The 59,417-nt window shown below is 48.8% G+C and overlaps 1 protein-coding gene across 1 annotated transcript; it reads left to right on the top strand.

The window, feature by feature from the left end:
- Positions 1 to 2,235: 2,235 nt before the first annotated feature.
- Positions 2,236 to 51,623, top strand: FBLN7 (fibulin 7). Its single transcript, XM_042982003.1, has 8 exons — positions 2,236 to 2,321; positions 26,367 to 26,526; positions 31,675 to 31,845; positions 43,778 to 43,903; positions 46,727 to 46,867; positions 47,843 to 47,980; positions 48,925 to 49,063; positions 50,470 to 51,623. The coding sequence occupies exons 1-8, from the start codon at positions 2,244 to 2,246 to the stop codon at positions 50,840 to 50,842; spliced, it is 1,326 nt and encodes a 441-aa protein (XP_042837937.1). The 5' UTR covers positions 2,236 to 2,243; the 3' UTR covers positions 50,843 to 51,623.
- Positions 51,624 to 59,417: the final 7,794 nt, after the last annotated feature.

Below are 59,417 nucleotides of genomic sequence, written 5' to 3'. Positions count from 1 at the left end.
CCCACCCCCGCTCCGCCCCATCCCTGACATTCTGGAATATTCTCTTGAAAACTAAATATAGAGGAAAGACAAGAGGTAAAATAGAGGATAGACTCATCTTGTTCAAGCCAAGGGTTGGTTTTTGTAGCCCCGAATATAGGACGTGTGGCTTATTTTCATGGTCTGCTTTCAGACAGCCCTGACAGTTTGGGTCTGCCTTGATCACTGCAGGTCAAGGGCAGTTGGGGACAGAGAGAGAAGGAGCAGTACTGCTAGTACAGTGGGACCTTAAAAGGTGAATTCACACCAGACACCAGAGCACTAAATGAAAAGTGGCCATAGGACAAGGGCAACAAACAGAAATCAGTAGATAGGGGGAAAATATCCCTGTTAAAACTTATAAATGCTTGAAAATTTAAAAAAAGAAAAAAGGAAAAACAAAACAAAACAAAATTCTGTTACCACAACTAAAATTCCTGAAACCCTATGCTCTTATATTTAAGTGAAAAGGTGGAAGAAGGCAGTCTGTGCTGGAAACAGCACAGCTCTGGGAGCGGCCTGAGTCTGGAGATTGCATACCTTGGGTGAGTCACTCAACCATGCCCAGATTCAGCTTTATGAAGCCACAGAGAGGGCAAGAGAAGAAAAAAGAATGCCCGCTTACCTCTGTGAACGTCTGGTTCCCACTGCACAGCCAGAAGAGGGACAACAAGTCCCGGCCTGCCAGGGGAGGTCACCATATAAACATGAGGTGGGATAAAACACATATTAAACGTGGCCACAGCGACCAGAACCAAATGTTTCATTAGTGGGGAGGAAGGGGTAAGTGAAAGGGGGCCCGGGGAACACACAGGCTTTGGCATCTTTTGGCATCAACAGCAAACAAACACATGAGGGATTGGGGCAGAAAACCACAATTTCCACAGGCTTCCTGGGATCGGACCGCTGCTGCCTGGCCCCTCTACCTGGACAGGAGAAGCGATGTATTGCACTGCTCTCCAAGATTTAAGCAGGAATGCAAAATAAGATCACAGGGGCCCTGCTCTACTTCCTGCAGCAGGAAGGTAGAGGGGGAAGCCCAGTAGGATTTCCCGGATAAGGAATGCTCAGGTGGCCAGCCCACACCTTGCCCTTGCTTTCCAGGGGGCTCCAACTTTCCTTTGTGCCTTCCAATGGAACACAGCTCTTGCTCCCACTGCGGTCTTCTTAGCTCCACTCCTCGGGAGGTGAGTGGGTTCTGCTAAGTGAAATGCGGAAAGGAAAAATGGATCTGAGGCTTGGCCAGACTTGGTGTGCACCACGACATCTGCAGTGTTGCCTTCCGAAAACATTCTTCCAGGAAGAACTTAAATAATGTTTTCCAGGAGCCTGGGGCTGAGGCCATCTGGTTCCCCCCACAGCCCCTGGATGCAGGGGACTTGAGACCACGAATGCCTGCCCTTCCCGGGAGGGGGGGGGGGATTTCCCACGGACCTCAGCAAAGCATCCAATGTTCTGATAACCTGGCCTCCGTTTTAAGGAGCTTCTCCTTCGGTTTGGGGTGGGGCGGACTATCAGTTAGGCGGACTTTAGATTCTCGGTCAACGTGCATGTGTGTTCTTGTTCCCCACTAGCACGATTTAGAAGGACACCCGTCTACTCGCAGGGAGAACTTAGTTTATGAAGCCCACCTCCCGGCCCAGCCCGTCCTGTTCTCTGAAGGCGGTGGAGGGGCTGCGAAGTGGAGCAGAGCTGGATGGGGATCGCCACGCTGCCGCCAGCGGCCGCCGACGCGCGCCTCAGTCTCCCCAGCCGGGCAAGGGGGCGGCCAGGGCGGGGGCTCCGCCCGAGGTGGGCTCGCGGCCGGGCGCGCGTGCGGGACACACCGGCCGCGCGGCCTCGGCCGCCCTTGCCCGCGAGGCCCTCCGGATGCCCGCGCTCGTCCTCGGCGTCGCGCCCGGCCTCCTCGGGGAGCCGCGCGGGTTGGGCGCGCTCCCAGGCGCATTCCTGGCCGGGCAGCCCCTCCTCCTCGGCCTCGGCCCCGGGGCTGGCGCCTCCCCGCCTCGCCGGGGCTGTCTCGTGCGGGCGGCTGCGGACGCTCGTGGCCCGCGCGCGGCGCACCTGGACCCGAGACGGCGCCGGCCGCGCTCCGGGGCTCCCGCCGCCCTCCCTGCGCGAGCCGCTCCGGGGCCGCGCGGCGCCCTGCACCCCGCGGGGCGGCCGCGGCGTGGGCCGGACCGAGGCGGCGTCCCCCCATCCCCAGCCCAGCGGTTCCCACTGGCAAGATGGTGCCCCGCTGTCCCCGCGCGCTCCTGCTGCTGCTGCTACTGCTGCTCGCCGGCCCCGCGTCGCGGGCTTCCCAGGTCAGTGCCCTCCCGCCTCCCGCCTCCCGCCTCCCGCCTCCCACCGGTCCCGCTCGCCCGGGACGCGAAGCCAAGGCCGGACCACCTGGGCTTACCGCTTGGGGGCTTGAGTTGGGGGCTCCGAGCGGTTCTCGGGGACCCCCCCGTCTGTCACCTGAGACGCACCGCGGGGCCGGGCGCCTGGGAAGACCCGGGCTGGTTCCGCCGCGCGTTCTGCGCGACAGCCTCGGGCCGCGGGGGACTCGTGGGCTGGGGGGAAGGTTTCCTCGGGGTGTAGGAGACGTTGGGCTTCGGGGGGGGTCCCCAAGGGGGCTCCCGGTCACCCCGTTAGGTTAGAGGCTGTCCCCGCCCTCCAGCTCCCAGCATTCAAATTTCCAACTGAAATCTCATTCCCACCGCTGCCGACTTTTAAACGCGCGCGGACTGTGTGAGCGGCGTTTGCGCTGCGCAGGCGGAGGGGGGCCCGGAGGTTCCCGAAGCCTCCTCGCCCCGCGCCTGTGGGGCCTTAGATTTGGGGCTACATTTCCTTTCCCACACAGGCCGCTTGCTGTTCCGTTTTTCTCTCCTTGCCCTTTATATTTGTTGGAGCCTCACTGGATTCTTCACTCGATTTCACTTTTATATTAACCAGTAAAGAACCGATGATTACAATTAAAAGAATGCAGATGAAATTGAGTCTTCGGAAGGGGGAACTGGAATTGCTGAATTCAGAGCCAGCAACCACCGGACAGGCTCTGGCCGACGGGGACCCCTCCCCCTGTGATGGGCGTGGCCCGTGGGCAGCGGGGCGGCCACCCCAACGATACCGGCCACAGCAGTAGCAGTAACCCAAGGCGGAAGGAGAGCACGTGCTTACCGAAAGCCTGATGACTGCCAGGTTCTTTGCTGAGCATCCTCCAGGCTCTTAATTCTCCGAGCAGCCCCGTGACGTGGGGACCACTGTCATCCCCATTTGGGGGAGGAGGGCCTCACCCAGGGATATTGAGACTTACTCGAGGTCACACAGCCAGGAAGGAGTGGAGAAAATTCAGTCCCTCTCCTTGAGTTCCAGACCTTTCCCCTTCCCCACAGACACTCAGTGTCTAAATTCCTGAACCAGGCAGGCACACTCAGGGTCACGGAGAAGCCCCTGGGGTGCAGGAAGGGACTCCAGGCAGGGAGAACTCAGTTCAGACCAGAGGTGGGTGGGGTCAGTGCAGACGTGCTCAATGGGCACCGCAGGAAGCCACTGAGCCACCAGGCAGCAGAGGCTCGGTTGAGGCCACAGTGGACCCACCAGCAGAGCAATGGATCTCCCACCTACTTTGCAGAGTACAAAGCAAAACAGATCAGGCTCAGAGCTGAGGGCCAGAAGCACAGGGCAGGTGCATCCAGTCGGAGCCCTCAGAGGGGAGGGATGGACAGGATGTGCAAGGAGATGCTGGGGCGCCTGCCCTGCCCCTGTCTCATCTTATGGGGCCTATTGCTGTCTCTCCAGGTTACCTGGAAAACAGGTGAGACCCTGACAGTTCTCACATGTCTGTGGTTGCTGCAGGGGCAGAAAAGTGAGCTCTGTGGGCTCTGTTCCTGGGAGGTGTGGTTCTGATCCTTGCCTCACTGGGCTTTGTGAGAGGGAAAGGGAGCAAAAAGGATCGTCCACAGAGGTTGGTTTAAAAAATTCCAGTGAAACTGCCCTTCACCCAAAGTCTTAGGTGTTTGAGAGGTCTCCCCTCCCAGCCCCCGCCTGGGGGAGTCTGACAGGTAAACTATGAAGAAGGTCCCAGGAACACTCTTTACGGGGCTTCTTCTCATCTTTTGGGTCCCTGCTCAAATAAGCATCCCTTTGCGGAGGACTTCCCAACCCCACGCTAAAGAGGTCTCCTCCCTGCCCTTGCGTGTTCTGTTATGGCCCTGTGAAGGGCTCTGGAATAGGACCGATCACATTTGTAATGGGGTTTCTCGGTAGATTTTGACTTTATTGTCTATCTTCTCCACTACAGGGCCCCAGGGCCAGGGACCATATCTGGGATTTTTACCCAGGGACCACACATAGCAGGCAGCTAGCAGGAGCTCAGCAAAATGAATGGAGTGTGGTCATGCGAGTGCTGGTCTGAGCAGGACCAAGCCAGGCAGTCTCTGGGTAAACCTTGGCTGCGCATCACATCACCTGGGAAGCTTCTAGAAATCTCGATGCCAGCCTCATTTCAGAGAATCTGACTCCAATGGCCTGGGTTAGGGCTCAGGCATTAGTATTTTTTAAAATTGTCCCTAGTGATTTTAATCAAGCAAGTGCCTGAGACCCAGTGGAGCCATCCTTCAGAGTTAAAAAGCTGCAGACCTTGGAAAGGGCCAAAAGCAGGGGAATTCAGAGTGCACAAAGGATCGGACTCAAGAGGACCTGAGGTGACATGGCATACCTGGAGTTGACCTGATCTGAACACATTATGAGCCTGGGGCTCCTGAACCCAGCAGTACGACCTGCTGGCTGGTGGAGACTTGGCTGGTGTTTGGAGAATGAATGGCACCCATGGGACTGTCTCCTGCCACAGAGGAGACAGGTGGGGTGCCCAGCAACCCACGGACGTCTAGCTAGAGGCAGCAGGAATTCTCACAGCAGCAATGCACAGCCCTGTCTGGGCTTCCTCTGTTTACCAGGAAATGTGCTCACTTGGTTATGTTAGGTTATGATGGGTGTGTGTTTGTGAGTGCATGTGCACATGCCTGTGTGCCGGTGCCTGTGATTGCAACTGTGTCTGCGTGAACGAGTGATTGTATTTGCGATGGTGTGTGTATGTGCAGGTGTACCTGTGATGTATCTTCATGAGAGAGAGACAGAGAGAGAGAGAGAGTGAGAGAGAGAGAGAGAGTGAGAGTGTGTGTGTGTGTGTGTGTGTGTGTGTGTGTGTGTGTGTGTGTGTGTGTTACAGGGTAGGGGGAGGCTGCTTTCTGCAAGGGTCTGGAGCACTGATCTCATGGGGATGGACAGTATTGTCCCCTCTCTTGAAGTCCTCCATGGCTTTCCAATTGTGTCCCTCTTGTCAGCACATCTGTCCTGAGTTACTTTGCAGGGTTTTTGTGATTAGCTGGATGGGAGCAGGTGGTCATGGGGAAGGAGGGCAGGTTGAGCAGTGTGGGGATCCCATGGGTGGGGGCCCCTTCTTAAAACTGCTGCCCATTCTGTGGCCTTCCCACTAGAAGAGAAACAGCCTCACTGGGGAGACAAGAAAGGGAAACATGTAACAAACGCCTCACCTCTCCTCCCCATGGTAGCCCTAAGTGAGTAAGGAGGGCAGGGTCTCAGCATCCTCCTTGCCCGTGGGGTGGTTCAGAAGGCTTCCCCTTCCCCCAAATTTCTCTTTGTGAAGGTTCTTTTGGTTACCTTCTCCCATCTGCTTTTTACAGTTTAATGACAAAAAAAAATGTTTTTGGTATACATTTCCATGATTTTTCCCATAGAGCTATATATTCTATATGTGGTAACTACCACCACAGTCAGGATACTGTTCTGTCACCTCTGAACTGATCTGTCCTTCATCACTGTGGTTCTGTCTTCTCCACAGTGTCATATAAATGGAATCAACAAGTGCATAGCCTTTTGAGCCTGGCATTTTAAATTTAGCATAATGCATTTAAGATTCTTCCATGTTATTCTAGTCTGCATAGTTGTTTTACTAATACTGTAACAGTCATATTTCATGGTGTAGGTGTACCACAGGTTTAAAAATTTTTTTTTATGTTTATTTATTTTGGGGAGAGAAACAGAGAGACAGAGTGAGTGGGGTAGGGCAGAGACAGAGGGAGATATGGAATCCGAAGCAGACTCCAGGCCCTGAGCTGTCAGCACGGAGCCTGACGCAGGACTTGACCCCACGAACCATGAGATCATGACCTGAGCTGAAGTCAAATGCTTAACGAACTGAGCCACCCAGGCGCCCCAGTGTACCACAGTTTGTGCATATCGTTCACTGAACTGAATGATACTTAGACTGTCATCTCCAGTTTTTGGTGATTATGAGTGGAACTGCTATAAGCTTTCCCATACAGCTGTGTGTGTGTGTGTGTGTGTGTGTGAATATAAATATAAATATTCTTTTCCCTTGTGCAGATATGTAGAAGTGAGATTGCTGGGTCCTATGGCAAATGCATACTTAACTTTGTAAGAAACTGCCAAACTGTATTCCATATTAGTTGTATCATTTTACATTCCCTCCTACCAGCAATGTATAAAAGACTGTGTTACGCTACATCCTCACCACTTAATATTGTCAGGTTTGTTTGTTTGTTAACAAGTCATTCCGATAAGTAGGCAGTGAGGTCTTATTGTGGTTTTTATTTCCATTTCTCTAATGACTAATAATATTGAGAATCTCTTCATGTGCTTATTTGCCATGAGGACTCTACTGGGTAAAGTTCTGTCCATCTAAAAACTGGATTAATTTCTGGGGTGCCTGGATGGCTCAGTCGGTTAAGGTCTGACTTCAGCTCAGATCATGATCTCACGGCTTGTGAGTTCGAGCCTCGCATCAAGCTCTGTGCTGAAGCTCAGAGCCTGGAAGCTGCTCTGTGTCTCCCTCCCTCTCCCTCCCTCCTTCCCTCTCTCTCTCAAAAATAAGTAAACATTAAAAAATGCATAATTTCTTATTCAGTTTTGAGTGTCCTTTATGTATTCTAATTACAAGTCTTTTTCAGATATGTGAACTGCAAATATTTTCTCTCAGTCTGTAGCTTGTTTTAAGAACACCTATCCCAGAGCAAATGTTTTATTTTTTTAATTTAATTTATTTTTTAAATTTACATCCAAGTTAATTATCATATAGTACAACAGTGATTTCAGGAGTAGATTCCTTAATGCCCCTTCCCCATTAAGCCCATCCCCTCTCCCACAACCCCTCCAGTAACCCTCTGTTTGTTCTCCATATTTATGAGTTTCTTCTGTTTTGTCCCCCTCCTTGTTTTTATATTATTTTTGTTTCCCTTCCCTTATGTTCATCTGTTTTGTATCGTAAAGTCCTCATATGACTGAAGTCATATGATATTTGTCTTTCTCTAATTTCACTTAGCATAATACCCTCCGGTTCCATCCACGTAGTTGCAAATGGCAAGATTTCATTCTTTTTGATTGCCGAGTAATACTCCATTGTATATATATATATGCCACGTCTTCTTTATCCATTCACCCATCGATGGACATTTGGGCTCTTTCCATAGTTTGGCTATTGTCGATAGCACTGCTATAAACTTTGGGGTGCACGTGCCCTTCTGAAACAGCACACCTGTATCCCTTGGATACATACCTAGTAGTGCAATTGCTGGGTCATAGGGTAGTTCTATTTTTAGTTTTTTGAGGAGCCTCCATACTGTTTTCCAGAGTGGCTTCACTAGTTTGCATTCCCACCAGCATTGCAAAAGAGATCCTCTTTCTCCGCATCCTTGCCAACATCTGTTGTTGCCTGAGTTGTTAATGTTAGCCATTCTGACAGGTGTGAGGTGGTATCTCATTGTGGTTTTGATTTGCATTTTTTCATGTGTCAGTTGGCCATCTGGATGCCTTCTTTGGAAAAGTGTCTATTCATGTCTTTTGCCGTTTCTTCACTGGAATATTTGTTTTTTGGGTGTTGAGTTGGTAAGTTCTTTATAGATTTTGGATACTAACCCTTTATATGATATGTCGTTTGAAAATGTCTTCTCCCAGTCCGTCAGTTGCCCTTTAGTTTTGCTGATTGTTTCTTTCATTGTGCAGAAGCTTTTCATTTTGATGAGGTCCCAATAGTTTATTTTTGCTTTGGTTTCCTTTGCCTCTGGAGACATGTTGACTAAGAGGTTGCTGAGGCCAAGGTCAAAGAGGTTTAAAGGTTTTAAACTTTGATGAATCTAAATTGATCAATTTTTTATTTTTATGGATCATGCCTTTGGTGTCAGGTCTGAGAACTCTTTGCCCAACCCCAGGCCCTGAAATTTTTCTTCTGTGTTTTCTGCAGATTTTTTTTTTATGGTTTTGCATTTTTACATTTAGGTCTGTGATCCATTTGGAGTTTATTCTTGTGTAAAGTGTGAGTTGTACATTGGGATCACTTTTTGCATATAGATTCCCATTTGTTCCAACATCATTTGTTGAGAAGATGATTCATTTGCCATTGAATTATTTCAGCAGCTTTGACAAAAATCAGTTCATTGCACACATATGTGAGTACTTCTGCCTGCAACACACTATCTTGATTACTATAACTCTCTAGTAAGATTTAAAACCGGGTAGATTTTAAGATTTTGTTATATTTTTCCAAAATTGTTTTGACTATTCTAGTTTCTTTGCCTTTCCATTAAAATTTTAGGATTAGGAGCGCCTGGGTAGCTCAGTCAGTTAAGCATGTAACTCTTGATTTTGGCTCACGGGGAGCTGAGTCCTATGTTAGGCTCTGTGGAACACACTTGGGATTCTCTCTCTCTCTCTCTCTCTCTCTCTCTCTCTCTCTCTCTCCCGTTGCCCTTCCCCCACACATGCACTCACGCACTCTCTTTCTCTCAAAAACAAAAAAATAAAACATTAAAAAAATAAAATTTTAGAATTAGCTTCTTTATTTCTTAGAAACAAGAAATCCTATCGGAATTTTTATTGAGATTAAATTAAATCTATTGATCAATTGGGGTGAATTGACATGTTTAACAATATCGAGTCTTCCAATCTATGAACATAATATGTCTGTCCATTTATCTAGATCTTTGATTTGTTTCATCAGCATTTAAAAATTTTCAACATAAATATACTTTGTTAGATTTATACCTAAGTTTTTCATTTTTGGAACTCCTTTAAATGGCATTATTCTATTAAATTTTCATTTCCAGTGGTATATTCCTAGTATATGGAAATCTAATGGATTTTTCCGTGTTGACCTGTTATCCTGTGGCATTGTGGAACTCCCTTATTAGGAAGTTTTTTTGTAGATTCTCTCGGATTTTTTATATAACTGATTATGTCATCTGTGAATACGGGCAGTTTTATTTCTTCTTTCCAATTTATGTGCCATTGGTTTATTTATTTAGCTTTATTACACTGACTAAAACCTCTAGTACCATGTTGGATAGGGATGTGGACATCCTTGCCTTGTTCTAGAACTTAGGAAGAAAGTATTTAGTTTTTTTTTTTTTAACATTGTGATGATAGCTATAGGGTTTTTTTGGTAGATGCCATTTGTCAAGTTAAGATTTCCTTTGAGTCATAGTTTGACAGAGTATTTATTATGAATGGATGTTGAATTTTGTCACATGCTATTTCTGCTTCAATTTCTATGATCCAGTCTGTTAAAAAAGTGGATGACCTTGATTGATTTGCTAATTTTGAAACCAGCCTTCCTGTCCCAGATAATCTTAATTGGTCTTATTTCTGTTTTTATATATGTTTCTCTATATTCCTCTGTATTTCTGGATTCCACTTGCTAATATTTCGTGAGTATTTTTGTCTGTGTTCATGAGGGGTATTGGTGTATAGTAGGGGTCAGCAAACTATGGCCCCTGGGCCACATGCAGCCCACTGCTGGTCAAATCTGGCCACACCTATTCATTTACATATTTCTGGAGCTGCTTTTTGCCCTACAGTTGCAGAGTTGAGAGGTTGCAACAGAGACCATATGGGCTTCAAAAAAGAAAATGTTTACGCCCTGGCCCTCTATAGGTAACATTTGCTGACCCTGGTTTATAGTTTTCTTCTACTGTCTTTGCCTGGTTTTGTTACCAGGGTCATGTTGGCTTCATAAAATAAGTGAAGTGTTCCCTTCTCTTCTGTTTTCTGAAAGAGCTTGTGTAGGATTTGTGTCAGTTCTTGAAATGTTTGGTAGAATTTACCAATGAAATCATGTGAACCTGGAGATTTCTTTTCTGGAAAGTTTTTTTGTTTTGTTCTGTTTAAAAATATGTTTTTAATGTTTATATATTTTTGAGAGAGAGACAGACAGAGTGTGAGCAAGGGGAGGGGCAGAGAGATAGGGAGACACAGGGTCCGAACCAGGCTCCAGGCTCCAGGCTCCGAGCTGTCAGTTGTCAGCACAGAGCCCGACGTGGGGCTGGGGCCAACAAACCGCGAGATCAGGACCCGAGCTGAAGTCAGACACTTAACTGACTGAGCCACCCAGGCGCCTCCCCCGCTTCTGGAAGGTTTTTAACTATGAATTCAATTTCTTTGACAGATACAGAACTATTTAGGTTAGGTTTCTCCTTTGGGCGAATTTTGGTAGTTTGTGGCTTTCAAAAAATTTGGTCTGTAGTCCTCTCTTTTAAATGTAGTCAACTGCTTTTAAATGCCCTGAAGATTAGTCCACATTTCTAAACAATTGATCTCCTGTAATGACAGATACTTTGTGCCATTGTTCACCGCAGAACCAAATAGTCTACTATGATTAACTTCCTTTCTTATGTAAGTAATTCTTCTGTCGTCCTGAAATTTTTTCCCCCTTTCCCCTCGGTCAAATACATAAGCACAGTGGTTTCCAGAAGCTCTTTCCTATTCCACGTTCTGTCAGGGCTGCTTTCCCTCGGAGCCTGTACTTGCCAGTCCGGCTGACCCTGACTTTGGCTGCCTGCTCTTCGGAGCTGGAGTCTATGTTTTATAGATCATACGTCTTCCTCTTTCTTGGCTCACTCCCTTGTTTTTCTGAACGCATCCTCAGGAAAATGATGTTTTAATCTGTTCTCGTGAGGTGTTCCCAAGTCACTGTCCTACTGTAGATAGTACCCTTTTTCTACACCGACCCCTTAAAGCAGTCAGCAGTACACATTATGCCCAGGCTGTCTGTGGGGAAAGCCCTCATGTGGGGCCGAGGAGCCCTCGTGCGGAACGAGGCCAGAGGAAGAGGTAAGAGGAGGGCAGCTGGCCCATCCACTGTCCCCTCCTGACCGTGTCAGGGGAGGGAGGTGGAGGAGAGGATTCCAGACTATTCCTTTATCTGTGATGAATGAGGTGGAGAAGGCATGCGTGCCCGGAGTCTAGGCTGAGATGGCTTGTTGGTCGCTTTAGAACTCAGAGTGGAAGGACACTACAATTGACCAGGGCTGTCTACACAAATCCATGGGTATGGGCTGAAGCGACAGGGACACGGGAAGCATCCAGATCTAAAATAGGGGTACAGGGATTCTCCACTCTGAGAGTTTGCATTGCGCCGCTTGGCTTCTGCAAAAGCCCTACATAAGGACCTGTTTTCACTGTCCAAAAGAAATCGGGGAGGATTTTCGCTTTTATGAAAAAAGGCAAAAAGCAAAAACAGCGGTCCGCGTTGGTTTCGCAGCGAGCTGTTGTAGAGGCTGCGGCAGCCGGAGCAGCGAGGGTGGCGCCACCAAGCTCCTTCCCTGGGAACCACACTCAGCATCTCAGCACCCAGCCTCTGGAGCTTTGAGCCGCGTCCGTGAGCATCCGAGCTTCCTCTGGGGAAGCTCAACAAAATTTCCATATAAATTAACGGTAATTCCATCTTCGCTTGAGGCCACTTTGGCTTACAAAGGGTTTCACAGGAACCCTTCACTCTCAGATAGCTGGGGGGTGGAGGGGTGGGCGTGAACAGACCTGTATTTCACAAAACAAATATTTGGTGCCTCCAATGGCCCAGGTGCCAGGATCAAGACAGACAAGGACCCCGCTTTTGGTTTCAAAAGAGCTGCCCTGGAACTGAATTTGGCAGACCTGGTGACAATTTGAGCTGGGCTCAGCTGGGCTGTTCTGCTGATCTGCTCCAGATTCAGCCCCTCTGGACTGCCAGCTTCATTCATCTGTGGACGGCTGCCAGGTTAGCCGAGGCGGGCTGGTCTCGGAGGGCCGCACACGGCCCATCATCCTTCAGCAGGCTAACCGGGCCTTTTCACATGGCGGTAGTGGCCGTGGGCCGAGACTGAGCACGAAGCACAAGACTTCTTGAGACCCTGTTCAAAAATGAACCTGGGATTTGGGGTTGATCCGGGTACGGATCCTGATGCCAGCAGATCAGGATACAACAGCCATTGAAAAGATAGTTTGTGGGGCGCCTGGGTGGCGCAGTCGGTTAAGCGTCCGACTTCAGCCAGGTCACAATCTCGCGGTCCGTGAGTTCGAGCCCCGCGTCGGGCTCTGGGCTGATGGCTCGGAGCCTGGAGCCTGTTTCCGATTCTGTGTCTCCCTCTCTCTCTGCCCCTCCCCCGTTCATGCTCTGTCTCTCTCTGTCCCAAAAATAAATAAAAGACGTTTTAAAAAAAAAAAAAAAGAAAAGATAGTTTGTTATTTACAGTTCCCAAGAAATGGGGCACACCATGCCTCATGAGGCCTCAGGAGAGACCAGGCAGAGAGATAGGGCAGGAAACTTCCTGCCTTTATTGGGGTTTCTGAGGGGAGGAATGGGTGAGACAGGGTAAGGGGACTAACCAAGTTGAGATTGGCTAGTTTGACTAATCTTAGCAGGGTTGCCCCTATAGTTGCCTGATGCCTGATCCTGGGGCTATGGAGAGAGGGGGGCTGGGGTGGGAGGGGGTGTTACTGTCTCACTAGTGCAAGAGTCAGATAAGGGGGGGATGGTTCTTGGCTTGGTCGGTTTGCATATCAAAGGTGTGCAGCGGGGGTGTGCAGGGTGTTGAGTTGTTTGCTACCTCTAGGAATTTGCTAGCCCTGAGAGGGGCAGTCTGTCCCGAGTAAGCAGGGCCCCAGATGTCAAAATACCAGATACAGAAACTACACAACATGGTTCATCTAGATCCAGCCTTGGAACTGGTATATCGCTTCTACTACATTCTCTTGGCCAAAGCAAGTCACAAGCAAGTCACAAGGCCAGCCTAGATCCGAGAGGTGGGAAAAGAGATTTCCATCTTTATGAGAAAAGCGGCACAGTCTCCTTGTAAATGATGTAGATGGCGGCGGGGGGGCGGGGGGGGGGGAAGGGGTTTGGATTGTGGCTGTTTCTGCAAACTTTCCATCATAGTGACCCAGAGATTTACTCTGCACAGTCACTTATCTTTAGACACACGTGTGCAGTCAGAGTGAGGAGGCGTGGCAGACAGGCCTTCCTGGCATCTTGGGCTTTCTCCAGAGATCCCTTCCTTCCCCTGGCACCTTCAGGAACAGGACTCAAGTCCTGTCAAGGACACCCCTGATTACAGAGAGGAATGGTGGCCCCTTTGCTCTCTTAGGGTCGTTTCTGGCCCCAGCTTTGGGAGGTGGGTATTGACAGTGTGAACGGTGAGAGCCGAGGTGTGGCCTGCTAGGGAAGGACAGTGTGACAGGGCAGCACAGTGCCTTCTTGGGGCAGCCTGGAGTCTTTCAGTTGGGAGCCAACGCCCTGCCAGGCCTGCTCACCCTAGAGGATCAATCCTGTTTATCCACATTTGATACCAGGTAGGACCAAACCATCTTGGTCTGTGAAGCTGCTGGCCTCACCATTGGGCCACCAGCCCTCCCTCCATGCTGCCCAGGCGTGCTTCCCAGCCAGCGGTCCGTGCTCCACGTGTCCCGGGATGAATGTCTGTCTCCTGTTGACAGAAGCCTGACGGTGCTGGTCACTCCCTTGATCCAGAGGGACAACGGTGGGGCTGCTGGGCTGCCGCCAGGCTTCTCAGGGCTTGTGCAGCCCTGGGGCCCTGGGACAACATCAGGGCAGACTCTCTGGGTGGGTAGAACTTTCTACATCCTTTCAAACCTTCCACCAGAGTCTTTCATGCTTCTTGGTAACTGCCCAGGACCTAAAATTAGTCCATCACGTGCATTTTCATGAAAGAAAAAAAAAGTGCCTATACTTGGACAAGACTCAAGTCTACCCATTTCAGTAAGTAGACTCTATACCTCAAGGAAGCAATCATTTATTTTCCCTGCATATAAGAAAACGTGTGCCCCCGTGGCAGTCTGGGTACCAGAATCTCCCTAGGGAGGCAGCTAAATGCAAAGAAAGGCCCAAGGAACTCATTCTGGTGATGGATTTCCAAGTAACATCGAGATACGACAATTGTTCGTGTCTGAGAACTGGAGGGCCGGGGAGAGGTTGGTGGCAACTCAAGGCACCCAGAAGTCCCCCCAAGCTGCTCGTTAGCCCCACTGTTGCCCTCTGGTTTGGCCAATGACTCAGACATTTCTCTTTATGCTAGAGATTATAGCGCCCCTAGAACCTCCACAGAAGGGGAGGGCACACTGCAAGCCCGAGAGGAGCCCTTTCCTCTCCTCCCCTGGGCTGTGTTTCCTAACTCTGCAGGAGGGGCTGGGGTCAGAGAACATGACCTACAACTGGGTGCACTGCCCAGGAAGCTGAGAGAATCGATGCTTCCAGCTTACTTGAAGAAAGGGAAAACACCATACAGTTCCAAGGTAGGGAGGGGTGTCTGTAGTGTCAGAGGCAAAAAGAAACAAAGAAAAGCTGCTTCCAGAGAAGCATCAGACACCAGTCAGTCATTTACACTGTAGTGAGAAAACATACACACAAGTTAGCATCAGTTGAACGTGTCAGTATCACCTCAGGGGCTCCTGTGATTTAGGCCTTTTGTCTGATTGCATGATTCAAGATTTTACCCTTTTAGAAGTTACCCTTACTAACCGGTAAGATAATGTGCTCATTCAACAACTTTGTCCTGAGTGCCAGTCCTGCTGGAGGCCAGTCACTCTTCTGGGCCTGAGGAGGCTGCATGATCCAAGGCAGTTTAGCAAGTGGAAAAGACTCATAGCACCGGGTCCATGTCTTGGCTCCCACTCTTCCTGAATGAGCACCCTAGGGAAAGGTCTTGCCTCTGATGACTCAGTTGCCTCCCATGAACAAGTGAGGATAACAGACATATATGTCTTACAGGATTGTAGTAAGGAGAAAATGAATGGGATTCAAAGAACAGTTTCATACTAAGTGTTCAGTTTGTCGTAGGGGAGGGGAAGCTGAGGCAGACACAGGCCCTGCTGTCATGTAGCGTCATGTAACCAAGCAGGAAGAGAAAAACAAGAGAAACGTGAGAAGTATCAGAAGGCAGGTAACTGGAATGGGGTACTGTTTTGAAGGGAGGCCAGGAGGCTACTGTACCCTTAGTAGGCAGGTACTCTCGGATAACGGAGCTTCTAAGTGAAAGTGGAAATACAGAGCCTGACTTCTGAGGACCAGGGGCAGAATTTCTGGACAGAAGAAACAGCCCGTGCAAAGGCCCTGAGATGGAAATAAGCTTGCTGAGGTGTGTGGAGAAACACAGATGAGGTCCAAACACTGGAGTTCAGCAGACAGAGGAAGGCACTCGATCTGGGCACAGTTGGCAGTGGCTGAACTTGATCACACAGGGCTCTGTAGGCAGAATAATGACCCCCCCCCAACATGTCTATATTCTTATTCCCAGAACCTGTGAATCTGACCTTGATTTTAGCTCAGTGAGACCCATGTCAGACTTCTGACCTCCAGAACTATAAGATAATAAATTTATGTTGGTTTAAGCTGCCAAGTTCATGTTTTTTTGTAGCAGCAATAGGAAGCAAATACACCCAGCTCCACGGTAAGGGAGCTGGCCTTATTCCCATGTGTAGGGAGCCATTGTTGGGGGTTAGGCGAGTATGTGATGCGGTCTGGCCTCTGACCTCTGTCTTTGGAAAGCATGGATCCTAGGGAAGGTGAGGACATGGGAAGAGCAGGTAGGACACACTTGTGGTGGTCCGGAGAGGATCATTCCAGTCTTGCTATTGCCTGGCCACCCAGAAACACTTGGGCTTGTTGACTAGTGAGGGTAGGAAGAACTGGAAGTGTAGCGCCTTCTAACTGGAAGCATTAGCCTTCATAGCCACCCAGGCTAATTGTTACTCTAAGAATAACGAATCCCAAGACCCCGAATCTCCCACCATGCCCAAGCTCAAAGCAGCCATTTTATCTGTCCCGTTAGCTTTGCCCATGCTGCCTGTGGGGACCAGGCTTTTTGTCCGCTCCATCCTCTCTTCCCCCTCTTCAAAGGAGTCAACCACAGGAGACTTGGTTTTCTGGTAAAACCCAGATGTTGATTTGCATGAGTCACAGAACTCTGGGGTCCTGTGTGAACATGAGTACACATGTATACCACATACTGAAGCAACCAACAACCAGCAAGAACCTTCCTGAAGGGTCTATGTATGTGGCAGGGGGACAACCAGGGGAACTGAGAGGGGCCACCAGCAGACAGGGGGCCTTCTCTGAGACCCTCATTCTCGTTCTCGTAAGCTGAAGAAAGAGACAGAACCTGCTTTCCGAGTGGATGGGCTAGACACAATGTGGTGCATAAGGCAGCCAAGCCATCCTCTGACTGGGTGTCCCTTAGCCTCAGTTTCTCTAGCTGTAAAATGGAGATAATGGTGCCCACCTAATAGGGCTGCATGGAGGACTGACTGAGATAAAGATGGCTGTGGTTTTTTTGGGGCGCCTGGGTGGCTCAGTCGGTTAAGCGGCCAACTTCAGCTCAGGTCATGATCTTGCGGTCCGTGAGTTCAAGCGCCGCGTCGGGCTCTGTGCTGACAGCTCAGAGCCTGGAGCCTGCTTCAGATTCTGTGTCTCCCTCTCTCTGACCCTCCCCCATTCATGCTCTGTCTCAAAAATAAATAAATGTTAAAAAAACAAACAAACAAACAAGATGGCTATGTTTTCTACAGCAGTGCCTGATGTGAAGTAGGGTACTTGGTAAATATCTGTGGAATCCTGAATGAATGAGTGAATGAATGAATGAATGAATGAATGAATAGAAACACTATATTAAATTTTGCATAACATGCCCCATTTCTGAGGCTCTGAGGTCCTCCGGTTGTGGAGAGAGGTGAGGGGAAGGCCTGACAGGTGGGCTCCAGTAGGAGACTGTGGCTGGTTGTGTGGCACAGCTCTGTGTGTGTGTGTGTGCATGTGTGTGTGAGCTGAGCTCTCCGCTGGGCTGGGCGTCATGTTTGCTAAAGATAATGCCGGTGCCGGTAAGGCACAAGCAGGTCTACAGACAAAAGTTAGCTGGGCAGCAAGCAGTTATTAGCAGGCAGGTGAAAGAATAAGGCAGGTTTGGGTGATGAGATGAATATGATTGTCCTGGCCTCACACTTCATTCCTTCACCCCTCATTCATTCATTCCTTTGTTGATTCATCTAGTTTGAGCTCAGAGCCTCTGCTCAGTGAGGAGGATACCCAGCTGTCTATAACTGGTTTTCTGCTCTCAAGCATGCAAAGCAGCCAGGGGAGCGGTGGGCTGAGAGGGTGTCCATAAGGGGGCCATCAAGGCCGGCAGGGGCTGTGGTAAAATGAGAGGAGTCAGGAGGCGGATGGAGGCAGGGCTCTTGGTGGCTCTCCATGGACCCATCTCTAAAGTAGACCCAGTCATCCTATTACATCAGGATCTGGAGAAGGCATGCTGGGGTTTAAATCCTGGATGTGTCACTGTGGCCAAGCGACCACTTGGCTTCCTCACCTATAAAGTAGGCGTAATAATGTGCCCACAGCCTGGCATTGTCGTGAGCATTTAACGAGTTACTTGTGTAAAGTGTGGTGACGGTGCTGGCTCTGGATTCCCTCTGTTGTCATCGCTTCTGTGGTCATTTTAAAAACTATACAAGATGGGGGATTGGAGTGTAAATGTAGAATTATGGACAGCCAGCATAAACCCCCAAGTGCCCTGAGCACCCAGGGGTCCGGAGCTCCAAAAGGAGTCTCAGCTGGAAGACTGTGGTGGCTAATTTTACGTGTCCACTTGGCTAGACCAAAATACCCGAATATTTGATCGAACGCTTAGGATCTAGATGTTGCTGTGAAGGTAGTTTTTAGATGTGATTAGCATCAAACCAGGAGACTTTAAGTAAAACAGATGCCTTTCATGATGTGGGTGGGCCCCCATCAAAAGACCAAGAGCCACCAAGATGGAAGGAATTCTGTCTCTAAACTGCCTTTGGATTCAAGCTACATCAACTGTTCCCTGGGTCTTCAGCCTGCCACGTGCTTTGCAGATTTTGACTTCTCAGCCCCCACAACTGCATGAGCCAGTTTCTTAAAATAAATCTGCCTCTCATCCTCTGTCTCTCTCAATAGGTTGTGTGCATACACAGTGTGCATTCTGTTGGTTCTGTTTCTCTAGAGAAGCCTGACAAGGGCCTTGGCCAACCCCCCAAGCAAAATTCACTCACTTCCCCCAGAAGCATTCACTTTCTCTCCTCTTCTGGGGTGCTGGGTAGAGGTCACTGAGATGAGGGAAGGCGAAGGAGTTATAACCCGCCTCTGACTTGCTCTAAAATTAAAATAACTTCTGGAGAAAAAAACATGCACAAATCCGACATGACTCAGACGCGGAGGGCTTCAAGCCTTGGCTAGCAGGCACACATTTGGCAAGTGTGCTCTGTCCTTTCATAGACCTAATGGCATCAAAACATCTGTGTTCCCATTAACAAAATGCTGACATGACACATAGCTGTGGCTTAGAAGAAACCAGCTCAAGAGACGGCCTCTCTGAGGTCTGAGGGGTCATCCGTGGCCACCTGAAGGGGTCTCGGGGTTCTACTGTCAGCGAGGTGGCTCTCGGGGATTGTCACTGTCTCAAGACTGTCACCGTAAGAAAGGCCATTGAGCCAGGTCATGTGAGAACAAAAGCCTCAAAGACCACCCCCCCCCCCAACCACGCACACCCCTGGAAATGCACCCATGCCCTTAGGTGCCTTGAGAGCAGGCGCTGGGTCTTGAATTTCATTTATAAATTGAACCCAAATGGCCAGAAGGCATGGATGTAGTGGCAGGGGTCAGGTCTTCTGGGTTCTGGCATAGTGATGGGGTGAGCTGGGGTGGGGGATGCATATAGCCTTTGTCTTTGTCCATACCTGGCCCAGCAGGTAGAGTGTTGAGGTATAAAATGGCTCTGGAAGCCCACCTCTACTGGGGCACTGGTTAGTTTCAGAGAAAGGGAGTGTTGTAAGCTCTGATGAATGTCCATTAGATCCTCCAGAATAAATATTATGAGAGAATGGGTTGGGAAGAAGGTGGGCAAGATTTCCCCGGGGGGTAGCAGGGAGGGTGGAATATGGTTTGATGGCTGCATTACTTCCAAGAACCTTCGGACCAGCGCCCCCACCCTCCTGGCTCTCAGCACTGGCCTGTGTGTTCCAGAACCATCTATGCCACCTCCACCCCAGCTTGGGAACAGCCAGGTGGGGTGACTTCTGTTGCTACTTCTTTCACTGGCTCATGTCTTTCCCTGCAAATACTGCCATTGGCATGGAGTGACATGAAGTGCCCACCCATTTGAAGAGTTTGAACACGGACACCGTAAATCCTGGTCTTTTCTCCTCAAAGATGGAAGAGTTTCTCTGCATGTCTCTTCTTGGTACCATTTCAAAGAAATTATTAACTCAAAGAAATGGAAACTATTTTTCGTTATTTATTGTCAACGGCATAAGCCAGGCGTGGAGCCAAGCTTTCAAAGGGATGGAAACTTAAACCATTTGAGGGGATCTCCTCAAGAAAAATATTAACAATGGGGCACCTGGGTGGCTCAGTCGGTTGAGCGTCTGACTTCAGCTCAGGTCATGATCTTGAGGTTCATGAGTTCGAGCCCCACATCGGGCTCAGTGCCGTCAGCACAGAGCCCACTTAGGATCCTCTGTTCCCCTCTCTGTGCTCCTCCTCTGCTTACTGTCTCTCTCTATCAAAAATAAATAACATCAAAAAATTTAAAATAAAGAAAAACATTAAAAATGAGGGCCCCTTGAGGGCTCTGGAAGAGACCTTTGAAAGTGGGGGCCCCGACGTGGTGACTTCCTCAGCCACTGGGGTATGCCCTCCCTTCCCTGTGTGGAGCCCTCCCCTTGCCAGCCCCATCTGGATTTGACCTTTGCCCGGTCATGGCTTTGGTGAGCCTTCCCACCTGAGTGGGAGGAAGGCTATAAAAAGGCATGTGGAGCCTGTGGTTGTTTTTTGCAGTTGGGGTCTGAGACCTTGAGATGGGAAGGGTCTGCCCAAAGCCAGGCTTTGCTGTGGCAGTGCCAGGCTGCCATGCAGGTGGCGGACTCCTGAGGGTTTGGCCTCTTTCCTGTCCCCCGACCCCAGAGGCCCTCACAGCCCCCTCGGCCCAACCTTGCCAAGGGCTACATTTGCAAAGAGGAAAGGACTTGTTTCCATGCTTCCGCCCCTCTCAGCCCAGAGCAGGAGATGGCAATGGGTGTGGGAGGGAAGCTGGCTGACAAGTGGAGCCCCTTCCCCAGACTGAAGAGAGCACTGGGGTCAGAAGTGAAATCGAGGGCCAGGGTCCCTTGATGATAACTGCTTTCTGACGTCCACGCAATGCCACAAGCCAGTGCCAAGAAGAGGGAGCTGATACAGAACCTGCATCCTGTGGTCCAGCCTGTGCAAGATGACCCTGGTATATGTGTGCATGTGTGTCTAATCCAAGTTCAAAACAGACAGAAAGTCAACAGTGGTTGTCTCTGATCATGGGACTTGCTTATTCTTTGTTTCGATGTGTTTTCAGTATTTTGAATTGTTTTGCAGGAAGTATGCTTTCTATGATCATGCAAAATGATAAATCATTCTTTCTCGGTTTGGAAAGGGAAAACACTTAGCTCTTCAGCCCCCCTCCTGTGTTCTTTTGTTCCCATAATGCAGACCTCCTGAGCCCTTGACTTGGTCTGTAAGGATTCCAACCTCATGGCCCAGCCCTACAGATGAACCCAGTCATGCTTGTGCCAAAGTCCCACTCCAGGCAACAGATTTGAGGGTGGCTTTCAAGGGATCCATTTCTAGCACTTTGGGATCAAGGAATTCCCCTGTTAGTAGCAACTGCCATACAGACCCATCAAACCTCATGTCAAAAGACAGTCATTCTCTCTGTTCCCTGGCACCCTGGCCCCTACCCGGCCTGCTGGCTCAAGGATCTTTCTTTTCTTTCTTTTTTTTTTTTTTTTTTAGTATTAGGGACTTTATTTTATTTTATTATTTTTATTTTTAATTTTATGTTTAGTATTAGGGACTTTATTTTTAATATACTATTTAATATAATAAATAGTATTATTTTTAATATTGGGCTTTATTTTTTATTATTTTTATTTATTATTTTATTTTTAATATTAGGGACTTTATTTTTTTTACTCTCTCTCTCTCTCTATGTATTTCACTATATATATTTCTGTATATTGTGTATTATTATTATATATTATATATTATATCATATATATATATATATATATATATAGTGAAATAATCACCACAGTAAGTTTAGTAAACATCACCTTCCAGAGCTACAAGTTGTTTTTCTCTTGTGATGAGAACTTTGAACACCTCCTCTCTTAGCCACTTTCAAATATACAGTACAGTACTGTTCACGGTAGTCATTATGCTGTACCTCACATCCCCAGAACTTATTTATCTTAGAACTGGAAGTTTGTACCTTTTGACCCCCCTTCATGCATTTCCTCCGCTCCCCCCAACCCTTCAACTCAAGCAACCACCAATCTGTTTGGTGTCTTAGATCTCACATATAAGTGACTTCATGTAGTATTTGTCTTTCTCTGTCTGACTTATTTCACTTAGCATAATGTCCTCAAGGTGTATCCATATTGTCTCAAATAGCGAAATGTTCTTCTTTTTTATGGCTGAGTAATATTCCACTGTGTGTGTGTGTGTGTGTGTGTGTGTGTACACACATATACATATATATGTATATATGTACACATATATATACACACCACATTTTTAAATCTTTTCCCCCAGCGGTGGGCACTGAGTTTGCTTCCATATGTTGGCTAGAGTGAATAATGGTGCAACAAACATGGGGCTGCAGATGTCTTTCTGAGAGAGTGATCTTGTTTCCTTTGGATACAGTGGATATAGAATTGCTGGATCATATGGCAGTTCCATTTTTAATTTTTTGAGGAACCTCCATACTCTTTTCCACAGCACCTGCACCAATTTACATTCCCGCCAACAGCGCACAAGTAAGCAGTCCCTTTTCTCCACTACCTTGCCAACACTTGTTATTTCTTATCCTTTTGATCCTAGCCATCCGGAGAGGTGTGAGGTGATCTCACTGTGGTATTGATTTGCATTTCCTTGATGATAAATGATATTGAGCATCTTTTCGTGTACCTGTTGGCCATCTGGATATCTTCTTTTAAAAAAAAAATGTCCATTCAGAGGCATCTGGGCGTCTCAGTCGGTTAAGTGTCCAACTCTAGATTTGGGCTCAGGTCACGATCTCAAGGTTCGTGAGTTCAGGCCCTGCATCAGGCTCTGTGCTGACAGTGCAGAGCCTGCTTGGGATTCTCTCACCCTCTCTCCCTGCCCCTCTGCCATGCATGTGTGTGTGCCCTTTCTCTCTCTCAAAATAAAAAAGAAAAAGAAAAATGTCTATTCAGTTCCTCTGCCCATTTTTAATTAGATAGGGTTTGTTTGTTTTTTTTTTTTGCTATTGAATTATATGAGTTCTTTATATATTTTGGATACTAACACCTAATCAGATATATGATTTGCAAATATTTTCTCCCACTCTCTATGTTGCCTTTTCATCTTGTTGATGGTTTTCTTTGCTGTGCTGGAGCTTTTTTAGTTTGATGTAGATCCATTTGTTTATCTTTGCTTTTGTTGCCTTTGCTTTTGGTGTTAAAGCCCCAAAAAATCATTGCCAAGACCAATGCCAGGGAGCTTACCCTCTACGTTATCTTTTAGGAGTTTTATGGTTTTAGGTCTTAAGTTCAAGCCTTTAACCCAGTTTGAGTTAGTTTTTGTGTGTGGTGTAAGATAGGGATCCAGTTTCATTCTTTTGCATGTGGCAGTCCAGTTTTCCCAGCACCATTTATTGAAGAGACTGTCCCTTCCCCGTTGTGTGTTCTTACCTCCTTTGTCATAAATTAATTGGCCGTGGGGTGCCTGGGTGGCTCAGTCGGTTAAGCGTCCGACTTCAGCTCAGGTCATGAGCTCACGGTCTGTGAGTTTGAATCCCATGTCCGGCTCTGTGCTGACAGCTCGGAGCCTGGAGCCTGCTTCAGATTCTGTGTGTCCCTCTCTCTCTGCCTCTCTCCTGCTCATGCTCTGTCTCTCTCTGTCTCAAAAATAAATAAAAACATTAAAAAAAATTTTTTAATAAAGAAATAAATTAATCGGCCATAAGCACATGGGTTTATTTCTGGGCTCACAGAGTTCCTTGTTACACCAATTTGTTCTGTTAGCATCACCCCGGTGAGGATGGAGGCAGGGATGGGCCAGGGCTCTGAGATCTTCCCTTAGCAAGTCTGCCTGAAACCCTTCCATCGGCCTCCCCTCCTAGGATGAGGTCTTTCTGTGCTTGGTCTTGAAGGTTTTTCCATTGTGACTGGTGAGGTGAGCACTTAGGAGGTTGGTGCCTATTGTCCACTGTGTGGGTGTTGGGAAGGGCTCCGTAAAGTGCACTAGAAGCAGAGGACAGCTGTGCCTGGACCCAGAAGCCAGTTAGACACCCTTGGCTGCCCAGTGGCCGAGTGGAACCCGGGCCTCTTTTCCTCCACATGCTCTGTTCTCCTTTCTCTACTTCTAGGAGACCCATGGCACCAACCCAGGCCCCTGGCAGAGGCCGTGGCACTAATCTCCTCTTCCCCACTTCAGAATGTAGCCTTTCCGTGTCCCCTGGGGCAGCTGTGGCCCAGTGAGCCTTCTCCAGATGTCAGGGCCCTGGCCACCTTGTGCAAGAGGGAGGCAGCTGCTCACCGGGCTCAGTGTGGTCAGGGATGTTTCTTCCACTCTGGCCCTGCTTCCTGTCCCCACTGCCTGTGCTCCCTGACCTGAAACTTGCACAGGAGCCAGAACTCCACTCCTGTTGGTTATGTTGCTCAGGTCATAGAGTTATCAGCTGCTAGTGCAAATTAATCGATAAGATCATTCACCACAGAGGGATGTGTGAAGAACAAATGAGACAGGGCGTAAGGCACTCCACTGGGGCATGTGCAGCCGAGAGTTTGGGGTCTGGGGGTGGTAGCTCTGGGATGGACGTCATCTGTGTTCCCATTTTGGCCTTACCACTCCTAAGCTGCATGATTCAGGGACCGCTGCTTGAGTTTCAGCCCATATATTTTCATCTGTGATATAGAGACAATCCCAGGCCTTCACGGGCTTGCTACCAGCCAGCAGTACTCTTTGAAGTAGAAATGGCCTTGTCAACTGTGACGAACTTCACAAGTGTAACACATAAGTCATGAAGCCATCTTTTTTTTTTTAATTAAAAAAAATTTTTTTAACGTTTATTCATTTTTGAGAGATAGAGTGTGAGCGGGGAGGGGCAGAGAGAGACAGACAGACAGACAGAATCAGAATCTGAGCTGTCAGCACAGAGCCCGACACTGGGCTTGAACTCACAAACCATGAGATCATGACCTGAGCCAAAGTCAGGCGCCCAACCAACTGAGCCACCCAGGCACCCCAGTCAGGAAGCCATCTATAAAAGCAGCCTCTAATCACATCTTGGCCTTTTGGCTAAGATCCAGTGTGTAAGCAGCTTCTTCTTTTTTTCTTTATGGGAGGAGAAGTGGGTGTGGGAAACCCAGTCTGGGTAGGATGGCGGGTGGTGCTGAGCAGGTAGGGGATTGCAGGAGGTCACTTGCTGCCCCGGTGCCCCAGAACCTGCGTGGGAATGACCACAATGGGGGAGAAGGGAGGAAAACAAACAAAACCTCTCTTCCCAGCAATTGCATTTGGGGCTAGGCCCAGTCAGGCCCCAGTTAGGGTGGAGACCAAGGAGCCCCCATGGGTTAACGAGTTCCAGGGGCAACTGGGGATTCAGCTTTGTCAAAAGCATCCATTGAAGCGGGCCAGTGAGTCATCTGTTTGGTGAAATCCCCAAGGTGCCTTGGCCTGGCAGCCGCCCTGGGAGAACGGCAGTGGCTCTGTTTCCACCGTGGTGGCAGCACGCCATTGGCAAGGCTGGAAGCCACCCAGGCTGCGGAGGCCACATGACTCCCAGCCGCCCTGCGCCCTTTGAGAAAATTATGTAAAATTATAAAACCAGTACTCGTTGTAGAAAAGAATTAGGTATAAAAAATAAAATTAAAAATGATCCATAAGCCTATCCCGAGAGATAACTCTCACTGTCTTCTTGCTGCTCTCCTTTGTTCCGTGCGGGTAATATGAGTCAGGTTAGATAAGGCCAGGCTGAGGGAACGCACAGACCCCATGGGACTCCCCCCAAGGCCAAGGTCCTACTGTAAGGAAGGTCCCTTCTTTACTCCTTTTCATGTTCTGGCTCTAAAGGGCAATTGAGACTGGAAACCTTGAGGTTTCTATCACTAAGTGTGATGCTGGGTTAGATAGTCTTTATCATGATAAGCACATGCCACCTTTTTCCGTTTTTTAAGCTTTTTAGGATTTTAAAAAGTTGTTTATTTTTGAGAGAGAGAGCACGAGTGGAGGAGGGTCAGAGAGAGAGGGAGACAGAGGACCTGAAACGGGCTCTCCGCCATCAGAGCAGAGCCCAATGTGGGGCTCGAACTCACAAACTGTGAGATCATGACCTGAGCGGAAATCAAAAGCCAGACGCTGAACCAACTGAGCCACCCAGGCGCCCCTGTTTTGTAAGCTTTATAAAAACCATTATAACTGGACTTTGACTTTCATCGAATGCTTCTTTAACTCTACTGAATTTCCTCTTTATTTGCCTTGTTACATTTTTTAAAGAACAGGAACCATCGAGCATCCCTGGTTTGACTGGTTTATGTTTTATCATCCATCTGTTTTTAAAATTGTTCAAGAGAGAAAGAAAGAAAAAGTTCACGAAGCCCAGATTTCAGAGCATTAATTCAGAGTGAAGAATTAGGAAGTACTTTTGAAGTAAGACTACTGATCATAAGGCACTTAGGTTTGCTGTTCAACCTCCCAATCATTTAGAATCATCAGTTCTGCCCTTTGCCCTGAAAAGCAGGAGTTTTGTTTTTCTTGAGAAGCGATCTGGCGCTAGGATATGTGTGCTCAGGACCTTTGTCTGGTGACCTAACTCAGCACCAGATGTCGGGACGCCTTGGGAGGCCACTCTCCCATCGTGCTTAGCGAGCCACTAGGGCGTTTGGGGCCCAGGGGTCTGGGTGGCTTCTGGAAGCTGAGAGCGAGCTCATGGCACTGAAGCAGCCATGGTGGTGGTGGTGGTGGTGGTGGTGGTGGTGACTTTTTCTCTCCGCAGAACTGTCTCAACAAACAGCAGCTCCTCACGGCCATCCGCCAGCTGCAGCAGGTGCTGAAGGGCCAGGAGACGCGCTTCGCAGAGGGCATCCGCAACATGAAGAACCGGCTGGCTGCACTGCAGAACTCTGTGAACAGAGTGGGCCCAGACACCCCCCCAGGTGGGTCCCCACATCTGCACCACTAGGGTCACACGCAACACTCGGGCCCTTCACCTGTGAGTTCTGTTCCCATCCCCACCTGCCCATGCCTCACCCTGTCCTGAAGTGGATTCCGGGCCTTTCCCTACCTCGCCTCCTGCTGGGGGCCCGTTTTAAAACCCTGGTTGGGGGGTGCCTGCGTGGCTCAGTCAGTTGAGCATCCAGCTCTTGGTTTTGGCTCTGGTCATGATCTCAAGCCCCACGTCGGGCTCTGCACGGATGGCTCGGAGCCTACTTGGGATTCTGTCTGTCTCTCTCTACCCCTCCCCTGCCCATGCTCTCTCTCTCTCAAAATAAATAAATAAACATTGAAAAAAATAAATAATAAATTTAAAAATAAAATAAGATACTTGTTGGTAGGGAGCGTATGGTGAGTGTGTTAAAAAAAGCATCTGCTGGCTCTCCTCTCCCCCATCTGAAGGTCACCCATTTCCCCTTTTCATTTGAGGCTTGCTAATGCTCTCGTCTACATAGTATCCTCACAGAATTGTCAAAAGACACCACTCTTAGAGCGTGAGCTGCTTTTCCCTTCCCTGTCCCCACCCAGGAAGACTCCATTTGGTTCCATTCTTTAAAAAAATTTTTATCGGCTATTTTCTTCTAGTAGTTTTAAGTTTACAACAAAACTGAATGGGAAGCACAGAGAGCTCCCTCCCTGAACATACACCCTCCCCGAACACACACACCACCTCCCCTCCACAACGTCCCACACCAGTGTGGCATGCCTGCTACTCCCCCAACCAACATTGGCTTCAGTTTCTCAGACATGACGTTAGTCCTCTGACCTGAGTCCTCCATTAGTGGGAGGGGGTGCTACTGAGGGCAAGTCCCGTTTGGTGAGGGTTACGGTGGAACCTCCGAGGGTAGGACTCTGACAGACACTGGGCGTTTTCCAGGTTGTCCCAGTAAACAGTTTACACTGTGGGGCCATTGGATGGGTGACTGGATTTCCTCTGGCCTCTCCTCAGGGTGAGGGGAGTCAGGGGGCCAGTCACCATGTTTGTTCTACTTCATGAGCCTATGGAATATCTGCTGTCATTGACTCATGTCAGACAATTTATCAAGGGCCTCCTTTGTTGTGTGAGACGAAGTTTCCTGTGGAAGGCGTTGGATTCCCTACCTCTTCAGAGATTACAGCAGCAAATCCAGAGTCTCCCCAGCACTGAGTTGCTGCTGTTCTCCTCGGCCCCACCGGTACAGAGTTAGACCTACATGCCAAACTCCTCACACTCTCCAAGGCACTGTGAGGCCCAGCCTTCAGTGGGGCTCCCCACAGCCAGACTCTGAGAGGCAGGCAGGGCATCCTTCCTTTGTGCTACAGATGAGGAAACTGAGGCCAATAGGAGTAAGTTAGCAGTAATAGGTACCAGATGTGATTTTTTTTTTTTCCTGCTAGCTGCACAACTACACAGCTCCTTTCTGCTTTCATAGGATCACAGCTCCCATGGTCCTTGGGAGTTTCCAAGAAGAACCTGCAAGAGATAATTCATAAAACTGCCCTGCCTATATTAGAGGCTTCTGTCCACTAGAGTAGATAGAGAGGTCTATTGTTAAATTATTGATCTTCTTATTGCCGGATTCCGGGTCTTTCTTCCTTGAACCAGAGAAAATTTTATTAAGTGGCCAATTCGCTTTTTGTAAGATTTTTTTTTTTAAGTTTAAGTGGCCAATTCACTTTTTATAAGACTTTTTTTTAAGTTTACTTATTTATTTTTGAGAAAGAGAGAGTGCAGGGGAGGGGCAGAGAGAGAGGAAGACAGAATCCCAAGCCAGCTCTGCACGATCAGGACAGAGCCCGACGTGGGGCTCGAACTCACGGAACTGTGAGATCATGACCTGAGCTGAAATCAAGAGTCAGATGCTTAGCCGACTGAGCCACAAAGTGCTCCTGCCAATTCTCTTTTTAAATATTGGCACAGTGCATTCTGTCTCTCCCATGTGTTGGACATGGAAGCAGGCAGTTGTCAGGATCCCCACTGCGGGGTAGGGGTTAGGAGGCTGAGCCTGGGCCTGGAGCCTGCAGGTAGTAGGGAAGTTATCTGTTACTTTTTTTTTTTTACTTAAAAAATATATTTATTTGGCGGTGGGGGGGAGGAAGGGCAGAGAGGGAGAGAGAGAGAGAGAGAGAGAGAGAGAGAGAGAGAGAGAGAATCCCAAGCAGGCTCTACACTCTCAGCACAGAGCCCCATGTGAGGCTCAAACTCACAAACCATGAGATCATGACCTGAGACCAAATCAAGAGTCGGACACTTAACCAACTGAGCCAACCAGGTGCCCTGTCTTTTACTTTTTTTTTTTTCCCTAAGGGCATTTGCTGGGAGTCAGGAAGAATGATTTCTAGGCCTGGAGACTTCTTGGCCTTCCTCTTTCTGGCTTCTAAGAATCTCCCTCCTATTTTCCCAGCTTTCCTTTCTGGGGAACATCAAAACCCATCAGCTTCAGGGCTTACCAGGCAGCCTCATTCGATTCGTGCTCCCAGTCTCTAGGATTGCTTCACTGCTGATTTCATGCCTTACACAGTAACCTCATTCCAGAAAGCACGGGGAGCTTCCCTGTGGCCCTGTAGACTCACCACATCGTGTTCATAATGAACCAGCCGAGGGGCACGTCCTTCACTGGACAGAGGCCTTTGGCTCCAATTTGAGAAGTGACTGCAAATTGATTTTTAATTGACCTGTACCCACTTATTAATTCTACTAACACTTATTGAGCACCTACTGTGTGCCAGAGACTGTTGCATCTACTCAGGCACGATTTACCTGTGAGTTGCTCCAGCAGGTAGTTTTTCTTTTTTGAGGATTTGTTTTCAGAGTCCTTTACAGGTCTCGTGTTTTTGTTTTGTTTTAATGCGTGTTTCTTTATTTTGAGAGAGAGAGAGAGAGCGAGCATGAGCGTGTGTGTGTGCGAGTAGGGGAGAGGTAGAGAGAAGGAGAGAGAGAATCCCAAGCAGATTCCTTGCTGTCAGCCGACATGGGGCTTGAACCCACGAACCGTAAGATCATGACCTAGGCCAAAATCAAGAGTCGGATGCTTAACCAAATGAGCCACACCGGCACCCCTCGTTTTTGAGGATTTTAAAGATTTTTTATCCCCAAAGAGACCCTACTCCTTTCCCCAAAGGCATTTGATATGCCTTTCAGCACAATAACGTAGTTGATATTTTAAAAGGACTATAAAGTCATTTATTTTCAGGGACTGAGGCAGCAGCCTGGGAGCTCCCAAGCCTTGGGATGTGAACTCACACTCGCTTCCATCTCACAACGTTATTACCACTGGGTGTCAAGTTGAAGGCTTACTAAAGGAGAGTGCTGTGGCAGTGGTCCCCCGGTAACCAGAGGGGGCCAGCTCCTGCCCGTCTGCCCAGGCCCGGCCCGCCACAGCTGCTCCAGGAAGGATGTAGGGGGGACGTGTGAGCAGCTGTTCCCATCATGGCAGATGCTGTGCGGTTCTCTATCACTCACTGCAGCCTGAGCGGCCGAAGCAACAGCTTCTTTTTCATCTGTCTGAAACCAAAGAGCATTTTCACAAATGACACTTGGAATTTCCTTCTAAAGCATTTCAGAAGTGGCTCTGAGTTTCCAACTAAACAAAATCTAAATCCAACCTGTCCCAATTTGGCGACTTTCTTTCCACAAGTGCTGACCATGGGAGGCACCAGCCGCGGGCAGAGGAAAAGGTGGAGAGGCTCTGTCTCCCCTCAGCACACCTTCACAGCACAGCCGGCGTTCAAGCCGCCTTTCTCCACTCCCAGCTCCCGCCCTGGTCACACCACTGTCATGTCAAGGTTGTGCCTCCACTCCATCCTCCCTCACACCCGGCCCTTCACGCTCAGGCTGCAGCCACTGGTGCTGTTAATGCGTAAATCGGCCACCTCGTGCTTCACCGCAAACCCTCACTTCAAACCCTCTCTCGCTCCCTGTTGCCTCTCTGACTTCATCCCCAACTGCTTTCCAGCTCTCCTTAACATTCCTCAGACCTGCCAGGTACACTTCCACCACAGGGCCTGGGCACCGACTTGTTCCCTCTGTCCTTTCTGGATATCTGCATGGTTATGCCTTCCTTTCTTCACCTCTGCCCCCGTGAGGCCTACCCTGACCACCACATTCACAATTGGTCCCCTCCCCTGTCATCCCCAATACTACTCCCTACTTTTTTCTTCTACATGACACTTACCACTTCTTCTCACACTGTGCCTGCTGCTTAAGGACCTTGGTTGTCCATGGTCGCCCCTGTTAGAAGGGAACTTCCTGAGAGCTGGGTTTTGTCTGGTTTGTTCACTAGTTATACCAAGTGCCTAATATAGTGCCTGGCACATGGTAAGCACTCAGTAAATAATTTTTCATTGGTTCATTTGTTCAAGAATTATTTATTGGGCACTTACTGTGTGCCAGGCACCAGGCTGATGCTGGGGCCACATCAGGGATGCAAGGCCAGGCAAAGTCCCAGCCCTCTCGAACTGCATTTGGAGGGAGAAGACTGACAACAAACATGGAAACAAATACATGGAGAAGTCAACTCCAACAATTACATATGCTAAGAAGAAAGCAAAGTGAGCTCATGGGGTAGAGAGTGCCTGGGGGGTGGTTTAGCTAAGCAAGGTGGCCAGAGAACACTCTGGGAGGGGGTGGCGTTCGAGCTCAGACCTGAAGAGTGAGAAGGAGCCAGAGAGGAGAAGTTCTGGGGAAAGAACATTCCAGGCTGAGAAAAGAGCAAAAGCCAACGCCTAGAGGTGGGCTTAATCCGGGCCTGTTCAGGAGGCCTAAGAAACCCGGTGAGGCTAGAGTTCCGAGAAGGCAGGAGTGGGCAGGTCAGACACACCTGGGGGGGGGGTCCCAGTTCTGACCCCACCCCCCCACGCTTCGCAGCCCTGCACACAACACTCAACGTCTCTAAAGTGCCAGCTCATCTTTCACTAAGTGGGCATGTATCACCCAGGCCCGCGAGTGCTTTGAGGATTCGATCGGACACAGAATTAAAAATGTCCAGCACTGTGCACAGCCTGGAGGAGGCACTCAGCACAGGAGCACTTGAAGATGAGAAGCCTTGTAACTGAGATGTTGTAACTCAACTGAGGTTGAGTGACCACGGTCCTTCTTTTTGTCCTCACAGTTTCCTGCCCTGCTCTGAACGCCCCTCTGGATGGCAGAAAGTTTGGAAGCAAGTACTTAGTGGATCACGAAGTCCATTTTACCTGCAACCCTGGCTTCCGGCTGGTTGGGCCCAGCAGCGTGGTGTGCCTTCCCAACGGCACCTGGACGGGGGAGCAGCCCCACTGCAGAGGTACAGCCCCTCCTTCCCACCTCTGTGGGCTGGACCCGTTGCAGCCCAGCAGGGCTCTGCTGGGTAGAAAGGGTCATCCCCTGGGACACTTTCTGCCTGATTCCTCTACCATTCCTCCTCTGCAGAATAGTGGCCAACATGCCCGATGACTCACCTCCACACCAGGCCTGGGCTGGCCTGCGTGAGCTCTGCCAAACCCTCTCAACAATTTAGTCTTGTTTTGCATATGGGGAAATTGAGGCATGGAGAGGTGGAGGAACTTGCCCAAGACCACACAGCGGGGGGGCAGGCTAAACTGATTCACTCCCAGACACTCTGACCCCAGAGTCTATGCTCCTCAACACCTTGCTCTGTTCTGGACACTGGTGATGGGTTCTTACCAATGTTCTGGGGCTGTATTTTGCAAGGCCGTTGGTGACCTGTAGGGTTAGGGAAATTCTCAAGTGTCTTTTGTGTCTGCTTTGGGACTTGGTGTAGACTGGCTCCAGGAGAGACTACTAGGATGGAGGGCAGGCATGAAAAGGTTTCTCTTCTCTCTGTGCTCAGCTCAACAGCAGTACTTTCTTGATGTAGAGGAAAATCAGACTTGGCACTCATGATCTCTGGGATTTTCAAAAGAATATGGTTAGAAAGTCATGGACACCAGTCGTTTTTAAAGCAGGTCTCATAGGACATCTGCTGGGACAGAATGTCCCTGATTTTAGCCCAAGAGTTGAAAGGGAAATGCACATTACATAAATAAGTATGTTGTCAAGGGCAGTGTAGAGAGGACTTTGAATGCATAAATAACTTGAAAACATAAAGGAACATTAGAAAATATGTCATCTCTAAAGACAGATCGTGTGGATTGACCTGCGGAGCCCAGGGCAACCAGAACCACATTCGTGGATTTAGACTTCTATTTTCTATCTCTTGGGAAATACAGATGCTTTTAAGGTTGATTACAGGTACCAGCTCTCAGACCTAGCTGGGAACCAGCCAAGAAATACAAGCCATGTCACTGGCAAACACACCAGGGAAAATGCCAGTATCTGGATATACCCTTGACCCTGAGAAGTCTCCATCCAGGGTAAGCACCTTATGGATGATAAATATGGCAGCAGAGGAGGTGAGAACACAACGACATCTCATTATCATTGCTTTGAGTGTCTGTATTTTTAACTTACGGATTGAATGACGGACCCCAGTTGATTTCTTTCTGGCGGCACTCAGGTGCTCCGACGGCCACATCATCCTCTGCGGGGTGCCCCCTACATCTTACCTGACCATGCCTCTGACCATGGAGGCCCAGATGGCAGTCAAGTCCCCACTGCCATAAATGGTGCTGGCAAGGTCTTCTGATCTCTCCTCTGTCTCCAGGCTGTCTCTTTGGGTTTGCAGTCAGGGGACAGCTGGCTGTGTGCTCACTTCCTTTGAACCGAGCACTACCATGCTGCTCTTTAAAAGGGCCACACCAGCCCACTCTCCCAGCAGTGCTGGGTGCAGAAACAGGTTTTGCCCACGTGCTGTTTTCTGTCTTGCTCGGGTATTGTCCACGTAGTCGGTCTCAGTAGTGACGTGCATTTACAGCGAGCACGATGTGGTTTAAATAAAAAGACGCATTCATCAGAAGGGATAGCTGGCAGAATGCATTTGTAGGCCAATGGGTAAGGAACATCAGAGGAACACAGTCACAAGGAATAGCTTGAGCAAAGGGCCGCATAGGGGCTTGACGAGGGTTGGAATGCAAAACGTTCCCCGCAGCCCAGCTCCATCTTAGCAGCTTGACTGGGCGCCTCCGCAGAGGACCCTGGGCACATCTGCCAGCTCCCTCTTGAGCTTGCACGTACTAATTACGTAATAGTGTCCGGCCTTCCTGCAGCAGCACCCCTCAGTGGAAAAGAGCGTCCTAGTGAATCATGACATGTGTGTCGTGGTTCTCGAACTTTCAGGTGCTCCAACATCGCTGAGAAAGCTTATAAACGGCAGGCTCTGAGGCCTCAAAAGACCCGTTGAGTCGGGTGAGACCTTTATAGATGGTCTTAGAAATCTACATTTTCAATGTGATTCTGACATTAAGTTTTGAGAAACACCACTTTACTGGTTCTTGCCACTGCCAGAAGCAGAAAAGATCTTGAAAACTTTGAAGCGCTGATGCATTTTAGGCCCTCACCAATCAGAGTAGCTGACTGCTATAAGCCGACAGTGGGGCTATGTCCCGACTGTCAGCACTGGCCAGGCAAGACATTCCCGCACCTGCTCACTTACACTTGCATTGACATTTTGGGAAGGCCAGGCTAGCCCTTCCTTACAAAGATCAGGGCAACCAGCCGCACGGAGCAGTCTCCTTTCCTGAGATGTGGAGATCAGACTTTCCGTGGAGGACCAATGCCAAGTGTGGCCAGCAAGTCTCCTGGCCCTCCTCGTTGTCCAATGTAGTGCACCTCCTGACTCTCACCCGTGAGCTCATTCCAGATCTGCCGCGTGTTCTTTGTCTCCCCTTTCCCTCAGCCTCCTTCCTGGCCATCTGTCCTTCCCTGACCTCCATGCCGAGGACTGCTTGGCACAGCCCACCCTGGACTTCTACTGGGGTCACATTTACTATCTAAAGCCCGGGAAAGATTGTCTCCAGTCCCCACGGAGATCTCAGATGGATTTCTCATCTGTTTAAGTGTAAACTAGGTATGGGGGCTCACCCTTTGGTGGTGGGAAAGAAAACTCTGATCTGTCACCGCCCAGGGTGCAACTCGGGTTAGGGTGCCTGTGTGGACACTTCTGTCCTCAGCAGGAATTTGTTTGATTAATGGATGCCGTCTCCAATAAGAGCCTCAGAGGGATTCCACCCAAGCCTGTCAAGAAGGAGAAATAGAACCTCGATCTGTTGTTTGGTGACCTCTTGTAACAGTGTTAACAGTGTGGGCAGGACTTGGGCTGGGGTTCAAAAATCCAGTGACCTCCACACACACACCCCTCATGGTGGCCCTAGAATTTTCGTGACGCGTGCCTCCGCTTCATTTCCATATGCGCAGTCCTGTGGTCATTGTGTTGTGACCACAGAAGCAAAGGAATCTTCTTAATCACAGGGGATTCATTTCAAGACCCAAAATGTCAGAGACAGTGAAAGATTTAGCAGCTCTTTAATAATTGCCCCTCACCCCATCCACAGTCAGCTGCTTGGAGAGAAGGTGATGAACCCAACTTGGCATAGAAGGAAATTACACATAATCCTGCCATTAAAAGAGCCCCTTGGGCAGAGGTAGGCTCTGGAGCTCCAGAATGGAAAGCAGCCATTTAGCTTCCTGGATTATTTCCCTTTTTTCCTTTCTTTCTTGGAAGGGTATGTTTTTAAGATTTGAAGCTTTCTGAATTGGGAGAATCATAGCCACGGGCTTTGTTACTTTGACAACATCGGTAACCAAAGAAAAAATTTGAGGGAAATAAATAACTTTTTCTCTTATTCCTATGCTGGGAAAAAAGAATTGTTTTTGGTAGTCATCCCCTCCCCTCCACCTTAAAAAAAAAAAATGTTTATTTTGAGAGAGAGAAAAGGTAGAATGGGGGAGGAGCAGAGAGAGAGGGAGAGAGAGAATCCCAACGCAGGGCTCTGTCTCAATCTCGTGACCATAATGAGGTCATGTCCTGAGCCAAAATCAAGAGTCGGACACTTAACCAACTGAGCTACCAAGGCTTCAAAAAACACCGCTTTTTAACCTTTATTCATCCATTCAACCAATTTTCATCGAACATCAGCTACGCACAAAAGATTGCAACAAGTGCTAGGGATTCCCACTGAGTCTAAGAGACACTACCCAACCTCGTGGGGCTTAGCTGTTAAGGTGGAAGCAAGCAAAACAGAGACGAAAATGCAAAGGTAAAGAAATGGGGGTGTGCGGTCAGTGCCCTGAAGGGATCTAAGAAGGGGCTGAGAATAAATATGATGGGGGCAGGAATAGTGGCAGACCTCTCTGAGGCAGTCACAGGGATGCAGAGATGTGAAAGTGTGTGTGTGGGGGGTCTAGTCATGTGATGAGCGGGTGAGTGGGTGGGTGGCGTGGGGAAGAGTCTGTTCCAGGAAGAGGGAATAGCAGGTACAAAGAGGCCCTAAGGAAGGGAAGAATTTGGTATGTTTGAGGAAATGAATAAAGAAAGTACACGACCTTGCTCCCGGAACAGGTGTGAGCTGAGAGTGAGCAAGGTGAGGTAGAGAGACGCACAGGCCCGCTCTTGCAGCCTTGGAGGCCATGCAGAGGCCGGATTTTAGTTTGGACACAATAAATAGGTTTACAGAGAGAGGTGTGGTAATTGGATTTGTGTGTTGCTGCTGTGTAGAAAGTGACCGGAGGTGACAGGAATAGAGCCGGAGAACCACTTAGGGGGCTACTGAAGTCCAGGGGTGAGATACGGCAGAGGAGATTGAAAGTAAACCTAGAGACAGAACTGATGGAACTTTCCATGATTAAACCCATGTGGGTTGTCTACATGAAAGAGAAGTCCAGGCTCCCCAACTCCGCTTGAAGGTCGGGGTGCATGGTGTCATTTACAGAGATACTGAAGATCGGGTACCCGGGTGGCTCAGTTGGTTAAGCGTCCGACTTCGGCTCAGGTCATGATCTCACAGTTCGTGATTTCGAGCCCCGTGTCAGGCTCTGTGCTGACAGCTCGGAGCCTGGAGCCTCCTTTGGATTCTGTGTCTCCCTCTCTCTCTGCCTCTCCCCTGCTTGTGCTTTCTCTCTCTCTCTCTCAAAATTAAATAAGCATTAAAAAAAAAAAACCTGAAACCAGAGATACTGAACACTGAGCGACAAGTGTAGGTTTGTTCTTAACCACCCTGCTTGGGGTGGGGGGCGGTCATTGATCAGAGCTCCATTGTGGACACATTAAGGTAAAATGTCTATACGACATCCTGGTGGAGAACCGTTAATTGAACCCATGGCTACCATCGAGCAGAACACCATATCACCATTCCCAGCGGGGACTCTTCGGCCTCTGCCCACTGCATCTTAGTATTAGAGTTACCCAGGAACACACAGCACGGTCAGGCACCAGATGGAGCCACACTTGGCTCTCACAGGGAAGAGACAGAGCGAGATCAGCCTCGGTAGTGGGCGCCGGTCCAGTGTGGCTGGCGGGTCTCTCTCAGCAGCTGACACGGGGCAGTTCTCGGGTGTGTACCCCTCTCGTGCTGCAGGGGAAGGACCCCCAACCCCTTCCCACGGAGTCTGAAAGATTGAGAGCTGAGGGCCATTGACATACACACGTAAGCAGAACAAAAGAATACTCTTGGAACCCGAAACAGGGAAAGAAGTCTCCCCCAGGCGGTGGTAAGCCCTGCACAGGCCGTGGGCTCTTTGCCTCATGTTAAGGAAGCGGTCCAGTCCCAAGGCCTGTTCTTATTCGGCCAAGTGGGGCTCCAAAGACTGCCCGAGACTGCCTTTCCCAACACAGAGGTCAGGTGGAGGGTGGGAGGGAGGGAGCTGGTGACATACTTAGATCTACAGACGGTGGTAAGGGCACCAGTGAGGAGAGGGTAGAGACAGAAAGGAAGTGGCTCAGGGCCTGAAGGGCACTGAGACATCAGAGGGAGACGAAGGCACAGGAGACAGGAGGAGCCCATGTAGACAAACCTCAGGAGACTGAAAAAGCAGGGCTGAGGCACCAGATCGGGTGCTTGGGAGGCTATGTTGCAGTCAGGGCAGAGCACGGGTCACTGTATAAGTCCTTTCCTCAGAGGCCTTCAGAAAAGGATTTGAGGAGAAAGAGCTTCCTCTGATACAGTAGCCACTTAGCTACTGAGTGACTGGCTGGCTGATTTACGGACTGATCGAATGAATGAATGAGGGATTATGTTAAAAAAACAAAACAAGAAACTAAGAACTTCCTTCCAGACTTTTATCTAGGTGTATATATGCAAGTTTTACATATCCAACAACATTTGTGGTTAGATATTAACAGAAGTGAGTCTTCATTAACTCTTCCTTCCCAAACATGACCTTCAGTGATTACAAAGCACTTCCCTCTAAGGGAACTATTCTAGTTCTACTGAACTATCCCTTTTTTGTGCCTGGTTTTTGTAATCATAAATAATGCCAAGACAAACAATCTTAATACATTTTTTGCAGTGGAAAAAATTTTGTTTCCATAAAGCCAAATTTACTGAATCAAAAGGACTGTTTATGTTCTTTTACATACATATATATATTTAAATAGAACTTATCTTTTTTTAAATTAATTTTATTTTTTACATCCAAATTAATTAGCATATAGTGCAACAATGATTTCAGGAGTAGATTCCTTAGTGCCCCTTCCCCATTAAGCCCATCCCCTCTCCCACAACCCCTCCAGTAACCCTCTGTTTGTTCTCCATATTTAGGAGTTTCTTCTGTTTTGTCCCCCTCTTTGTTTTTATATTATTTTTGTTTCCCTTCCCTTATGTTCATCTGTTTTGTATCATAAAGTCCTCATATGACTGAAGTCATATGATATTTGTCTTTCTCTGACTAATTTCACTTAGCATAATACCCTCCAGTTCCATCCATGTAGTTGCAAATGGCAAGATTTCATTATTTTTTGATTGCCGAGTAATACTCCATTGTATATATATACCACATCTTTATCCATTCATCCATTGATGGACATTTGGGCTCTTTCCATACTTTGGCTATTGTTGATAGCGCAGCTATAAACATTGGGGTGCATATGTCCCTTTGAAACAGCACACCTGTATCCCGTGGATAAATACCTAGTATTTATACAATTGCTGGGTTGTAGGGTAGTTCTATTTTTAATTTCTTGAGGAACCTCCATACTGTTTTCCAGAGTGGCTGCACCAGCTTGCATTCCCACCAACAATGCAAAAGAGATCCTCTTTGTCCGCATCCTCGCCAACATCTGTTGTTGCCTGAATTGTTAATGTTAGCCATTCTGATAGGTGTGAGGTGGTATCTCATTGCGGTTTTGATTTGCATTTCCCTGATGATGAGTGATGTTGAGCATTTTTTCATGTGTTGGTTGGCCATCTGGATGTCTTCTTTGGAGAAGTGTCTATTCATGTCTTTTGCCCATTTCTTCACTGGATTCTTTGTTTTTTGGGTGTTGAGTTTGATAAGTTCTTTACAGAACCTGGATACTAACCCTTTATCTGATATGTCATTTGCAAATATCTTCTCCCATTCCATCGGTTGCCTTTTAGTTTTGCTGATTGTTTCCTTCGCTGTGCAGAAGTTTTTATTTTGATGAGGTCCCAGTAGTTCATTTTTGCTTTTGTTTCCCTTGCCTCCAGAGACGTGTTGAGTAAGAAGTTGCTGCAGTCAAGGTCAAAGAGGTTTTTGCCTGCTTTCTCTTCGAGGATTTTGATGGCTTCCTGTCTTACATTGAGGTCTTTCATCCATTTTGAGTTTATTTTTGTGTATGGTGTAAGAAAGTGGTCCAGCTTCATTCTTCTGCATATCCTGTCCAGTTTTCCCAGCACCACTTGCTAAAGAGACTGTCTTTATTCCATTGGATATTCTCTCCTGTTTTGTCAAAGAGTAGTTGGCCATATGTTTGTGGGTCCATTTCTGGGTTCTCTATTCTGTTCCATTGATCTGAGTGTCTATTCTTGTGCCATCGCTGTGGAAAATTTTAAATGCACAGAAGTAGAAAGAATGGTATAACGATCCTCACACACTCAAATACAGCAAATTCCTTAATATCTTTAAATACCTAGTTAGGGTGAAAATTTCTCCAGTTGCCTCATGCTTTTTTAACACTTTGGTTGAACCAGGGTCCACATAAGAGCCACACATTACAGTTGGTTGATCTGTCAGCACAGAGTTTCATGCGGGGCTCAATCCCAGAACTGTGATATCATGACCTGGACCGAAGTCAAGAGTCAGACACTTAACCTACTGAGCCTCCCAGACGCCCCTCTTACTCCTTTTTAGTCTACAGTCTCCTCCCCTTCCTCCTCCTTCCTCCTGCCACCCTGCCTCAGTCTCTTCTAGTTTATTTGTTGAAGAAACTGGTTTGTTTCCCACAGCCTTGATTTTGTTAACTGCATCCCTGTGGGGTCATTTAACATGATTTTCCAGTCTCTTTTTCTTTCTTTCTTTCTTTCTTTCTTTCTTTCTTTCTTTCTTTCTTTCTTTCTTTTCCTTTCAGTTTTATTAACATCCAGCACTGTGTTAAGCTTAAGATGTGCAGCATAACCACCTGACTTACATACATTGTGAAATGGTCATCACACCAAGTTTCCTTAGCACCCATCCTCCCATATACACACGCAAAAAGAAAAGAAATGGTTTTGCCTTTGTGGTGAGAATCTACTCTCTTAACAACTTCCCTGTATATCGACACAGCAGTGTTAGCTACAGTCACCATGCTGTACATCACAGCCTCAGTATTATCTATCTCATAACTACAGGTTTGTACATTTTTGGTCTCTGTATTTCTTCTTGTTTTTTTTAATTTTTTTAATGTTTATTTATTTTTGAGAGGGGGGCAGCGAGGGGCAGAGAGAGAGGGAGACAGAGAATCCAAAGCAGGCCCTGCATGATCAGCATGGAGCCTGACGTGGGGCTCGAACACATGAACTGTCAGATCATGATCTGAGCTGAATCGGATGCTCAACCGACTGAGCCACCCAGGCGTCCCTTGCCTCTTGATTTCTTAAAAACTGGCAGTGAACTCCAGAGGCCTGATGAGATCCAAGAAAGACTTTTGTTTTGTGCGGGCCGGACAGCGGTAGATGCCGTTGCGGGGAAGCCCGAGCCATCCGCCATCCTTCATGATGCTGTGCCTTGGGGAGCCTTACTGCTGTCCTCGTGCAGACGGCTCTGCAGCCTATTCCTCAGGATGCGCTGAGGGTAATCCCCCGAGTTCTTGCTCTTTCAGAAAGAGTGCAGCTTTCCCACTGGGCGCCAGTTTGGACATCACCTGCCTGTCTTGCGTCTTCTTTCCTTGAGTGTGTTAAATATGCCTCTGTGTCTTCCGTCGTAGCTGATTTTGCTGTTGCTGCCATAAGTATCTTGGTCTTCTCACCTGGATGCCCAAAGGATTTTTTCTTGGTCTTTGAAATCTAATCATCTTCTTAGGATCCACCCCAGTCCTGGCTTTCCTGGGCTGGCTTTTCAACAGGAAGTCTCGGTGGCTGGAGCACACTGGCCCCTAGGAAGTCCTGAAACCTCCCAGGACATAGCCTGATATTGAGGAGACTCTAATGGGAGGAGGATCCAAGTGGCTCAACAAAGAATGTCAGTGCACACGAAAGGGATGGCCCAGGGAGCGCGAGAGGAGCACAAAGCGGGCAGCGCGGAGAAAGCATGAACCACACTGAAAACAGCCACGGAAGCGCCAGGTGGACAGTCAGGAGGCTGGACCAGCCATATAGGAGAACGTGTTTCCTCTAAACGTGAGTAACAGAAAAGGACTCTTGTCAAATCCCATACAAACTGTTATAAGGGGAAAAAAAGATAGAATAAAAAGTCTCTACAGACAATGAGGAAGTGCCAGAAAGACCTGGCCATAAAATGGATGAAGACTATTACCTGGTATTTCTAAACAAGCTGAAAGAAATTTGAAAAAGATAAAAACTGTGAAAGGACAGCACAAATAAAAACTAGCAAGCCTCAGAAATGAGGTGATTGGAGAAATGGAAAATCTGAAACGAGATGACAGAACACAGGAAAGGATTATAAATAAACGGGAAGAGAGCAGATCATGTGCGTAAAACATGCGGCTCGGCTCCCGGGAAATAGTAAGTGCTCACTAAACAGCAGAGTTCAACAGGATCATCCGCCATGCTTTTGGCTAGACAGTCTCTCCTCAGCCTCTGCCCATGCCCTCTGTACGGCCCTGAAGCCACCCTGCACAGCCTGGGACAGATGTGAATGTGATGACAGCTATACTTCGATCAGGACACAGATGGGGCACCAGGACTGGGCACTGGGCTATGGAATGCTTCTCACAATGTACCAAGATAAGAAATTACATCTGTATGGAGCCTGTCTAGAAACGAAAATCCTGGGCAACAAGATCCAGACGGGGAGACAGAGAACAGAGTCCTGGGCCACCTGTACATTTCTCTGTTGAGCTGATGACCACCCCCCCCCCCAAAACCCCTGCCCCACCAGGTGCAGCCAGGCCCGGTCCCTTCCACTGTAGGATCAGAGGGGAGAGACAATGGCGCTCGTCCCACTGGGGCCAAATCGAAGGCTACTCATGTTCACACTCTTTGGCTCTCGGCCCACAACATCACGGACTAGTGGTCTGCTTGCTTTCAGACTCTGCTAGACAGCAGTGTTGGGGCCAGGCAATGGGCAGAAGCGGGAATTCCAAGCTCTGTGGCATATTGTGTACAGTGTCACTCTAGACACATTCCTAGAGACCAGTCATCTGAGAACAGAACGTATGGGGAGAACACAAGCAGGCTGAGGTTACTGAGAAGCTGAAAAAGCTCCTTCCCCAGGAATAAGCAGCATTTGGATGATCTGGGTCCTTTCACAACTAACAGAAACCATACAATAGTCTGTATAACATCCCAGCTCTGAAGAGGCAGAAGGGAAGCCAGCATCCCAGCCAACCCACCCACAGCAAGGCTGCTGTTCTCATCAGGAGCAAAGCACCCTTTCTTCCTCTTGATAGATACAGCAGGAAAGGATGCTCATATGCCAACAAGGAGAGGTTTCCAGCTTCCTTTCCTGAGATGCTGTGGTCAACTCAGTGAACTGACAAACCTCTCTCTTTGGTAGAAAGGGCCTGTGCTCTCTGTGCTTTAAGACTGGGCTTAGGGGTGGGGCACCTGGGTGGCTCTGTCGGTTAAGCGTCCAACTTCAGCTCAGGTCATGATCTCACAGTTTGTGGGTTCGAGCCCCGCATCGGGCTCTGTGCTGAGAGCTCAGAGCCTGGAGCCTGCTTCAGATTCTGTGTCTCCCCCTCTCTCTGCCCCTCCCATGCTCACCCTCTGTCTCTCAGTAATAAATAACGTTTAAAAAAATTAACAAACAAACAAAAAAGACTGGGCTTAGGGGTGCCTGGGTGGCTCAGTCGGTTAAGCGTCCGACTTTGGCCCAGGACATATCTCATGGTTCATGAGTTTGAGCCCTGCATCAGGCTCTGTGCTGACAGCTCAGAGCCTGGAGCCTGCTTCGGATTCTGTGTCTCTCTCCCTCTCTGTGCCTACCCCACTCGAGCTCTCTCTCTCAAAAATAAAAATAAGCATTAAAAAAAAAAAAAGACTGGGCTTAAGGATTCATAACACGCAGATGTGGCCTGAGGGTTTTTAAAAAATTATTTTTTTTTCTAATTAGAAAATTTATTGTGGGAAAGGTCGTTGTGGGAAAATGAAAGAGTAGAAAAAAAAGTGTAAATGAAGAAAAATTGCCTGTAATCCTACCACACAGAGAGAAATCCATTAAACTTTTAAATCTATATCTCTTTCTATATATTGCTTTCCCACAGGACTGCTGTGTGTATGAGCAAGGAACATTTCCCTTTTCCACCACTTAGGAAATGTCGAGAGTCAAAAAGTCTTCCTTGGTTGCACAGGAAATGAGTACAGGAGAGCTTCCGGGTGGGAATTTGGAGAGAGCTGGTTTTCTCCTTCTCCGGACACTGATGGACCATCTATCACTCTTATAACTCCCCTGAAAAGGTGTTCTTCCTGGGTGCTGGCTGCTAAGGGCAGAGTTGAGGACAGTACAGCTTGACTCAAAGGCAATGTGGGTTCATGCAGTGGTCCACCCTGCAAATTAGAAAATGGTGCCTCTGGTGGAGAGTGGCTGGCTGACGGGCCAGCTCCTGCAGGCAGAGCCCCAGGCAAGCTCCTGGTGTGTAGCAGGGTATGTGGCTTGCCGAATGGCGGGAGAGTGGAAGCTGAAGTCCTCCTGCCATGTAAAGAAAAGTAACCCATCTTTGGTTTGAGTTCATTTTAGAATCAGAACTCAACTACTTCTATTTGAAAATTATTTGTTCCTAGACATGAGCGAATGCTCCAGCCAGCCTTGTCAGAATGGCGGCACGTGTGTAGAAGGAGTCAACCAGTACAAATGCATCTGTCCTCCCGGGAAGACGGGGAGCCACTGTCAGCACCAGGCCCAGACAGGTACGTGGCCGCCGTGGGGCTGGGTGAGGACGTTCCACTGTAGAGCGAGGAGCACCCTGGTCACGGGTCACCACACGCAGATGTGTCAGGAGCTCAGTTCCCCACCCGAGAGTGAGCTTTCTGTCCCCTGATCCCTCCAGTTCCTGCTGTGGTTATCTGAGATGGAATGCAGGTCTCCCGTGTAACCGGAGTTTTGATCCTTCGCATGTAAGAAAACGCAGGTGGAGGTACTGACCCCTAATGTAAGAGCTCCCCAGACTGGGAATTTGGCCTGAGAAGCTTCCCTGCTCCACCTTCACTCGGTCAGCATTTCCTCTGCAGATCAACGGAATGGCTCTTCCTTTCTGATGCTCCCAGCAAAATCAGCAGTTACTGATACAGGCCAAAGTACCCTCAGAGCTGTGCACCAGACATCTGACTGGTGGGAAGCTCATTATCCACATCTTGAGTCCCAACACGTCCCTAGCTAGCAGGTCTAGAGGCCACATAGTGGCTGTTTTCACAGATGGCAAGATAATCCAGTAAGATATCTATGAGGGTCCCCCCACTGTGCTGTAGCCAACGTTTCTTAGATTAAAAAGTCAAATCCTAAAGCTGTCCTCTTTCTTTGCCAGAAAGCCCTGGAGTGTCCCGTCCGGTTGTCTGGGTTTCGGTGCGGAATCTCGGTGTGGGGAGGAGGAGGAACTGGTGGTTAGCGCTAGTGTCCAGAGAGTAGGAGCTTTGTCGGTACTTGATATTCTTGCATCAGACTCCGTCCAAGGCCAGTTTTAAATATTTTGCCCCCAGAGAGCTGCCGCTTAATTGTCTTGGTTCTGTTCAGCTGACTCAGCCTCACCGGTGCTTTTTCGGAATGAAGCTGCCCTCCCCAAGAGCCCGGAGGCCTCCTTCCAGCTCCCATCCGGGGAGCTGCTCTCCGTGGAAACAGTCCCATCGCCTCTCCTCCTACTTACAAACAGGAAAGAACAAGAAATGGGCCTTCTTTCAAGCCAAATGTGCCGGCCCTAGACCCTGAGTGTCCTAAACCCCACATGTCAGGGTTGGTGCCGCCAGGACCTGTAGGCAGTTGCTCCTCAGGTGCGACTTTATATTTAAAGATTTCCCCACAAGAACCTCCCCAGGGAAGGGGAGGAGGGAGTGGGCAGGTGCGTCTGAAGCCAGTGGATGTCCTCATGGTCTCCACGAACAGCCCAGCAGAGGCCCGGTTCTTGCTCGCCTGGAGCCTTCCTTCCCATCATCTCTGCCCGTGTCTTTCCAGCTCTGAGGGGGAGCCCCTCTCCGAATATCTTTTAAACATTTTTTTAAATGTTTGCTTATTTTTGAGAGAGAGAGCACACAAGCAGGAGAGGGGCAAAGAGGAGAGACACACACAAAATGTGGAGCAGGTTCCAGGCTCTGAGCTGTCAGCGCAGAGCCCAACACCGGGCTCACACTCACAAACCTGAGATCATGACCTGAGCTGAAGTCGAATGCTTAACCGACTGAGCCACCCAGGCGCCCCTCTCTGAATACTTTTTAAAATCCGTTCACCTCAGGGTGCCTGGGTGGCTCAGTCGGTTAAGCTTCCGACTTCAGCTCAGGTCATGATCTCCCAGTCCATGGGAGATTCTGTGCTGACAGCTCAGAGCCTGGAGTCTGCTTTGGATTCTGTGTCTCACTCTCTCTCTGCCCCTTCCCCTCTTGTGCTCTCTCTCTCTCTCTCTCTCTCAAAAATAAACATTGAAAAAATCCATTCCCCTCTTTTTTCCCTATTATAGTAAAATATATACAACATAAAATGTACCATTTTCACCACTATAAGGGTACAGGCCAGAGGCATTAAGTGCATTTACATTAGACAGCCCTCACCACGTCTTCCAGAACTGAAACTCTGCCCCTGAAACAGTACTTCCCTTTTCCCTCCCCTCCCAGCCTGCCCCACAACCACTCTACATGCTCTCTATGAATCTGACTACTCTGAAGACTTTGCATAAATGGAGTCCTCCCCGTGTTGTGTCCCCGCTGAAGAGGTTCAGCGCCATTTCTTTCACCACCTGTTCCTCTCCCACCTCCCCTAACGGTAAAAAGCTGTAAATCTTTTGAAAACTTTCAAAAACTAATTAAAAAGATTTTTGTTTCTGATTGGAAAATTGATGTCCTTGGTTTAAAAATGAAAAGCTTAGATTCCTTAGAAAGGTATAAAAATTACAACAACAACAAAGAACCCCCCAAAAGTAGTGTTTTATATTTCATAGTTTTAGGGGCATCTAGGTGGCTTAGTCAGTGAGGCTCTGACTCGTTTTTGGCGTAATGATCTCGCCATTTGTGGGGATGGAGCCCCGCCTTTGAATGAGCCTCCTTGGGGTCTTTTCCTTCTCTTCTCTTCTCTTCTCTTCTCTTCTCTTCTCTTCTCTTCTCTTCTCTCTTCTCTCTTCTCTCTTCTCTTCCTCTCTCTCTCTCTCTCTCCCTCTCCCTCCTCGCCTCCCCTGCTCGCGCTCTCCGTCTCTCTCAAAATAAAAATAATAAATAAATTCCCTAGTTTCAAACTCCAGGCATCACTGTTAGCATGCTGGTGTGTTAAGCCTTCTGCAGAGAAAACGGAGATTTGACCCCGCTGCGGTCCTTCTGGGCGCAGCCGCGTGGCCTGCGCTTCCTGCCCTGGGATTTGCGGCCGGCTGCGGCCGGCTGCGGGTTTCTGGTTAACGACTTGCCTTTCCTTCCCGACTCCAGCGTAAGCCCTGACGAGGGGGCGCGCCCCCGGCCCGGCCCTCCTCCCGGCCCCTGCCCGAGGTTGGGCGCGCGGCGGGTGCGCCAGGGCCGGGCGCTGAGGGTGTCTTGTCCCCGCAGCCGCCCCGGACGGCAGCGTGGCCGGCGACCCCGCCTTCAGCCGCGCGCCGCGCTGTGCGCAGGTGGAGCGGGCGCAGCACTGCAGCTGCGAGGCCGGATTCCACCTGAGCGGCGCCGCCGCGGGCGACAGCGTCTGCCAGGGTAGGCGGGGGCTCTGGCCCGGAAGCGGGCGGGACTGGGGGGGGGGGGTGGGGGAGCGAGGACGGGGCTCCCACCCGCCGCCCTGCCCTCCTGCTGCCCGACCCAGCGCAGGGGACGGGCAAAGTCTCAGAAAGCCCGACCCGCTTTGCGTTTTAGGTAAGTGTCGACCTGATGGCTGCTGAGACTAGACGTTAGGGGCCATCGTGAGAATTAAGACTGGAGAAAGCAGCCATGGGTGCCCACACTTGCTCCCATGCCAGAACTCGAGCACGGTGCCATCCAAACCACGGACACTCCTCTAGAAGGGCCTTGAGGCCCCTTGTCCCCTCCATCCAGCTGCAGTGACACGGGCAGGTGGCAGAGAGGAGCTTGAGTCCTTGTGCTGGCGAGACAGGCCCCCTGAGCTGTGCAAGGGTCTGGGACCCAATTCCCTGGTCCCCTCTCCACTTAGCTTTACAGACCCAGCCACTGCAGCTAACCTCTCCTAATACCAAAGTGCCTTCTAAGAACCACTCAAACTAAGCAGGCCCAAACCTGAGAATTGGCCGGTTGGTGCCAACTACCTCATTTTACAGCAGCAGAAATGAGAGCCTCTTAATCCATGCCCAAAGATGAGGCCAGTTGAGGTGGGGCTGTGATCCAAGCCAATAGTCTGGGCTGCCGGCCCGATCTGCCAGCCTCTGCAGGGTCCTTTCTGTTAGTCTTCAGCCTTAGAGGAACCCATCTAGGGTCTACCACGTAGGTCCCTCTCACCCCTCCCTTCGGCCCTGTGGGCCCTTGGCTGGGGAGGAAGGGGAGCACACCTGCTCTTCTTCTGGATGCTCTGCTGGGGACGGGCTTTCCCTATCCCACCAGGCCCAGCCACTTAGCCACAGTGGCCATCCCCTCCAGGAATTGAGGTGTGGCCATCCTGGGTCATGGTTGGTGGGTGTTCACCACATGGCTCCTGCTCATACTGGGCACTTCTGTCCCCAGATGTGAATGAATGCGAGCTCTACGGGCAGGAGGGACGCCCCCGGCTCTGCATGCACACCTGTGTGAACACCCCGGGTTCCTACCGCTGTGCCTGCCCCAGCGGGTACCGGACCATGGCCGACGGGAAGAGCTGTGAGGGTGAGTGATGCTGCTGCAGAGGCAGGTGGCTGCAGGGCTCAAGAGAGAGCCTGGCTGGTCTCGAACAGCAGCTCTTAGCCACTGGGGGAGAAGGAGCAGGAGAGAAGGCAGAGGGCGTCTCCATGGCCTGAAGTGCAATGTGAGAGAAGAGGTGGCTCTCCAGTGACATCCTGGTGGGAGCCCCACTAGGGGCTCTGCAGGGATCAGAGGAGTAAGTAACCGGGACTGGGGAAGGAGAAGACACCTCCATCCATCCATCCCCCAACCAACCATCCATCCCTCCCTCCCTCCAGCCATCTATCCCTCCATCTGTTCATCCATCCCTCCCTCCCTCTATCCATCCCCCATTCATCCATCCCTCCTTCCATCCCTCCTTCCCTCCATCCATCCATCCATCCATCCATCCATCCCACAAGTACTCAAGAAGGCAGGCCCAGGTAGGATTGTGCAGACTGGGAAGAAACAGCTTCCAGCTGGGGTGAAGGCAACAGCAGAGACTTCCTGTAAGGAGAGTGAGGACATCTGCATTTGGGGTGAGGTGAGCGGAGTAGAAAGGCTTTCCGGAAGATTTGGCTCCTAAAGGGCCTGATAATAGCCATCGAGGGGAGACTCTGGGGCGCTCAGGCTGAGGAGGAGGCAGATCTGAGAGAAGTGTTGTGACCTGTGACTGGTAATGCTCCTGTGCTTCTAGCACGTCTGTGATGGGTCTACCCTGAGGAAGGACAGGATCCCGGGGAGGTGAGCTCCCCAGCAGGGTTCTCCAGCACTTCCACGAGAGCTGGATTTCAAATAGCTAAGGATGACACGGTTTCCTAATTTGAAAAATACGTTTTAGGTATTTAGAAAGCTCACCACATTCCAGTGCCTGTTGAGGTTTTTCATGTGGTCTTGTGACAGAAGGGACATCGGGATTTTCACCCTCCCTGGGGTGTCCCTTATTTCAGACGTCGATGAGTGTGTGAGCCCCCAGCACGTGTGTCCCCGGGGAACCATGTGCATCAATACCGGTGGAGGCTTCCAGTGCGTCAGCCCGGAGTGCCCCGAGGGCAGCGGCAACGTGAGCTACGTGAAGACGTCTCCGTTGTGAGTATAGCCAGGGCCACCCACGGCCGGGCGCATACGTCCCTCAGCCAGGCCTCCCAGGGTGGGTGGGCCAGATTCTGCCTCAGTTCTTAGGAAAAGGTACAGTTATATCCAAGGAAAGATGGAAGGCGGGAGCTGGGAGTCTGGCTTCTCTGAGCTTCCGTTTCCCTTCGGTGGTTGCATTTAGTGCCTTGCTGCTCTGTGCAGCAAGAACCCAATTTGCCCTGATAGGGGTACAGTTCCAAGTGCTCCCTGCTGACACGGAGGATGACTGAATTCTAGCCACCCTGCTGCAGCACTTTTGGGGGTGGGGGCCGCTGGAGGGAAGACCACTGTGGTCACATTACCAGGAGGCAGAGACATATTACACAGATTTGGGAGAAGATCGTTTTCTCGTGTTCACATGACTGGTAACTGGTAGGTTCCAGTCACTCTGCATTATATTAATCTGCTCTTCCTCTGAGATTAGGAACTTTGATTTTCAGGAATCTCAGCATGTAGTAGTTTTTGTTTTCAAAAGGTGAGAGACAGGCCTTTCAGGAGAATAACTACAACTATCACAGAGTGCATGTATTTTCTTCTGAAACGGAGATCACAAGAGCCTTAGCATTGTCTTTAGAGTGAATTGACTTCACAAGCTCAGATGCCTGAATTGCTTTTTGCACTGTAGCAGACAGAATAGAAGCACTGAGAAAGTCAGTGGCACTAAAGAGTGGCAGTTACTTCCTGAGCCCGAAGGCATCATGATCTTCCTCAGAAGTCACGTAGTGAAGGGACTGTATGTCGTAGCCTTCGGGGACAGCCCTGCTTAACAGCCAGATACCGTATTCAACCTGCATAACTGTGATTATATGGGTCACTGAATTGCATCTGTCTTTTATGTTGGGTAAGGTAGAGAAATTTCAGAAGCACTTCCACAAGATCCTGATTCCAAATTGTTAAGAGAGACAGGGTTCCCTCTTTAAGAGTAAACACTGGGTGTTTGGAAAGTTCGCCCCATATAGAGCGCCACATTCCAGTGTTGGCAGCTACCTGCCGGGGTCCCACCATTACTGAGAGAGGTCTCGGCACATGTAGAAGGGGCACCTGGTTTGAATACCAGGACCATCACTAGTTAATCTTCCCCAGCTTTAGTTTTCTGTGAAAACTATAGTAACAGCATATATAAATATACATGCACATCCACACACAAGTGGGTCAGGGGAGCACCTGTGCCCTGACCACACCTGACACCACCCATGCTCCTTTGCCTGTGGCTCTGAGCACCTGTGGTGAGGAGCTGGTGGCTGGGGAAGGTCATTCTGCTGGCCTCCGCCAGAAGGCAGTGGGGCAGGCGAGCCAGGTCAGGGCAGCCCTTCCTGAGTTTCGCCAAGGCTGACTCCCTCCACTTTGCCTCTCCGTTCCAGCCAGTGTGAGCGAAACCCCTGCCCCATGGAGAGCAGACCGTGCCGTCACTTGCCCAAGACCATCTCCTTCCATTACCTTTCTCTGCCCTCCAACCTGAAGACGCCCATCACGCTCTTCCGCATGGCTACGGCCTCAGCCCCCGGCCGACCCGGACCCAACAGCCTGCGGTTTGGGATCGTGGGTGGGAACAGCCGAGGCCACTTTGTGATGCAGCGCTCAGACCGGCAGACGGGGGAGCTGATCCTCGTCCAGACTCTGGAGGGGCCTCAGACGCTAGAGGTGGACGTCGACATGTCAGAATACCTGGACCGCTCCTTCCAGGCCAACCATGTGTCCAAAGTCACCATCTTTGTGTCCCCTTATGACTTCTAAGGCAGCTGTGGGATCACTGCGGTGCAGAGATCTGGGCTCATCTCTCTTCCTCAGAGATTCAGCTGTGGGCCCTGACTGCGACAGACCTCTCTCCCCACCCTGCCCTGCCCCTGCCCTGTCCCTGCCCACCTGCCCACCTGCCTGTGCCCCCAGGTTTCTAGGGCACCGCGCACACTCCTCCATGGAGTGGCACAGAAGGGCAGCCACGGGACCCAGACTGCTGCCATCACCGTTTTCTTTCTGCTTTAAGCTCTTCCTGTAGATTATGCACTAACCTTCTCAAGTCTTTTTTACAGGGAAATGGGCGGTTTTTCAAAATGCTGGGTGAATGGCTTTGTGAGTTTGAACCAGCTGGGGAGGGAAAAGCTTATGATATGTGTCTGAGATGACTGTCAGCCCTCTGCATTGTTGTAGTCAAGCCTCTAGCATGCTGAGGGCCGGATCATGCCCCTGCACGTGTGGGCATAGGGACTGGGTCTCCTGCCACAGCCCGGCGTATTGTTCTTGTCTGCATTCCCTTCTGTGACATGCCTGCCAGGCTTCTCATCAGAAACCCGTGGCAGGGCCTGGAACCCCTGTGCAGATTCTCCTAGACCAAGGAACCAACATTAAAGCATAAGTTCTGCCTGAAGTAATTCCCTTTTGAGAACTCGTATCTCAGAACATAACCTGGTATTATAACAGAAGAAATAAAGTCTGTTGCTCCTACGTGCCCACCTGGCTGTTCCTGAACACGAGTTAGCCCAGTTCCTTCTAGGAAGGGATACCTGGCTCTCTTCTTGTCTAGGCTAGACCCACTGGGATGAATGAAGAAGAAAGAAAACATGGAGGTGACCTTGGGATAGCTCCACCAATAGAAATTTTGCTTGGCCAGATGAGAGACTGGTAAGGCAACATCTGGCCATGGTGAGTTTAAGAAAATGTTTGCGTTTACTTTGATCCCAGGGCCTTCTGTTTCTTCTTCTTGTTTTTTAATTTTTAAAAAGTTATTTATTATTTGAGAGAGTGCATGTGTGGGGGAGGGGCAGAGAGAGAGAGAGAGAGAGAGAGAGGGAGGGAGAGAGAATGCCAAGCAGGCTTGGCGCTGTCGGCATGGAACCCGACGTGGGGCTCAATCCCACAAGTTTGAGATCATGACCTGAGCAGAAACCAAGAGTTGGACGCTTCACCAACTAAGCCACCCAGGCGCCCCGCAGGGCCTTGTACTTCTGATGTAAGAGCCAAGGGGCAGTGCCCTCCAGGTAACTGAAGAAAGAAAACACTGGCTGGAGCATGGGATGGGGTGGAGGAGACCATTCAACTTAAAACTTAAAAGCCAGCTGAACTGTGAGGAGATTTCAGTATCCAAATACACATTAATCTAGGTGACGTTTCATCAGACATTTATTTTAAATATCTTTGTATTTGCCTTGGTATGAGATGGAGCCAGAGGAAGTGTGTTGCCAGTTTAGTGATCCAGCCATATATCAAGACGACCCCAGTGTCTCCGATAGTTTCGTAGTTATCTCATATGACAAGATATTTCAAGCTCATCTTGTGTATTTTATGCCTTAGCCCTGAAGTCATCCAGTGGTTCCCAGAGATCCCCGGTTCCTCTTAGTGGGAAATAATAATTAGAGACCAAAATCTGGGTGTTAGGAGTGCTCATTGATAGTGGCTTGGTGTTAGTGGACAGAACTAGGAAATATGTTACTATGAGTTTTGGGTTCATTTGTTTTTTTAACTACACGAGTTTATAATGACACTTCCAATCCAACTCAGGACTACAGGGTTTTTACTGTAGCCTTCCTGATCTCACATCTGTTCTTCTTTGACTCATTCTGAAAACCTCTTTCTCAAAACCACCAAAATAATTACATATTGTTTTAAATCTTCAGAATAACAGTGACAAGTTATAAAAAATAATTGTGGAAAAGTTAAAAATTTTCTTTTGCAATTCTTTTTGTCCGTAGGGTTTATGCCATTAGACATGTTCAAATTACTATTTTAAAATAACTTAGAATAGTAGTTATGTCCTAAACCTGAATCAGGGTTATGAGTATTCACTTTGTTTTACTTAAATTTTTAGAGATTGCTATTTTCATTTTAATTTTTTTATAATTATGTAAATTATTTATATGGCTCCAAAGCCAAATCCACAGAATGAGCTACAGTGAGAGAAGTCTGTATTCCAACCCATTGCCCTCCACCTATTTCTTCCTTCTCCCTTGGATAGTAATTTTTTTCCCATTTCACCCTTGCATTAAAAAAAATTATACACACATACAAATGATAAATGATAGCACACTATTTCACACTTTCCTTGGTCTTGCTTCCCCCCTCCCTTAACAATATATTGAATATCATTCCATAGAACCAGATAGAATGTTCTCCTATCCAATGCTCCATTATGAAGTCATACATACCGTTGTTTATTCAACCAGTCACCCTTGATTGAGATTTGGGTTGTTTCCGATCCTTTGCTATTAAAAGTATTGCAGCCATATGCATTTGTCTTTTGTATTTTTCCCTTTGTATCTCTGATGCCAATTTTTCCTCCATAGAGATTATACTGCTTTCTGTCTGCAACAGTGTATGAGAGTTCCTATTCCTGAATCAAAGAAGGCCCCTAGTCCTCACATCTGCACACCCACCAGACCCTCGTTTGGAAGGAGATAGAGGCCCGAATGTAGAGCTATGCCACAAGTAGCCCACCTACCTGTCTTGGACTTCTAGCAGTCAACAGCCACCAGCAAGAGATGAAAGACCAGCCAGCTGGATCACTGACTCAGGAGGGATGGAAAGTTAGCTAAGTTTTTGGATAACGTTTAAAAATCATCTTACTTTCATTTTTTTTTTTTTAAGTTTATTCGTTCTGAGAGTAAGAGAGAGTGTGCGCGCAGGGGAGGGGCAGAGAGAGGGAGAGAGAAAATCCTAGGCAGGCTCCACACTATCATTGAGAAGCCTGATGCGGGGCTTGAACTCACGAATTGTGAGATCATGACCTGAGCCAAAACCAAGGGTCGGACACTTAACTGACTGAGCCACCCAGGTGCCCCTAAAACAAAATATCACTGCAGAGTTCATAATAAACTTGATGGGTTTACTGGGAATCTAAGTATGTGCCCCAAGAAGGGCCATGAAGAAGCCAGACTTGATTGGGTCACTTTCCACCAGCCACTGCCTCAGCTTTTACCAAGCTCACACTGCAGGGATGGAAAGGTGGACTTTCATGACTTTTACCACGTACCTATGAAAATCTACAGGTTTTTATAAGCAGCATAATATTCCTGAACATCTATTCTGTTGCACGCACTGTTTTAGTTGCTTAGGATACAATGGTTGACAAGATTGACAGAGATCCTGGCTTCATGAAGCTTCCGTTTCAGCAAGTGAGAAGATAATGCACATGAAAACAAGGAAAGTACATCATTTCAAAGAGGGATGCATGCTCTGAAAATAAAAGCAGCAGAAGAGGATGTCGGTATATAGCAAATGTATGCACAAATCCACAGAGACAGGTGATCCATAGAGCCTAGATGTTGCAAACACTGTAATCATGTGTGGCGACAGGGGGATCCCATTTCTCAGTGTTTGGAATTATGACCCAGAATCTTGAGTGTCTGAATGAAGGAGTGATGTAAAGCAAGACGTAGGATGACCACATTGGCTTATGAGCACAAAGGAGAGGCATCTATCTACAGAGAGAACAATGATGCTGACATGGAAAGAGACGAAACGAAAGACCATGGGCACTCCAGGGGGAGCCTAATTCTGTGTTCTGGTTATTACTGTTGTATAAAATATCCCATTGTGGTATTATGCTCATGGATTCTGTGGGTCAGGAATTCAGAGCACAGGGGGACGGTTTATATTTGCTCCACAATGTCTGCAACCTCCCTCAGTCAGGAGGCTGCCAGGGCCAGGGCTCCAGTTACCTGAAGGGTCATTCACTCACTCACATGTCTGGCCCGGGCTGGGAAACGAAGACTGATGATGACCAGAACAGCCATCCTTGGGCTCTTCGTGTGGCTCAACTTCCTCAGAGTACGGTGGCCTCAGAATAATCAGACTTCCGACATCGTGGCTCAGAGTTCCTGGTTTCAGTGTTCCAGAAAACAAGGTGTGCGTGGCCATTATGACCCAGCCTCACAAGTCACATAGGGTCACCTCTGCCATACTCTGTTGGTTGAAGTAGTCACAAGCAGCCATTGGGTCAAGGGAAGCGCACATGGGCCAGTGAGTCCTCACTGAGTCGAGCTGCGGCAAATTAAGAAGTTTTAAAGGATTTCATGGCCATGTTTTTAAAACTGCCATTTCTAGTTTCCTGTTTAGGATTCTGGTGCCTCACGGGATCTGGCTTCCAGTCTGTGGGTATTATCAGACCGCCCTGTGTCCCTTCAGTCCTCCTTTGCTCAACCTCTTTTGGGTGTCATTTTCAAACAGGTGATCCCAGCCTAAGACACAACTCATACTAAGATCTTCACTTATATCACAAGGGGGTACCTTCGACAATGGTAGAAACAGCATTGAAGTCCAACGAGCATGGCACTGCATGCTCGCCAAGGTCAGAGGTGGGGGGAGAGAGACCAGTGGAAGGGTCAGGACCAGTTCGTGAAGTTAGCACTTAAAGTGGTTCTTAGCAGAGGAGTTCTAGTGGGAAATGTAGGCCACGTCCTGCCGTATACACTGTCACCAGGAGGATCCCCCACAAAATCCAGCATCGGCAAAGCCACGGAAATGTCTGCTGACTTACAAACGAGACAATATGACTTGGTGAAAATTGGGTTTGGGCTGGTGGAATTTTCTGAATCTGAACACCTTCAAATGATTACTTTTTAGCAATCTGGTTATCTCCAGGAAGCTCTTTAGACTTTTTTTTTTTTTAATTCAAGTTAGTTAACATACAGTGTAGTCTTGGCTTCAGAAGTAGAACCCAGTGATTCATCTCTTACATACAACACCTAGATCATCCCCCAAAGTGTCCTCCTTAATGCCCGTCACCCATTTAGCCCATTCCCCAACCCAACACGTCTCCAGCAGCCCTGTTTCTTCTCTGTATTTGAGTCTCTTATGATTTGCCTCTCTCTGTTTTTATCTTCTTTTTCCTTCCCTTCCTGCTCTATGTTCATGTGTTGAGTTTCCCAAATTCCACATATGAGTGAAATTATATGATATCGGTCTTTCTCTGACTGACTTACTTCACTTAGCATAATACCCTCTAGTTCCATCCGCGCTGTTGGAAATGGCAAGATTTCATTCTTTTTCATCGCCGAGTAGTATTCCATTGTATGTATGTCCCACATCTTCTTTATCCATTAGACATATTTTTTAGGGTGAAAACAGGCTGTATGGTATGTCCACTTGCTTACTTACGTGAGGATTCACAACAGTCACACTGTGACACTTGCACAATGGTCCACCTTCCTTCCCCTTCTAGCTGGCTGAGTCGTCAGACATGTTTCTGAAGACAAAGATCTCTGCATCTCAGATGCATCTGTCCTCCATACCCAAGCTGCCAAGTTCTATCACAGAAAGTTTGTTCCTCACCCCTACCAAGTCCTATGGGTCAAGATCAGTTACCGTACTATTTCCTTCATTCCCGCCTTTGGCCAGTAGGGGGTGGCAGACTTGGCTTGAGGGCTGGGTCTTGAATGCTGGAGGTGAGAACACTGCCCTCTAAGGGGGTCTTTCTCACTCCAGTGCTGGTTTTAGGTGGTTTGGAGTCTGTCCACAGGACATATCTCTGCGGTTACTTGGCCGTGTGGAAATTCAACACACTCCATGTTCAATCACAGTCATGGTGTTCTTAAGGCAGCTGGATCTTAGAATGTAACTCCAAATCCCTAGAGTCTTGAGTGGTCTGGACCACTGCTCGTGATACTCCCAAACGCACCTGGCCTCCTTTCTGCCCCTTGACTCTGCCAAGTTCACTCTTGCCTGGGGGCCTTGGATTTGCTGCTTCCTTCCTGCAGTGCTCCTTGTTCAGTCCTCTGTGTGGCATGCCTCAAATGTCCCCTCAGAGAGGCTGTCCCAGCCTCCCCTGCCGGTGCTGCTCACCCCCTGCAGTCCCTCTTGATTATCTTACTCTGTTGTATTTTCTTGAAAAGCTACTATCTGAAATCACTGTGTTTGTTACCCGTTTTTTTCTGTCTCTTCCCACAGCGCAGACCCTGTTGGCTGCCCACCCACTATCCATTTTCCTTTTCCACCTTCCAAAAGGAGCCTGTTTTGTTCAGACCACCTTCCCTCGTTGTTATGGCCTGAACTCTGTTACCCTCTCCCCCCACCCCCCAAATTCTTATGTTGAAGTGCCAATGCCTAGTACCTCCGAATGTGACTGTATTTGGAGATCGGGTCTTTAAAGAGGTAATTAAGTTAAAATGAGGCCATGAGGGTAGGCTCTAATCCAGTATGACTGGTGTCTTTATACAAAGAGATTAGGAAAGAGACACACATACAGGGAAGACCATATGAGAACAGAGGGAGAAGACAGACATCTACAAGTCAAGGAACGAGGCCTCAGAAGAAATCAACCTTGCTGACACCTTGATCTCAGACCTCTAGCCTCCAGAATTGTGAGAAAATAACGTTTTGTTGTTGCATCACGTGGTCTTCGCTACTCTGTTATGGCAGCCCTAGCCAATAAATACAATTCTTATTCCAGCCTGTGTCTCAGGGGAAGGTGGCCACCCACCACCCACCCTCCAGGCTCCAAGGCAACACAGTGAATCATACTTGGTCCTTGAGTGTCAGAGACCCAGACTAGAGCCAGCCATGCACAGCATTCCCCAGGCAAGGGCTACATATCCAGGGATTGTCTGAGGCAGGGTGGAGGGAAGGGCTTTCTTAGGATATGGTTGGAAAGGTCTCTCTTTTGCACTGAATGGGAGGAAATACGTCATCACAGTTGCTGCTGGGAGCCATGTTTTTGACAATGAGAGAAGAGAGTATAAGGGAAAAGCCTCCTGGCTACAAGCAGAGCCAAGGGAAATGGAGTTGGGGTCCCAGTGAAATCGGTCTGAACCTTTCCTCCCCATCTGGACTCCCTGTTATATGAGATCATGTGGTTGTGGTGTAAATGGGGTGGAGATGGAGTTCTTGTTGTTTGGCTCTAACTGGCTTGACTCCCAGCTCCATGAGAGCGGGCATCTTTTCAGCACGCACCTTTCGGGCATCCAGCTTCCAGAACTGTGAAAGGATACATTTCTGCTGTTGTAAGTCACCCAGTCTGTGGTGCTCCGTCACAGCAGCCCCAGGAAACAACTATACCTTATACTCTACAGTCTCCCCTCCAGTTTACACTAGTGACACCCCACTGTAAACTCCTAACACTCGCTCACTCACACATAAGACCCTGTCAGCTGCCGAGGGTCAGTCCTCTCACCTGCTGAGGGAGGGGTCATCTCCAGCCTGGAGAACATGGACAGCCACTAGCCAGCAAGCATATACTTCTCTTCACCACATCCTGACCCAGCCATTCTCTTCTTGGTCAATAATCTTGACTCACTTAAGAGTGATAAAGATCATCACTTTATTACTGTAATTGCTAAACTTAGAGTCCCAGAAGAAGGTCTCTTGCAAGGAGTACAAAGTCACACTGGAGACATTCTGGAGATTGATTTTCAAACTTTTTCCCTTTCTTTTCTTTCTTTCTTTCTTTCTTTCTTTCTTTCTTTCTTTCTTTCTTTCTTTTTTTTTTGCAAGAGAAATTGGCTAAGGTTCTAACTAGTAATGACATAATTCTACTTCTTTCCGCAGTACCAGCCGAAACAAAGGGCTCAATCAGCATATTTCATAAAGAGAGTCATTGACTCCAAGAATAAGGAAGGAATTTGGACTCTTAATCCTAACCCTGGATTAGCCTAGAGGACTGGAAACAAAATCAAAGCCACTCTCCCCTCGGGGTGTGCCCCTCCCTGCCCTCCACCCCCCCCCTCCCCTGTCCCCCCAGGATTCCCACAGAATTCGGCTGGCTCTGCCAGCGTTCAAGCACTCCTGTGACAGTCTCTGTTTTCGTTAACATCAGGTGACCCTGCAGAGCAAGTGGGGGACTTGATTACAGGCCAGTTGTGCCCTAAGAACCAGACGCATGGCCTGCATTTCCTTTTCCTCTTATACAAACAGAAGAGTATGACTTCTAATCTAGATCAAAAGTGAGGCAAAACACACACAGATGGGAATTCCACAGAAATTTGTCCGAGGCCAGGCAGGAGGCCCTGAATCGGAGACACGTCCCTGGCAGTCTCCACCGGCACTACAACACACAGCTCCCCCTCTCACGGCTGGCGGGGGACACAGCCTAGCATTCCCCCATCTCTCTCTCTTGCCCCGCTCTCTCCTTGATAAAGAGTAAAAAACTGACGGGACGCCTGAGTGGCTCAGTCAGTTAAGCGTCCGACTTCCGCTCAGGTCATGATCTCACCGGTTATTGAGTTCAAGCTCCGCGTCGGGCTCTATGCTGACAGCTCGGAGCCTGGAGCCTGCTTCGGATTCTGTGTGTGTGTGTGTCTCTCTCTCTCTCTCTCTCTGCCCCTCCCTCCTCACGCTCAGTCTCTCTCTCCTTCAAAAATAAAATATTTTTTTAAAATTAAAA

This window comes from Panthera tigris, chromosome A3 (assembly GCF_018350195.1).
Source record: "Panthera tigris isolate Pti1 chromosome A3, P.tigris_Pti1_mat1.1, whole genome shotgun sequence".
Lineage (NCBI taxonomy): Eukaryota > Metazoa > Chordata > Mammalia > Carnivora > Felidae > Panthera > Panthera tigris.
Note: the sequence above shows the minus strand (reverse complement) of the source record. Positions and strands in the feature narration are given on the sequence as shown.

Bases quoted from the DNA above. Each gene is read 5' to 3' on its own strand.
- FBLN7 (XM_042982003.1), top strand. From the start codon at position 2,244: ATGGTGCCCCGCTGTCCCCGCGCGCTCCTGCTGCTGCTGCTACTGCTG. The intron at 43,904-46,726 runs GTACGTGGCCGC...TTGTCCCCGCAG, and splicing joins TCAGCACCAGGCCCAGACAG to CCGCCCCGGACGGCAGCGTG. The intron at 47,981-48,924 runs GTGAGTGATGCT...CCCTTATTTCAG, and splicing joins CGACGGGAAGAGCTGTGAGG to ACGTCGATGAGTGTGTGAGC.